The following is a 72089-nucleotide window of genomic DNA, read 5'->3' as shown; positions in this document are numbered from 1 at the left end:
AATGAAATTGGATTTAATAGTAAATAAGTATTAGTTTTGTTAATTGAATAATAAAATATTATATGTGCAAATTGCCCGTCATTTTCATGAAATTAATATTGGAAAGAAGTCGTAACAAAGTAAATGTATAGGAATATGTATTTAGATTAAAATAAATTTTTAAAATTATTTAAAATAATAAATTAAATTAATATTTTAAGGTTAATTTATTTTAGAAGAATTAATAAATATTGTTAAATAAATATCTATAAAAATTTGAAAGTTGAATTATAATAAATGAATTAATAAGGAAAAATTATATGAAAAGTAATGTAAGTGAAAAGTTAAAAATTTAATAAAATAAATTTAGTTTATTGTACCTTTGGTATCAGGGATTATTAAAATATAATTAAGAAATTTTTATTTTTCTCGAAATTGAAACAGTTAATAGATTGTGATTGTTAATGTAAAATAATTATTTTAAATAATTTATTAGGGAATATATTTTAGTCGATTTTAATATCTAGTTTTTTTTTTATTTAATTTAATTTTATATAAAGTATTATTTAATTTTTTAATATTAATATTTTTATAGAATATAATATTTATGGGATAAATTATAACCCTTAAATGCCACCCGGGGTCCAGCGGACCCCAGACCCTTTAGAATGATATATTTTCAAATGTTCCCGCCAAAAATAGAGCTCATATTTATTTATTTTTTATTTTTTATTTTTTTGATTTTGGAGCCAATATTTTAACTGTTGGCGATCTTAATTTTTTATACTATTTTAAAATTGAAATTTTAACAATATAAGCATTTTATTCTCTTTTCTAAGCCTTGAACAACATTGAAAATAATTTTTATAACTAAATATAAAAAAATCAATAAGTAAGGAGACATTTTTCATGCTGGGGTCTTCTAGACCCCATGTGTCATTTACGAGATTCTTGAGAGGTGTGGCATTTAAGGGATAAATATAATTTAAAATAAGTTTTATTAAAAATTATTATAAGAATGTTTATAATATTTGAATTTAATAGAAAAAATTTAATAATTTATAAATTTAGAATAATTATAGATTTTAAAAATAAGATTTAATAATAAAAGAAAATATTAATTTAAATTAAATAAGTTAAATAATAATGATAATATTAGTAAAAGTAAAAAATTAATTAGAGAAAAAAATTATTTAAAATATAATATTAAGGAATTAGGCAAAAGGATAAATTCACCTGTTTAATAAAAACATTATTTTATGATAATAATATAAAATTGTTTTCTGCTCTATGATTTAGTTAAATGGCTGCAGTATATTGACTGTACTAAGGTAGCATAATCAATTGTTTTTTAAAAGGAAGTTAGGATGAAGGAATTGATGAAATTTATATTGTCTTATAAATTTAGAGATTTAATTTATTAATTAAGTAAAAATACTTAGGTAATATTATGGGACGAGAAGACCCTATAGAATTTAATATAAGATAATATTAAAATTTTTTGGAATAAAATATTAAAAATTATATTTAGTTGGGAGGATTGTTAAATTTGTGGAACTTTAATTAAAATATTATTAATATATTAATGGATAAATGAAAGAATGGTTAAAAAATTTAAAAAGAATTAATTACCTTAGGGATAACAGCGTAATATTTTTGGATAGATCTTATTGATAAAAATGATTGCGACCTCGATGTTGAATTAAAATAAAAATTAAATGTAGATGTTTAATATTTAAGTCTGTTCGACTTTTAAAATTTTACATGATTTGAGTTTAGATCGGCGTAAGCCAGATCGGTTTCTATCTATAATTATTTGAAAAATATTTGTACGAAAGGACTTTATTTTTAAAATTATTTTAATATTTTATTAGCATAAAAATTTATTTATTTATAATTACTTTGGCAGAATAAGTGCATTAAATTTAGAATTTAATATAAGTATAAGAAGATTCATTATATAAGTAATAATATTATTATTTAATTTTGTGAGGGAAAAAATATTTTCTTTAGAGATATTTATATATTTGATATTGAATTTAATTAGAATATTATTAATTTTGTTAATTGTATTAGTGGGGGTTGCATTTTTAACATTATTAGAGCAGAAAATTTTGGGGTATGTTCAATTACGAAAGAGTCCAATAAGGTTGGGATAAGAGGGGTTTTACAACCCTTTAGAGATGCAGTAAAATTATTTAAGAAAGAATTTTTTATAATTTATAAATCTAATTATTATTTATTTTATATTTGTCCTATTTTATTGATTTTTATGATATTAATGAATTGAATAATAATACCGTTAATTACTATTATTTATTATATAAATTATTCTTTATTAATAGGTATGATTATTTTAACAGTTATGGGGTATATATTTTTATTGATAGGATGATCTTCAAATTCAATATCATACTATTATATAAAACCTGACTGTTTGTCTGTCTGTCTGTCCGTCCGTTTGTCCGCGAACTACTCATTCGTTAGTGGACCGAATTTTTACCAAAAGTATATGAAGTAGGGGTAGAATTTCCCGGGGAGTGCCATGATGTGTATAGTTTTTCGTTACCGATTTTCTGAAAACCGGTTTTTCTAATTCTTTCAAATTTTTCGGAAAATAACTGATCGAATCTCAAAGAATTACATATGAAACAGGAGTAGAATTTTCCGGGGAGTGCTATAAAGTGTATAATTTTTTAGAGAGAGAGAGAGAGAGAGAGAGAGAGAGAGAGAGAGAGAGAGAGAGAGAGAGAGAGAGAGAGAGAGAGAGAGAGAGAGAGACTATTTGCATGTCTTATTACATATGTCCTCCGGGGCGAAGCCCGGGTAACCAGCTAGTATTCTATAATTGGAGCAATGCGTGTAGTAGCTCAGACACTATCTTATGAGGTTAGATTTATTATAATTATTTTAATTACTATAATTTTGAGAGAAAGATATAGAATTTCTGATTATATAATATGACAGATGAATTTTTGATATTTAATATCATTATTTCCTTTATTTTTAGTATTTTTTATGAGAGTATTAGCGGAGTTAAATCGTAGACCTCTAGATTTTGTAGAGGGGGAATCAGAGTTAGTTTCAGGGTTTAACATTGAATATTTTAGAGGGGGATTTGCTTTGATTTTTATGGCGGAGTAAGGTATAATTATTTTTTTTAGATATGTAATGTTATTGTTATTTACAAATATTTATTTAAATATAAATTAATTATGTTTATTTTTAAATATTGTGATTTTATTAATTATTTTTATGCGAGGACTTTTACCTCGAATGCGGTATGATGAGTTAATATATTTATGTTAAAATATTATTTTGCCTTTAGTATTAAATTATATAATTTTGGTTATAGGGTTTAAATTTATATTTATAATAGTAATTTATGAAAAAATTAATAGAAAGTTTGAATTTCTTTTTTATATTTTCAAAATATATTCTTGAACAGGATCATTAATTAAATTTATTTATTTATAAATAAGTTAGTTTTTTTCAAGAATAGTGACATCAGGGAAGAATAATAAAATATAGGAAGTAGGAAGATGAAAAAAATTGGCTAATAGAGATAAAAGGATTTTCAATAACTTGGGCTCCTGCTCAAGTTAAAATGACAAAGTTATTAATGAATAGTCAAAATAATAATTGAGAGGGCGGTCTTCAAGGCATATGTCAAGGATTAATTAAGGGAAGAGTGTAAAGGATTAAAATAGAAGTTAAAAGAGCCAGGACTCCTCCTAGTTTATTAGGGATAGATCGTAGAATGGCGTAAGCAAATAGAAAATATCACTCGGGTTGAATATGAATAGGAGTAATTATAGGATTAGCAGGGGTAAAGTTATCTGGATCTCTGAAAATATATGGGTATTGGAAAATTAAGATTGAGTAAACTGTTAGGAATAATATGAAACCGAATATATCCTTAAAGGAAAAATAAATATGGAAGGGGATTTTGTAGGAATTACTGTTAATTCCTAGAGGATTTAAAGAGCCAGTTATGTGAAGAAAATATAAATGTATAATTACTATTATTAGGATGAGGACTTCCGTTTCCGGTGATATTGAAAGTGGCAGGTGTTCGTGTGAGCGAGAGAAAAGTGGCAGAGAAAGGAGGTTTAGAGGAGGCTGCAGAGGGAGAGAGTGACCGCGCGAGGGAGAGTGGAGGTGAAAGAACGAGGAGGTGAGAAGGGAGGGAAAGGGAGGATTAGGTAAAAGGGGATAAAGGGAAGGAAAGTAGCGAGGGACAGGTGACGGGTACGGCACGAACGATAGTCGGAGGAGAGGGGCGGCTCGACGGGAGATCCGTGACGCGGGCGGCGACACGAAGTCGGGCATAGAGCAGAGAGTATATAGAGGGGGAAATAGAACGGAAAGCAGTAGCGCGAGAGCGAACGTAGGCTAGCTAGAGTATAGATGGGACAACTTCGGTAAGTGCACGCGGCCATAGGTTATATAACAAGCAAGAAGGATAAGCGAGGGTAGGAACGGCGGATGGAGATAGAGAGGGAATTAGGAGCAGAGACGGAACAGCAGGGAGATAAAGGAAAGAGGAAAGAGGGGGAGAGTGAGAAGAAAGCAAGAGGCAGGCCAACGAAAGCGGAGGAACTCGCTAAACTGAGAGGAAGAACTGATAGCCTGGGATCGATCAGGGATCTCATACTGAAAAAGAAAAGAAAGGAAATAGAGGAAGAAGCAACCGCTAGAGCAGAGAAAGAAATTCTAGAAAAATTCAACGAAACGAGAAGGATTAGCAGATCACCGCCAAATAAGGTAAGAAAAGAAGAAGAGAAAAAAGGAAATATGGCGGCAGAGGAGATGCTAAAGGAAATATTGAAGAAAATGGAGGAGCAAGAGAGGGAGAGGAAAAAAGATAAGGAAGAAAGGGAAAGAGACAAGGAAGAGATAAAGAACGAAATTAAGGGATTAAGGGAGGATTTGAAGAGGAGCGAAGAAAAATGGGAAAAGCAGAGATATGCGTTAGACGAAAGGGTAAAAAAAATAGAGGACAAAATAGAGAAGATAGAGGCGAAGGACACCGGGGAGATTGAAGAAGGGGAATTGCTGAAGAAGGTTAGGGAGATAGAAAGAAATATGGAGATGGCAGAGAGAAGAAGGAGGAAAAACAATATAATTGTGAAGGAGGAGAAAGTGGGAAACGACGGGGATAAGAAGGAGAGATTCGAAAAGTTGTTGGAGGAATTAAACAAAACGGAGGACATTATTGAGGAAATACAAGAGATAGGATTTGGAAACAACAAAATAAGATTATTGAGATGTAGAAGCTGGGAGGCCAAGAGAGAAATTATGAAGAAAAAGAGGGAACTAGGAAAGAAATACAAAAGTTTCCTGGATGACGATCTCACCAAAGAGGAAAGACGGATACAATCAGAGATAAGAAAGATAGCAAGAGAGAAGAGAGAAAAAGGAAAAAGAGTCACATTTGGTTACCAGAAGATATGGGAGGACAACAAAGAGTGGAGATGGAACGAGAATAAAGGAAGGCTAGAGGAGAGGGAGGACTTTCGCAAGGCATAAGGAAAAGGAAAAGGACAAAGAAACGGAAAGCACGGGAAAGATGAGAAGGAGGGAGGAAACACAGGAGGGGAGACAAGAAGGGGGAAAGAGAACAGAAGAAGGGCGGTACACTACAAATGAATGCAGGGAGGAAGGAGGAAGTAGGAGGGAGGAGGGAGAGAAAATCACAAGGAGAGAAGAGGGAGAAGATGTGGAGAAAGAAGAAGAGGAAAGGATAAGAGAGAACAGGGAGGGGGAGGGGACGTGAAAGATGGTCTTCTGGAATGTAGCGGGTATAACAAATAAAGACAAGGATTTTTGGGAAGGGTTAAGGGAGTGGGATGTAATTGTTATGATGGAAACGTGGATGGATGGAAAAGGATGGGAGAGGATAAAAGAAAAACTACCGAAAGAATTTAACTGGAGAGTACAGATAGCGAACAGGAGAAACAAGAAAGGTAGAGCGTGCGGAGGCATGTTAATAGGAATAAGAAGTGGGATAGAAGAGATAAAGGAGGGAAAAAGGATGGAAGAAGAAGAAGGAAAATTAGAGGTTAAGATAAGAATAGGAGAAGAAACCTGGATAATAATAGGAATATATGTAAACAAAGATATAGATAAAAAGCTAGAAGGCCTGAAAGGGTGCATGGAGAGGGAGAAATGGGAGTAAGAACTGTAATAGGTGGCGACTTTAACGCGAGAACGGGAGAGGAGGGAGGATGGGAGGAGGAAGACGAGGGTAGAGGGAAAGAAAGAGGGAGAAAATCGAAAGATAAGAAGGTGAATAAGGATGGCAGGACGCTTCTAGAATTTATCGAGGAAAGAGGATGGACGATCTTAAACGGAGGTATGAAAGGAGATGAGGAAGAAGAATACACATACACAGGAGGAAAAGGTGAGACGGTCATAGACTACATTCTAGGAGATGAGGACATTAGAGAAAAAGTGGAAAGATTAGAAGTAGGGGAAAAGATAGACTCAGACCATCACCCTTTAATACTATGGATAAGAGGTAGCGAGAAGGGAAAACAGAGGAGGAAAGAGGTGGAAAAGATAAGAAGAAGAGGAAGATGGAACGAGGAAGGAAGAACGCGATTCAGTGAGAGGCTAGGGAAGATAGGAGGAAATAGGGAGTTGCAGAATGAGATAGAGGAAGGAACGACGAAGATAAGAAGAGTATTAGAGGAGAACGAAAAAGAGAAGGGAAGGGGACCGAACGAAAACAAACAAGGATGGTGGGACGTAGAATGCAAGGAGAGAAAGAGGGAAGTCAGGAGAGAATTAAGAAAATGGAGGAAAGGATCTGGAGAGGCGGAAAGATACAGAGGAGGTAGGAGGGAGTACAGAGAATTATGCAAGAGAAAGAAGGAAGAGGAAAAGGATAGGATGACAAGAGAAATAGGAGAAGCGAAAACGGAAGGAAAGGTATGGGAATTGATAGGCAGAGTAAGAAAAAGAAGAAAGAGGGTAAACGAGGGGATAAAGATGGAGGAATGAAAGGAGTATTTCATGGAACTAATGGGTGGGATGGAGAACAGGGTTGTGAAAGGAGAAGGAGGAGGGAACAGACATGAAGAGGAAGAGATAGAACTGGAAGAGGTAAGAAACGTGATAAGGAAACTGAAAACAGGGAAGGCAATAGGCTCGGACGGAATCCCGAACGAGGTATGGAAATTTGGAGGAGAAGATTTAGTGAGATGGATATGGGAAATATGTAAACGAGTTTGGAGGGGGGAAGGCTGGCCTGAACATTGGAAAGAAGGAGAGATAGTTCCAATAGTGAAGAAAGGAGAAGGACGAGAGGTGAAGGACTACAGGGGGATAACAATTATGTCCTCAATGTACAAGATATACACGGCGGTGCTAGCAGAAAGGATAAGGAAAGAAGTAGAAACGAAGAACTTGATCCCAGGCAACCAAGCAGGATTTAGAAAAGGAATGGGGACGATGGATCAGATATTCGCTCTGAATTACCTGGTAAACAGACAGTTAGGAAAAGAGAAAGGGAAGATGACAGTTATGTTTGTAGATTTGAAGGCGGCGTTTGACTCGGTAGATAAGGAAGTCTTACTCAAGGCAATGAAAGAGAGAGGAGTGAGACAAGGATTGATAGACAGAGTAGAGGAGGTGTTAAGAGAAACCAAAAGCAGCGTGAGAAGGGGAGAAGAAAGAGGGGACGCTTTCTGGACGGCAAAGGGATTAAGACAAGGATGCCCGTTAAGTCCGATATTGTTTAATATACTAATTGCAGACATAGAGGAGTTCATGAAGAAAGGTGGATGGGGGGGTGTAGGACTAAGAGGAGAGAGGATATACACGCTAATGTATGCAGATGACATAGCAGTGCTAGCGAAAGAGGAACAAGACATGAGATCGATGATAAGCAGGCTAGAGGGGTATTTAGACAGGAAGGGACTGACGCTGAGTATAGAGAAAACAAAGATAGTAAGATTTAGAAAGGGAGGAGGGAGGAAGAGGAAATATGACTGGAGATGGAAAGGAAAGAAGTTGGAGGAGGTCAAAGAATTTAAATACCTGGGGTATACATTGAAAGAAAACGGAGGACAAGAGGCGCACATCAAAGAAAGAAGAAGGAAGGCGGCAAGAGTAATGAGAGAGGTGTGGGGGATAGGAAAGAGGATGTGGAAAAAAGATTGGAAAAGAAGGATCTGGCTATACGATACCCTGATATGGACGGTGATGGGATACGGGGCAGAAATATGGGGATGGAAAGAAAGGAGGGAGGTAGAAGGGATACACGAGAGATACCTCAGATGGATTTTTGGACTGAATTGGAGAACACCAGGATATATGGTTAGAGACGAGGTAGAAAGGGAGAAAATGAGAGCCAGAGCAAGCAAGAGAGCATGGAGGTTCGAAAGGAAACTGGAAGAAGGTAAAGGCGGAGAAATAGCGAGGAAGTGTTTGGAAGAGATGAAAGAGAGATGGAGGAAGGGGAGGATAATAGGCAAGTGGAAGCTGGAGAGAAAGAATTATTTGGAAGATATAGGAGTGGAGATGGGAAGGGAGGAGGAATTGACAGAGGAGGCAATAGAACAAAAAGAGAAATCGAAGCAAAGACAAGAAGGAATGGAAAAGATTAGGGAATCAAGATACAACAGGTGGTATAAGTTCATAAGAAAAGATGGAATTCCGGACTATTTAAAGAAGGGTTGGGAGGAGGCGAGATGGAGCAGAGTTGCAAGGTTTAGACTAGGCAACGAAGTCAGGGAAGGACTATACTGGGGAAAAGAGGAGGACAAAATGTGTAGGATGTGTGGGAGGGAGGAGGAAACATGGGAACATATTTGGGAGGAATGCTCAAGATGGGAGAATTGGGAGGGAGAGGTCTGGCATGAGGTGGTAGGGAGGCTTCTGGGAGAGGAAGGAGAGGGAGAGGAATGGATGAAAGCGATGGAAGAAATGAGACGAGATGGAGGAGAGAGGAGAATAGGAAAGGAAGAGGGAGGATACAACAATTAACGAAAGAGGACCGAGGAAGACTAGACAGCGAAAAGGACTGAAGAGGAATATGTCTATAAAAATTATATGTAACATAATGTATGTAAATCTTAAGTTATTGTAAATTGGATGTACAGGGTTGGGTACGTCCCTACAAAACGCCCTTTCAGACCCCTTGGGGTAATAAAGTATTATTTCTATCTATCTATCTATCTATCTATTATTAGGATGATAAATGGGAGGATAAAATGTATAGAATAGAATCGATTTAGTGTTGCATTATTAATTGAAAATCCCCCTCAAATTCATATTACGATTATTTGACCTATGTAAGGAATAGTGGATACTAGGTTTGTAATTACTGTGGCTCCTCAGTAAGATATTTGGCCTCACGGTCAAACGTAGCCTAGGAAGGCTGTTGCTATAGAAATTAAAAAAATTCTTACTCCAATTATTCAAGTATCGATTAGTTTGAAAGAATTATAGTAGATTCCTCGGGCGATGTGGGTATATATACAAATAAAAAAAAAGAAGCACCATTAATATGAATATTATGTATTAATCATCCATTTGAAATATTTTGTATAATATGAATAATACTTGAAAATGCAAGTTGATTATTGGGGCAGTAGTGTAGTGATAAAAAGAATCCTCTAATAATTTGAATAAATAAAAATATTCCTAATAAGGAACCAAAATTTCATCAATAAGAAATATTGAGGGGAGGGGTAGTTTTAATAAGGATTTTTTAATAACATTAGTAAGTTCATTCATATTTGTTTAAGAACCCACACAGAACATAATATTTAATAGATATTCAATGGATATCTACATATCCATATAACGTCCATATCTATGGTGGATATTTAATAGATATCTATTAAATGTAAAAATATCCATATCTTTCAAATGGCCCGCGCGAAGCGCGGACTCAAAATCTATTCTCCTCTCTCCAAACTCACCCATTAATTATGAGCACCAAATTTGATATTCTTTCTCCTCAAACTGTATTCTACATCTTCGAATTCTTTTTTAATAAATAATAAATAATAGATAATATTATAGATGCAGATTAGCATATTGTCAAATATTTCAAAAATGTAATCCCCTATATTGAAGTCTTTAAATTTTATTTTTGCTTGCGCCTCGCGCGTTTTCACCTTCCGCTGACCCCCCATTATTGACTTTCTTTCATTTTATTTTCTTTCTGTTCCTCCTTTTTTCTATTTTGTTTAAAAATTCTACCGGGTTTAGTTTTACATTTGCTGCCTTTCTGTTTTAATATCAATTCATTTATTCTTTTTTTGCCTGCGCTTCGCGCGCTTTCATCCTCTAAAAAATTATCCATTAATGAAAAATTAAACTTATCCTCCAAAAATTAAAAAAATTTTGGCACTGGTTTCAAGAAAATCGGTCTATTAATACTTATTATTTCTCGAAAAATTTGAAAAATTTTGAAACCGGTTTTCAAAAAATCGGCAACAAAAAATTATCCATAAAAATTATCCATAAAAAAAATTCAGCTTGATATTTCAAAATTTGCGGAAATTGGAGCAATCACGTACATTTTTTTAAACAGAAATCGGAAACCCCTTTATTATTAGCAATTTTTCTAATTCTATTACATTCTTTAGTTCTTTTTCTACCCCTATTTCATATATAATTCTTTAAGATTCGGTCAATTATTTCCCGAAAAATTGGGTTTCTGAATCGGTTTCCAAAAAGATCGGTAACGAAAAATTATACACATCATGGCAATCACCGGAAAATTCTACCCCTACTTTATATACAAGTTTTTGAAATTCGGTTTATTAACGAATGAGTAGTTCGCGGACAGACAGACAAACAGTCGGGTTTTATATTATAGTATGATATCTCTCTCTCCACACGTTATCCACATATCCATATCTCTCAAATAGCCACCAGGGATATCCATTAAATATCCACGTGTCATCCACATATCCATATTCACCAAGTATCTACCACATGTCTACCACAGTTATTTACTAGTTCGTAACGACGCCGCTAAGCGGCGCATAATGATAAGACCAACTCGTAAGTAAATTTCTGTTGCAAGCGAATATAAGCAGGTCCCCGGCGAAGCAAAATCGCGACATCCGCGGGTCTTTGAACCCGGCTTCTCTTTTAAATCTAGAGAAATAATATTTTTGAGATGTTGATTCAACGTTTATGTGCTTTATGGGGTTCTATTTGTATATAATGGACATATATAAAAATAAAAAATATCGAATAAATATCCACGCAAATATCTAATCAATATCCACTAAACGTGCAATTATTTATATAAATATCCACTAAATATTTAATGGATATCTAGTGGATATCTCCATGGATATTTAATGAATATCTATTAGATCTCGTGTGGCGGACATCTGGATATTTAATGGATATCTATTGGATATCTCGTGGATATCATGAATATACATTGGGGATATTTAATAGATATCTATGAAATATTAAATTCTGTGTGGGAAATCTTTCGTAGGGAAGATGATTTGATGGTACATAATTTGATAATAATAAATATAGCGATTAGTAGAAAGAATATACATAAGAATGTAAAATTATTGTAAGGGTATGTGTAGATTATGAATAAATTTTTAAATATTTCTTGGTTAAAGGTAGAAAAAATTTGTGTTTCTATGTAAGAATGTAAGGGTCAGGCATTATTTTTAAAATTAGTATATCTTAAATAATAGAAAAAGATTAGATTGATAATAAAATTAATTAATATAATAAAATTTATGGAGAATTTATTTTGGACATTAGTAACAAGACTTGAGAAGTAAAGAAAAATAATTAATAAGCCACTAATTATGATTAAAAACAATAAAATAGAGTATATAGGGTTAGGTTGTGACCGGAACAACGAATGGAATTATCAAAATTATCAAATATAGCCACTTACTACTTGGGCTGTGTTTACGGTCGCCACTGTATTTTCTGGATCTAATACAGAAACCTTGTTCAACTGCGTTGCCCCGTCCTTCCTTCTCAGCAAGATGGCTGTCGTTTTTACGTCGCAGGCGCGTTCAAGGCCGTCGGCCACGCCCTTGTTAAGCGAAGCGTGTATACGGAACTTAGGATAGGATATTCACTGGGGTCGCGAATTAATGCTTTTTGTTTATTATAAACAAATAATAGTTTATTAAAAACTATATTGTACAGCAATCTCTCCTAGCGCGCGTGTTCGCTCGATCGCGTGTAACTGCGTCGAGTGGTTGTCGAAACGCCGCTTGTTCGGTTAATGCGGATCTTAACGATCAATATAAGCGCAATGGGAATATTCCCGTATCACGCACTCACTGTCTCTAACAATAGATTAATCACGCTACTGACGCTAGCGGATAACGGGATAAGACCGCCTTTTTCGATGTGTGTGACGCAACGTGTTAACGTCTCGAAAGTTCGCGACGGACTGTCCGGGAGGAACGGGTCGAGTTCTCCCACCTTAGACTCACGCATGCGCCGAGTCCTCATTTTAGGCGCGCAGCCTTCGCACTGGCGGAACGCACCTTCGGGTGTAGATGGTACGACTCCATCTGCACTTCGCTTGCCGAGTCGCTCTTGAGACTCGGCACCTTTTCAGGAGATGCTACACTAAGTGCAACGGCGCGACTTGGCTTTCGCACTCGCGTGAACCAAACGCGTCACTGCACGCAAACTTCGCGCAAGCGAATCCAAAAGTCACTCGATCTGCACCGAGTGACTCTCAACGTCACAACAGACGAATCCTATGAAACCAGGTAAGTATTTTCTCTTTCTTTCAGGTACCCAGGATCGCTATGGAATCGTCTCATCTAATCACCGGAGTCGGTGTAATAAAAGTAAGTATAAAAGGTAAGTATAACGCGGCTTAGAATTACCGCACGCATAATCGCATAATAATAATAAATTCTTAAATCGACAGGGAATAATGTCTAAGTATCAAAATCATGAATGTAACATCAAATTGGCTGAATGCCGTCTAAAAGTGTAGTAAGTTCACAAAAGTGTAATAAAGTGTAACTGAATATAACGAAAATTAATGCAATGTGCAATGTTAAATAAATCTTGGCCTGGAATGACTCCATTAGGCTGGTTTCTCTTCCGTGAGATGTAACCCCGGGAAAAAATGGAAGAGATCTGAACAGACTTGAGCAGATCTCATCAGATCCAATCCACTCAGATCTGGTTTGATCAAAATATTGGCCCTATCTGATCAGATCCAATCAGACATGAGTAGATCTGATCCGATCCTAGCGGATAAAGTCAGATATGTAACGAGAATAATCTATTATATCTGCTCAGATCCAATCAGACATGAGTAGATCTGATCCGATCCGGTGTCCATCCACTGCAGAAAATTGTTGTTTTCAAATGTTATTTTTTAAATGTGCCACTTTATTATAAAAGTGGACTCCACGATACAAAAGTTGTGCCGTTCCACGATTTACATAACTTGGCGCAACTTAGCACAACACTGCTGTGTCTGATACCGTTCTTATACCACTGTTCATCAATTTTTAAATACGAGAATCAGATTCCGTCGGATGCCATCTATCGGATACTTTGAGATGCAACATTATGATCTGATCATATATAATCTTATATGACTATATAAGTTTATATGTGATTATATTATTTTATCAGTTTAAATTATAAGGTATGTTTGCAAAATAATTTAAAAGATTTATGTTTTATATATACATATGGAGGGGTTAAAGCCATAGTGGTGTAAGTCAATTTTTTTGACCACTTTTTTTTCTTCTTTTTTCAACATATCTGCATGTGTAGACTGCATCTATGAACTTAACTCGATAGGTTAAAAAAAGTGACTTACACCACTATGGCTTTAACCCCTCCATATACACATTAATCTTTTATATTTATCTATTATTAATTAATTTTGCACGGTACTTTTTTAATGGAATATTTATGATAAATTCTAAATATGGTGTCGAAATTAACAATTATTATCAAATTGGCAGAGACTATATTTATTATATATGTTAATGTTTCAAAATTGAGAAAACTGTTTTTAATATAAAAATTAATTGATTTTTTGACCAAAAATCATTTAAGCTTCCCCTTTACAGAGTTAATATTATATTTGATATAATGTCCAACATTGGGTGTAAAAATTAATAATGGACGATTTGAGAACGAAATTTTTATAAGTTCTATACTGGCGAGATCTGCTCAGATCCGGCAAGATCGGAAGAGATCTGATTGGATCAGCAACACAACTTTGTAAGCCAAGATTGGACTTATCTGGTGAGATCAAGATATGTCTGACTAGGTCTGCTCAGATCCGGCAAGATCGGAAGAGATCTGATTGAATCAGCAACACAACTTTGTAAGCCAAGATTGGTCTTATCTGGTGAGATCAAGATATGTCTGACTAGGTCTGCTCAGATCCAGCAAGATCGGAAGAGATCTGATTGGATCAGCAACACAACTTTGTAAGCCAAGATTGGTCTTATCTGGTGAGATCAAGATATGTCTGGCTAGGTCTGCTCAGATCCGACAAGATCTGAGGCATAATGTCTGCTCGTACTTCAGGAGATCTGAAGCAATCAGATAATGTCCGATTAGATCGGAAGAGATCCGATTGGATCTGCGATTCAATATCGAACGGCAGCAATGGTCAGATCTGGTGAGATCGGATTATAGTTCAGCATATCTGGCTGCATGTGATCAGATGTGGCCATGCAGATCTGGCGAGATAAAATTGTATCCAATCAGATCTGACTTTACTTGAATTTCAGATCTCGTTGTATCTCATTTTATCAAATCAGACATGGTCAGATCTCCTCCATTTTTTCCCGGGACTGTAAATAATATATGTAGAATTCAATGAATTTAATGAAATCTGCACTCGGAGTGCTAAAAGTGTATCAAAGTGTAATCGCCGTCGCTGGCTCATCTCGCACGCTTATTCTAAAGGTGCGATTTCACGATGACGCTCGACGCTGGATTCGAGCGTCAAATCTGGTCACGTGATAGATTCAGAGGGACGCGAAATATAACCTAACCACTGGATTGGCTGAAATCTATCACGTGACCAGATTTGACGCTCGAATCCAGCGTCGAGCGTCATCGTGAAATCGCACCTAAAGACGTCGAGTGTAGACGGTGTAACAAGTGTCAAAAGTGTCATTAAAGTGTAGAGCCTTCGCTGGCTCGCCTCGCACGCTTATTCTAAGTCGTCGAGTGTAGAAAGTGTAAAAAGTGTAAAAAGTGTAAAAAGATGTAAATCTTATTAATCGTCTCTGAATGTAATAAAATATTGTAATTAAATGGATATTGCCCCAAAAGGTCATTTCTGTATTGAAATCTTTAAATATAGTGTAATAAGTGTTGTACTCGTGCACCTTGTGCATCTCTTCGGCTGAAGGCCTTAAAATGTTAATATAACTTAATAAAACTGCTAAATATATTGATTTGGAATCTCTTCCGTGTACAGATTGTCTCAGCGTGTTTCTATCGGCTGAGTGCCTGTAAAGTGTACATAGTACAGCAAAGTGTAGCGTGGTGTATTTGTAAATAACGCTTGTAAAATTAAATCAAATGTATATATATACAGGAATCTATCCTGCACGCTGTTAACGCTAAAAGTGTAACTTAAATGTTATTAAAATTAAGACCGTCACTCGCGGATCGGTCGCGGATCTACTCCCGCTCCTAATATCAATATGTAAAGTGTGAATAATATGTATGTTGTAATTATCATGTCTGTGTCTGGAAAATTAATGATTAATGGGAAAAATATAATGAATGAAACCACCAAATATTCTGTGAATCTCATCTTATTGTAGTTAATGTATGTAATAAGGTTCTGATTCTCTCTTGTAGGAATATGTCAATAATAATATGCAGACTACTGCAATTGCAAACAGGATAAATATGAATGTTAATACTATTAATTTGAATTTATCAGGGTCCATATTGATGGTCGTATATTTATTTATGGGATAGGATTCGCTTTGACAGGTAAATAATGTTATGTATGTCTTTTTTATTAACAGTGTTTTGTATATTTGTACTCGGTAGTGTATCAGGTGTCACATAAGTGTGTGTCGAATAAATCTATCTCTATATCATTGGTTAAAATTCTATTAATCGCACTTCTCATGCGTACGCACTGCTTTCGCATAAAATGAATATATAAAATAACTTAGCTTAATCGCTCATGCATCTTTTGCTCTCATAAAATTCTCTCTTGTACATTATAAAAAGTTATATTTGAGTATACACCTGCGAGTGTATCTCATCCGCGTCTGGCTCGGCTTGGCTGGTGTTCTCTGAGTGCATCTCCTGCACCTCAGCTACTCCTTCGTTCTGCTCGGTCGGTCCAGCGGGCTGTACGCCCACCTCCAGCAATCTCTGCACCTCCTCGCTTCGTACAAAGTTTATTAGGTCAGGATTGACCTCGTCCTCGGCCTCACAGAGACCGTCCTTACACTCCTCCGTCGGCTGGTTTGCCGTTGCGAGTGCACCTTGGTCTGCACCTGGCTGCACCTTCCGCTCTTCTGCTACTGGCGGGTCGCTCGACATCTCCCCAGCCCGGCCACTGCTTTCACGGCTCAAACTGGGAACGGAGGATTTATCTACCGGTTCCAAGGTTGTCATAGTGAAATTATTAGACAAATTGAGAAGGTATTAATAAGAATTAGTAAAATTATGAGAATAGGGTGAGGTTGAATGTTCATTAGTATATGTAGGATTAAAAATAATAAAATTATAAAAAAAATATAAAAAAGTATTTTTGGCATAATTATTTATTAATATGGGTTAATTTAATAATAAGATTTTATTGTAGGAACAAAATATAGTTTATAAAGAATATTAATTTTGGAGATTAAGGGTATAATATTAGATTATTTTTTTGATAGTTTTTAAAATTTTGAATTTATTTTTAATTTACAAAATTAATATTTTTAATATCTTAAATTATAAAACAAGAAATTTTGTCGGCCTAACTGGCAGTAAAGTTAAATAGTTTAAAATTTTTTATTGCGAAAAAATATTACCCCAGACAGGGTTCGAACCTGGAACCTCCCGTATACCGTGCGGGTGTCGTGCCAATTCGACCACTGGGACTGTGGTAACATTTCATCGCAATAACAATTATAAAAACGACCAAGATGTATAACGTCTATCCGATATATTTTCTATGTTCATATCGGAAAGACGTTATACATCTTGGTCTTTTTTATAATTGTTATTGCGATGAAATGTTACCACAGTCCCAGTGGTCGAATTGGCTCGACACCCGCACGGTATACGGGAGGTTCCAGGTTCGAACCCTGGCTGGGGTAATATTTTTTCGCAATAAAAAATTTTAAACTATTTAACTTTACTGCCAGTTAGGCCGACAAAATTTCTTGTTTTATTATTTGATCACTGGCGAAGAATTATTTTATTGAATTTGATACACCTGGCCTAGTAATGGTGTCCCAACGGAATGGAAGGTTTCTAGAAATTACATCAACTGACCAAAAACCCATGGTCGAAATTAATAATGTCTCGATGTTTGATCCGAAAAAAGTACTGTGTGAATCCGACAAAGCAAGTTGGCTCACAGTTTTTCTATGTTCATATCGGAAAGACGTTATACATCTTGGTCGTTTTTATAATTGTTATTGCGATGAAATGTTACCACAGTCCCAGTGGTCGAATTGGCACGACACCCGCACGGTATACGGGAGGTTCCAGGTTCGAACCCTGGCTGGGGTAATATTTTTTCGCAATAAAAAATTTTAAACTATTTAACTTTACTGCCAGTTAGGCCGACGAAATTTCTTGTTTTATTATTTGATCACTGGCGAAGAATTATTTTATTGAAATTAAATTATAAAACTAATTTTTTTAGATTTAATGTTAATTAGAATTCAAATTTTTATAATTTCTCATATTTTATTAATTTATATATATAAATATATATTAATTATTTTGATGTTAATAGAGATGGTAGTGGTAAATATTTCATTAATTATGTATATATGTTTTGGAGTTTATAATATAGAATTTTTTTCGATATTTAGGATACTTGTTTCAAAGGAATGGAGGTCAGGAAGCGCAGGTAGGGGAAAGGATCAAGAAGGCGGCGGCAGTGATGGGGAAGATCCCCAGGGGATAGGGAAGAGGAGATTTGGGAGAGACTGGGGAAAAAGGTTGTGGCTGTTCGATAGACTGGTATGGACGGTGTTGGGATACGGAGCGGAAATATGGGGATGGAAGGAAAGGGAAGGAATGGAAAGGATGGAGGAGAGGTATATTAGATGGGTCTTGGGAGTGGACGGGAGAACTCCGTGGTATCTGGTTAGGGAGGAGATGCAAATGGAGAAGTTAAGAGGAAGAGCGGGGATGAGGGCATGGAATTTCGAGAAAAAGTTAGAGGAGGGTGGAGGAAGTAAACTGGCGAGGCTATGCTGGGAGGAGTTGAAGGGAAGGGAGAAGGAAGGGAAAGCAGGCTCGAGCTGGGAGAGAGAAAGAGGAAAATTCTTTGAAGATAGAGGAGTAGAGTTGAAAGAACTGGAAAGGCTGAGGGAAGAGGGAGACGATTGGTATGACAAACTGTTTAGAGGAGATAAGGAGCTACAAAGGAGAGAGAGATGGGAGAGGATCGAGAAATCAGAGTATAATAAGTGGTACAAGTTAATAAAAGGAGAAGGGATCCCGGGATATTTGAAGAAGGGCTGGGGAGAGAGTAGATGGAGAAGAGTGGCGAGATTTAGATTAGGGAATGAGATGAGAGAGAGCAGGTACTGGGAAACGGAAGAGAAAAAGAATTGTAGGCTATGTGACTTTAGGGAGGAAACATGGGAACATGTATGGGAAGAATGTAGGAGATGGGGAGCAGGAAATGGCAGTTGGCAGGAAGCGGTGGGGTGGGTATTAGATGAGGAAGGGGGAGGAGAAGAATGGATGATAGAAATAGAAGGGGAAAGGGGGAGAGGAAGGGGGGAGTCGGAGGAGGTAGAGAAAGGAAGGAGCGAGGGGAGAAGGGGAGAGTGGGGAGGAGCCATGGAAGCAACGAGGGGAGAGGAAGAAGAAGACGACCGCGGGAGCGCAGACTAAGTTTGGCATTAAAATTAAGTTTTGTTTTGTCTTCTTGTTTTGAGATAATAATAATGTAAGAGGTTTGGGAACGTTCCTCTATAAAAAAAAAACGCCTTGTAAACCCCGTGGGGAAAAGCAATAAATATACATACATATAGAATTTTATTTAATTTATTAATTAGTTTTTAGAGTTTGTGAAGGAGTGTTGGGGTTAGGATTGTTGGTTCAAATTATTCGATATTATGGTAGAGATTTATATTATAGTTTAAATATTAGAAAATTTAAAAAAATTTTTATAAATAAGAGGTTTATAAATTTGTGTTTGTGGTTGTTTTTTTAAATTTAATATTAGTTAAAAATAAAATAATTATGTTTTATTATAATATTTGTTATTTTTTAAGATTAATATTGATTTTTATGTATATATATATAAAGAGATTTTATTAAATATAGTTTTTAAGTATTTGGGTATAGATTATTATTCTGTGTGATTAATTATGATAAGTTTTTGAATTGTAGGGTTAATATTGATATGTTTACAAAAAGAGGGAGAAATTAAGATTATAGTTTTTATTAATTTATTATTAGTATTAATGTTATTTTTTATGTCATTGGATTTATTTATATTTTATTTTATGTTTGAGGTAAGATTAATCCCTACTTTTATATTAATTGTATATTGAGGGGGCAATCCTGAGCGGTTAATATCTTCATATTATTTAATAGTTTATATGTTATTGATTTCTGCGTCCTTGTTTTGTTTTAATAAAAATTTTAATAAGAAGAGTTATATTTAGATTTGGAGGATTTTTAATAATTTTCATAGCTTTTTACATTAAAATGCCAATTTATTTAATACATATTTGACTTCCCAAGGCTCATGTAGAGGCACCTGTTTATGGATCAATAATTTTGGCGGGAGTTTTATTAAAAATAGGGAGATATGGGTTAATTTGATTTTTAGAAATATTTATTAAGATGAGATTAAAGTTTAATTGATTAATTATTAGAATTGGAATTGTAGGGGGGATATTGATAAGGTTAGTATGTATGACTCAGGTGGATATAAAAAGATTAGTAACTTATTCTTCTGTTGTTCATATAAATATAATATTATGTAGGATATTAACTTTATTTAAGTTAGGATTTTTAAGGGGGTATATTATGATGATTTCTCATGGGTTATGTTTATCCGGTTTATTTTATATGGTAAATTTGTATTATGAGCGAACTTTTAGTCGATTATTAGTTATAAATAAAGGAATGATAAGAGGATTGCCTAGGATAAGAATATTGTGATTTTTGTTATGTGTAATTAATTTTTTGTTTCTTTTTTCTTTAGGATTTTTTAGAGAGATATTAATGTTAGGGGTAGTTTTAAATTGAGATATAATGATAATAATTTTTTTAGTATTAGTTTGTTTTTTTAGAAGAGCTTATTCATTATATTTATTTTCTTATGTTCAGCATGGGGAGAGTGTATATTTAGAAACTAAGTTTAATTTAGGTGTGATAAAGGAATATTTGGTTGTAATTTTACATATAATGCCTCTAATTTTAATTTTAATAAATTTATTAATATTTATGTATTTAAGTAGTTTAAGAGAAAACATTAATTTGTGGAATTAAAATTATATTTTAAAGTATCTTAAGTTATTTTAAATATTTTTGTTTATTATTATTTAATATTTTTAATGTTTTTATTTTTATTTCTATTAAGGTTATTAATAAATTATCTAGATTTTGTAGTTATAATAGAGTGGATAATAATAAGAGTTAATTCTGTAAATATAGAAATTTTTATTTTTATTGATTGAATTTCGTTATTATTTATTAGCTTTATTTTTTTGATTTCTTCTATAATTATAGTATATAGTTATATATATATGGGGCATTCCATGCCAAATCAACCAATGATTGACCCCGACCATTTTTGATTTGGCTGATAATTTTTTGTGTTTTTGCACTAAATGAAAGTAGCTTCCATGATTTTTTGTAGATTTTTATCTCTACTCATACTTAAGTTATGGATTTTTGAAAAAAAAATGCAGTTTAAAATTTGGCAAATTTCAAATGCTTGTAACTTTAAGAAGAAAAAAGATATTGTAAAAAACAAGGTGGGCTTTCTTTTCGTTTTTCTCTGTACTTTTCGAAGAAAATATCGAAAAAATGTTTAATGGGCAATATGACTGTTTTTTTAAGGATTTAAGTAAAAAATGTTTGTTTTTCTCAGTGCGACCGTTTTGATTTTTTTCAAAAAAATCTTACAAATTCTAGACTTAATTTCGAAATTTTCAAGACCTATAAGAAAATGGGATTCCAATAACTTCGATTTTTTAAGGGACTTTTTCTTCATTTTTTTTCAAAAATATTTTTTTTTAAATAAGATAGACTCTACCAATAGCTATAAAAAAATTTGATAAATTTATAGACAGCAATCCTGAAATTTCTATCTATGGGTAAAGAGGAAATTCGAATATTTTCTATTTTTTAATTGCATTTTTACTTATTTTTATTATTAAATTACTTTTTTTTAATAGAATATTATAAATTGGGTAACTTTAACGGTTAGCATGTAACAATTAAATCATATAGTTAATGAAAAAAACACATATTATCTGTAAAATTAGCAATCAGATTTATTTGAAAATAAAATAAATAAATCAAAATCAAAATTAAAGATAAACATAAAATAAATGATAAATATATCAAAAATTTATGCCATACAACTATTTATTTATTTTTATTTTTTTTAATTATCTTATGTAATTTTACATCATTACATCGAGAGAATATTTTCACATTTACATTTCCATTCTTATCAGGTATAACGCAATGAATTTTGTGTGTTTCCGGTATACGTTTAGCACTTGACTTGAAAAATGAAGAATTACTGAAGCACTGGAAACTTTATTTTTCAAATTTTTAGCCTGGAAACCTCTATTTGAATTTTGAAAAATGTTTTATGAGTAGAATGTATTACTTTTTTAATACCAGCACAGGGATTCTCTAACTCCTTAACGACAGTTTCGGTATTGTTGCGTCAGTATTATATATGGTAAAAAAGCTGTGAAACGATACCAAAACTGTCGTTAAGGAGTTAGAGAATCCCTGTGCTAGTATTAAAAAAGTAATACATTCTATTCATAAAACATTTTTCAAAATTCAAATAGAGGTTTCCAGGCTAAAAATTTGAAAAATAAAGTTTCCAGTGCTTCAGTAATTCTTCATTTTTCAAGTCAAGTGCTAAACGTATACCGGAAACACACAAAATTCATTGCGTTATACCTGATAAGAATGGAAATGTAAATGTGAAAATATTCTCTCGATGTAATGATGTAAAATTACATAAGATAATTAAAAAAAATAAAAATAAATAAATAGTTATATGGCATAATTTTTTGATATATTTATCATTTATTTTATGTTTATCTTTAATTTTGATTTTGATTTATTTATTTTATTTTCAAATAAATCTGATTGCTAATTTTACAGATAATATATGTGTTTTTTTCATTAACTATATGATTTAATTGTTACATGCTAACCGTTAAAGTTCCCCAATTTATAATATTCTATTAAAAAAAAGTAATTTAATAATAAAAATAAGTAAAAATGCAATTAAAAAATAGAAAATATTCGAATTTCCTCTTTACCCATAGATAGAAATTTCAGGATTGCTGTCTATAAATTTATCAAATTTTTTTATAGCTATCGGTAGTCTATCTTATTTTTAAAAAAATATTTTCGAAAAAAAATGAAGAAAAAGTCCCTTAAAAAATCGAAGTTATTGGAATCCCATTTTCTTATAGGTCTTGAAAATTTCGAAATTAAGTCTAGAATTTGTGAAATTTTTTTGAAAAAAATCAAAACAGTCGCACTGAGAAAAACAAACATTTTTTACTTAAATCCTTAAAAAAAACAGTCATATTGCCCATTAAACATTTTTTCGATATTTTCTTCGAAAAGTACAGAGAAAAACGAAAAGAAAGCCCACCTTGTTTTTTACAATATCTTTTTTCTTCTTAAAGTTACAAGCATTTGAAATTTGCCAAATTTTAAACTGCATTTTTTTTTCAAAAATTCATAACTTAAGTATGAGTAGAGATAAAAATCTACAAAAAATCATGGAAGCTACTTTCATTTAGTGCAAAAACACAAAAAATTATCAGCCAAATCAAAAATGGTCGGGGTCAATCATTGGTTGATTTGGCATGGAATGCCCCATATATATATATAGGGAAAAATTTATTGAACGTTTTATTTATTTAGTGATTTTGTTTATTATATTTATGGTTTTAATAATTATATGTATATTTATTGCTTTTCCCCACGGGGTTTACAAGGCGTTTTTTTTTTATAGAGGAACGTTCCCAAACCTCTTACATTATTATTATCTCAAAACAAGAAGACAAAACAAAATTTAATTTTAATGCCAAACTTAGTCTGCGCTCCCGCGGTCGTCTTCTTTTTCCTCTCCCCTCGTTGCTTCCATGGCTCCTCCCCACTCTCCCCTTCTCCCCTCGCTCCTTCCTTTCTCTACCTCCTCCGACTCCCCCCTTCCTCTCTCCCTTTCCCCTTCTATTTCTATCATCCATTCTTCTCCTCCCCCTTCCTCATCTAATACCCACCCCACCGCTTCCTGCCAACTGCCATTTCCTGCTCCCCATCTCCTACATTCTTCCCATACATGTTCCCATGTTTCCTCCCTAAAGTCACATAGCCTACAATTCTTTTTCTCTTCCGTTTTTTTTTTTGAGTTCCGCTCGAGCCGTGGTGCGAGACGGACGTGTTTGACTGCGCTCTCGCTTAACTTGCCTTTACCTAGTTGCTTGTGACGCGTGATCCTTTGTCTTGGGGGCTTATCCTTGGCGTATTCTCGGGTGGGCGTATAATTATTATATATTAATGCTCCCCTCTCGGAGGGGGAGCGATTTAGTTCCAACCAGAACCCGAATGGATTCGACGGACGGACAGTCCCGCCTTCGTCAGGGACACCATTCCTCGGAGGACGGAAAACTCTTGGCTAACAAGAGATTGAAAACGGACGTTTTGGAACAGGACTTCGACAAGTTCGCCAGAGACCGCGCCTCTGAGGAATCTCGATCTGATTCGGAATGGCAAGTGATAAGGATGCGTAAAAATACGCCCGTTAGGACGCCGATGGACGAGACACTCAGGATGCAGGGAGATAGTAATAGCGACGCGGATATTCCCCTCGGGGAGGATAATATGGAAGTGGAGATCGCGAGCCTTAGTCAAAGTGATAATCGGGGCAGCGAACTTTTTGTAAACCAAGCGCCTCCGAATAAAGAAAGTGATCTTCGCCCTTCCTCGCATGCAGATCATGCGGCGCGTTGTACTGGTTCACGTGATGTTGGTGTGATCGATGGCGCGACTGTGGACGCACGTGCCTTGGCTGTGGATAGCGTGCCTGAGTCTGTGGAGGGGGAGAGAGAGTCTTTCATTGTATGCGGTTCTACCTTGAGAAGGGAAGATGCCATAAATCCGGCTGGGACTAATGTACAGAGGATTACCAGATTTCAGGACGATTTCAGAGGAATAGCTAGGATTTCCCTTCGACTCCCTCCCGATCAAACCTCAAATAAAAAAGGTAGGAATCTTATAAAAATATGGATGACTCTATCCGATCTCAAGATTTGCCCTACATCGGTTACAATGGTGAATCATTTCACCGCGGAGGCTGATTTTAAGGACTTTGCGGACGCTAATATCGCTCTAGATAGGATCGACAAGCTTAAGGACCCGGTCAAGTTAAAAGCTAACTTGGACCAACGTTTAATTTTTTGTAAGGGCGTTATATCAGATTGGCCCTCGTCAATCCCCGATCTTTGGTCGGCAATAGGTGATAGGTCCAAAATCACTAAGCTGGAGCGTATGTACCGACGGAAGTGGGACCCAGTTAATAAGAAATCTATATTATCGGTAACAGACAATATTCTTGTTACCTTCAATGATAATTGTATTCGAGATCTCAACATATTTTCTTATGGTGTTAACCTCAGAGTTCGGGCATATGTACCACAAGTCCGGCAGTGCTTTAACTGCTTTAGATTCGGTCACACTAAAATCGCTTGCAAGTCCGAGACACGATGTATCATATGTGGAGACAAAGCTCACGGTCAATGCGACAAAACTGAGCGTTGCTGTAACTGCGGGGATCAACACAGGTCGACATTTAGAGGCTGTCCCGCTTTTGAAAAAACTAGGAATATTAATGTTGTTATGGCTCATAAAAACGTCTCTTTCCATAGGGCGAGGCGGATCGTTGAGGTTGGAGACTCCCCCCCTCCCCCGAAGTATCAAAGCAGGATTCTTTATCCAGATGCATGGCCAAATTTACCGGAGCCTCCAAGGACGAAGTCTTATTCTGAGACGGCTAGAGTTAAGGGACGAGGAAGTTGGGAGGCTCACTCTCCCTCTCCTACTCCCCATTTCACAAGTGACAGCCGGGAGCCTTATCCCCGGACCTATAATAAATCTAGTGACAAACGGAGCGTATCATATGACGCCTCCCGCAATTATTATAAGCAATTTGATACTAGGGCTAGTGATATTAATAAAGATAAGAGAGGAATTATGTTTTCTGCGGCTCGCAATGGCGCAGCGTGGTCGAAGGTTATTAGAGAGGAAGAGTCCCCTCAAGATGACTCTGCCCACTCTCAGGGCAGCTCTTATATAAATGACACCATTGAGAAAATCCTTCTCCTGCTGCAAAGGATCCCGGAGGCCCGGGATAGACTGATGGATGTTTTAATGAACGCTGATTCTCGATATGGGTCAAGACGTGGTCCCCCCCAGCGCGACAGAGTACGTTTAGGATTTCAAGAGCAGGAATTGGACACCGAGAATGACAGGTTGGCTATCGTGGGGGGAGACGTAAGGCTCCCCCGTCCTCTATATTAAATTCAAACTACTACTGTGGAATTGCCAGGGTTATAGAAGCCACAGTAATGAGCTCTCTAAACACGCTATGGATTTCGACATTGTCGTCCTCACGGAGACTAGATGCACTGGTGCGCGGCATGTTTTCCTTTCGGGCTTTAGAACTTTACATAGTAGAAATCTGCTTGGTAGCGGTGGCGTCTCGGTCTCTGTGCGATCTCATGTTGAGTTCGACGTCATACCGATTGTTGGACTGCCGGTCGGATATGATGCAGTCTGCATCAAAACTAAGAATCTTAATCGCAATATTAACATTGTTGCCATTTACAGACACCCAAGGTCTACTATTGCTCGACACGATTTCCGTGCTGTGTTTGACTCTGTACGTGGACATCAGGAGGATACGGTTATTCTCGGCGATCTAAATGCACACAACACCCTGTGGAACTGTGCCTCCAATAATGATAGCGGTGATGTCTTATTCGACATCATGAGTGATAAGGATTTTCTGTGTGTGAACACCGACACCAAATCACGTGTGGGATATACCGGGCAGCGTGACTCCAACCTTGACCTGCTATTTTGCTCTGGCGGTGCAGTCAACAGAATCGACTATCAACAGATGGATGAGACATGGGGTAGCGACCATTTTCCTATCACTTTTACATTCGATTACCACACTCAGGTTTATCGTAAAATTACCAATAGAATCTCTACCAAGAAAACTGACTGGTCTCGTTTTCAAGAGCTGGTTTCTGACGAGGTCAATTCTTCACTCTTTCCGCATCTCAACCTTTTTGACTCGAATTTTGATTACTATTATAATCATTTTATAGATGTTCTTAAAAATTCCGTCGCCCGTGCCTCTGGCAGGAAGTGCCTCAACACTGAGCCTATTCGAGATGACCCGGATAAGCGGAAGAGATCGCACAGATGGTGGGATGCAGAATGCGACGAAGTCATTAAGTCTAGAAAGGCTGCTTTTTCCGATTTCAAGAGGCTCAAGAGTCTACACTCATGGGCTGAGTATAAGAGGCGATGTGCTTTGGCTAAGAAGACTATAAATAAAAAAAAAAAGGACAACTTTGAGAAGTTCTGTAGTGAAATCAATAGATTTACTAGTCTGAGCTTTGTTTGGAATACGATTCGCATCATGAAGAATTCAAGGAAGAACATTGAATGGAACAAGTGGCAAACTACCAACAGGGAAACTGAAATCAGAAAATCCATAGATTGCCTTGCCCCCCCTTCCGTGGGCTGTGAACCGATAGAGGCCCCCGACGGGTGTCAGGGATATGGCGACCTTGATGCTCCCTTTTCCCGTGCAGAGTTAGAGAGAGCTATTGATATGGTCAGGAGGGATTCTGCTCCGGGACTTGACGGTGTTGAGTACAAGATGCTCAGATTGCTCCCGGATTCTGCCAGGATATGCTTATTGGAATTGTTCAATACGGTTTGGTCTACCGGTGTTCTACCGGAAGATTGGCATGCGTACCAGGTCGTGTTTATCGACAAGGTCGGTCGGGAGAAGGTTCGACCGATTTCCCTTTCTTCTTGTGTTGGAAAACTAATGGAGAGGTTAATTAACGAGAGACTGATCTGGTGGGCTGAAAAGGAGGAGAAATTTAGTAAATCACAAAGTGGTTTTAGACGTGGAAGATCATGTGCCGACAACCTGGCCCGTATTACGTCTGACATCCGCTCTTCTATTAGCGAGGATAAATACACACTGGCTGCATTCCTAGATGTTGCATCGGCGTACGACTGTGTGGACTATTACATCATGCTGGACAAACTGAAGACGCTAAAATGCCCCGTTGGAATAATCAGATTCATTAGTAAGTGGTTATACCGAAGAAAGGTTAGATTCATTGTTAATTCTCGCGAATTCGTGGATCGCCTTGTCTATAGAGGGCTCCCGCAGGGCGCCGTTCTTAGTCCGGCATTGTATTCCTTGTTTACTCAGGGCTTGTGTGCTGATCTACCTGAGGGGGTTGAGGCCGTGGAATTCGCGGACGACATCGGGCTCTATGTTTCCGGTATTAACCGTGAGCGCAACCGTCTCTTACTGGAGCGGGCCGTTAACATTGTTGCGGAGAGACTTAGTGGGATTGGTCTGGATCTTGAGCCGAGAAAAACCGTCCTGGTTGAATTTTCCAAGAGTGGTTACACAGATAGGAAGCTCAGCATCCGGATTCGAGATGTGGAGGTCTTTAATGGCAATAGTGCGAAATTTTTGGGCATCTGGCTTGATAGTCGACTGAGTTTCCACCGCCAGGTACAGGAAGTTAGGGGTAAGGTGAACAGGGCCAACTCTATTTTGAGATATCTATGTCGAGTCTCCACGGGCATGGAAGTCAATACTGCCCTTATGCTGTACAAAAGCCTAGTGAGATCCGTTACTGATTACGGTAACTTTATCTATTTCCCCAGGGATGCTGCTTTCCAGCTTAAACTGGAGAGAGCCCAGTACATGGGCATTCGCACTGCTCTGGGCTACCGCAACAGCTCACCTAACAATGTCATTGTTGCTGAGGCTAAAGTGAGATCCTTACGAGATCGAGCCTTTATGTTGGGTAGTAATTTTGTAAATAAAACTATCGTTTACAATCGGAATGGTCTCTGCCAAAAATTACAGCGTATGTCGGACATGGAGAGCTACTGCCGATACAAACAGCCTATGTACAGATTTTCTCTCCTCTCTGATATCTGGAGGAAAGCCCAGACTTACAGGGATGCATTGGGACCTTCGCGTGGGTTTGAGATCTTTCGGGGGCCATATGGCGCCCACTCCTTCCTGCCTATTGTGGATACTGAAATTGGTAAAACCAGAAAATTTAAAAAATATCCGGACCACATCCTTATTCAGGAGGTTATTGATGAATATAATTTGGAGTCCCCGGAGATCATTTTTACGGATGGCTCTTATGATGAGGCGAAGCGTTCGACTGGTGCCAGTATGATCATTTGTGATCAGGATATTGCCTACAAAATGAGCCTGCCTTTTATGTGCTCGTCTTACACGGCTGAGGCATTTGCGGTTAAGTCGGCTCTGCAGCTTGTTCTACTTCAGAGTACACACAGGAAACGTGACATTGTGATCTTTTCGGATTGTAAATCAGTTCTCCAATCTATTAACAATAATCACCTAAATGTGCACAAAAATAAATATATTACGGAAGCTAGGCTCTTGCTTTATGATTTGGTACATGAGTGTGGGAAGAGAGTTATACTGATATGGATTCCAGCGCATGTTGGTATCACTGGAAACGAGATGGCTGACGGGTTGGCGAGGGAGGCGGCTACCGAGGAGGCCGACCCATCTATTGTGGTTCCGGTGGGGGACATTATGATGCGTGTCAGGCGGGAGACTTGGGAGTCTACACAGAGAACGATCGTTGCGGAGTCTGCGTTTAAAGGATCCTTCTATTTCAATAACTTTTACGATCAAAGTACTACGAAGCCGTGGTTTTGGGGTCTTAATAAGGCAAGATACTTTGTCACATTCATCAATAGATTGAGAGCCAACCACTTCAATTTGGGATCTTCCCTGTACAGAAAAGGTTATATTGACAGCGAGAGATGTGATTGTGGCTACGAGATTGAGGATTTGCAACACGTTTTGCTACAATGTAGAAGATACGACGACTTGAGAATTGATATGGATGCGGAACTCAGAGCTGTTGGATTTCTGACCCATATAGACATTTTTAACCTTATTAAGAGACAGAATTGGAAAATTTTACACATTATTATAAAATTTTTTAAAGGAATTGGGAAAGTTATTTGATTCAGTTGTATATACAATCTAGGTTTACATCGTTTGTGTCAATTACCATTGGGTAGAAGACACCTGACCATCCTCACCCGAGGAATAATTGAAAAACCCCCCCCCCTTCTCTTCCGTTTCCCAGTACCTGCTCTCTCTCATCTCATTCCCTAATCTAAATCTCGCCACTCTTCTCCATCTACTCTCTCCCCAGCCCTTCTTCAAATATCCCGGGATCCCTTCTCCTTTTATTAACTTGTACCACTTATTATACTCTGATTTCTCGATCCTCTCCCATCTCTCTCTCCTTTGTAGCTCCGGTTTTAATAATTATTTCTCCTAGGATTATTAGAATTTTATTTGGGTGGGATGGATTGGGGTTAGTTTCTTATTGTTTAGTAATTTACTATCAAAATTTTATATCTTATAATTCAGGAATAGTTACTGTTTTATGTAATCGAGTGGGTGATGTGGGGTTGTTGATAAGGATTGGGTTATTGTTAATAAAAGGGAGGTGAAATTATTGAATGTTAAGGGAGGATAAATTATTAATATTTATAATATTATTAGCTGCAATTAGAAAAAGAGCTCAAATTCCTTTTTCTACGTGATTACCCATGGCAATAGCAGCTCCAACACCAGTTTCAGCGCTAGTTCATTCTTCAACTTTAGTTACTGCTGGGGTTTATTTAATGATTTGATTTAACAGATTTTTATTAGGGAGTAAAGTAAATTTATTTTTATTATTTTTATCAGTTTTGACTATATTTATATCTGGGTTAATAGCTAATGTTGAAAATGATTTGAAAAAAATTATTGCTTTATCTACTTTAAGGCAGTTAGGGTTAATAATAATGATTTTAAGAATGGGGATAAAGATTGTTGCTTTTTATTATTTATTAACTCATGCAATTTTTAAATCTATGTTATTTATGTGTGCGGGGATTATTATTCATTCTATAATAAATAATCAAAATATTCGTTTGTTAGGGAATTTAAATAAAGTAATTCCTTTTACTATAATGAGATTTATAATTTCTAGTTTAGCCTTGTGCGGGTTCCCATTTATAGCTGGATTTTATTCAAAGGATTTTATTATAGAGGAAGTATATATATTAATAGCAAATATATTTTTAGTAGTTTTAATTTTAATTTCTTTAATATTTACTGTTTCTTATTCTATTCGTTTATATTATTACATTTTTTTTAATATAAAATTTTATAGTTATTATAATTTAAAAGAAAATAATTTAATGAACTTATCTATAATAATTTTAGTAATGATAAGAATTTTTGTAGGATCTATATTAAGTTGATTGTTTTTTTATGATTTATATGGGGCTTATTTAAGGGCGGGATTGAAACTATTAACTTTAAGAAGTTGTATGTGTGGATTAATCATTGGGATATTTTCGTGTTAAATTTATATATAAGATATATATGTTTGTATATTTATTTATTAATATTTTGGGGTGAATATATTTATTATTTTAAAAATATAAATAGCTTATGAAGGCATAAAGCATAATATTGAAGATATTAAGAAAATTAGTGGATTTTTAAATAAATATATAGAATATTATTTTTATAGTGAAAATATAATGTTTTTTAAACTATATTTAAGTTATTAATTATTTTTATTTTTAGAATATAGAATATATAAAGGGTAATTAAGTGGAGGATGGTGAATAATATTTATTATTTCTTAATTTGGTTAAAACTAATTTTATTTATAATTAAAGAAACTTAAAGTAATATGATTTGAATTAGAAGTTCATTTTAAATTACTTCAACTAGAAAGTTAAAAAGTTTCAATGGAATTATTAACAATAATTTACCTCTATCTTGGTTTTAGTTAAAAGATTTTTTAAAGTTCTCTTAGATTTTTATATTAAATCAAGTATTCAAGTCGAAATTAAATTGTAATTTTTTACTTTAAGAGGTAAGATATATGAGAAAATTTATAATTTTTAAATGCAATTTAAATGTTTTTATTTTAAACTAATATCCTTGGAAATGATTTTATAAATTTTAGATTTTTCAATCAATGGATTGTTCAGTATATTCTAATAAACCAAAAATTAGAATTATAATAAATATTACAGAAGTTAAGATTATTGGTAAATTAAATATTTTAAATATATGAATTAAAGTGATTAAAAGGGCGATTTCGATGTCAAAAATTAAAAAAATTAACCTAATTAAAAAAAATTGAATTCTAAAGGGTATGCGGGGGGGTGACATAGGGTCGAAGCCACATTCAAATGGGGAAATTTTTTCTCGGTCTTGAAAAGATTTTTTTGAGATTAAATAATTTAGTATTAATAAAAGGGTAGAAATTGTTAATAAAATACTAATTATATAAGTAAGTTGGATAATTATTTATATTAAAGTAAATTAAATTTTTTAATTGGAAATTAAATGTAATAAATTAATTATACTATATAAATTATAAAATTTATTAAAAAGAGATAAATTTATAAAAAATTAGAATCTTCATCAATAGATTGAGACGTATAAAAATAATCATACGACATCTACAAAATGTCAGTATCATGCAGCTGCTTCAAATCCAAAGTGATGATAGGAAGAGAAGTGAAGAATGTTTATTCGAAAAAGACATGCAGTAAGAAATAAAGTTCCGATAATTACATGTAAACCATGAAATCCTGTAGCAATGAAAAAAGTTGAGCCATAAATTGAGTCTGCAATAGTGAATAGGGCTTCTTTATATTCAATAATTTGTAAAATAGTAAAATAAATTCCTAAAATAATAGTAAAATAAAGACTTTTTTTTCTTTCTTTAAAATTTTTATTTAGTATGGCATGGTGTCTTCAAGTAACTGTTAAGCCTGATGAAATTAAAATAATTGTATTTATTAAAGGAATATCAAAAGGGTTAAAAGGAATAATACCTAAGGGAGGTCATAATTGTCCAATTTCTATGTTAGGGGCCAGTGAAGAATGAAAGTATGCTCAGAAGAAGGAGAAAAAAAATAAAATTTCAGAGAAAATAAATAAAATTATACCTAAGCGTATTCCCTTGTAAACGTTTAATGTGTGACATCCTTGGAAAGTTGCTTCTCGAGTTACATCACGTCATCATTGAATTATACAAAAAAGAGTTCTAGGGATAGTTAAAATTATGAAGTACCTATAATGGTGAAATCATCTTACTGTACAAATTAAATTATTTAAAATTCTTAATGAAATAAGAATTGGTCATGGACTATGTGACGTCCTGGGTGATGCGACCAAGTCGATCCGGCAAGACGTCCTTCGCCGATGGGTTCTTCTTCGTGCTGGTTAAGGGAGTGAAATCCCAGGATAAGTAACTGCTCCTCATTGACGTAGACTGTGGTTCCTCGAAGTCAGGATATTAGGTAGGTAATATTCAATAATCCATCCAACTCTTTCTTCAGATATTATTTAGGTTTCGAATATGATGTTTATTGAAGAATTTAGAATACAATTGGTTACTTATGGAAGAGCGGGGCAAGTATAAGATGTGATCTGGCTTTAAGCTTGCTCCATTCTCCGGCTGGAGGTACAAATTCACAAGCTTTTATACATTTCTGGAAATAGTAGTAGGGGGAGACAATTCTTTGTTACGAATGAGTCATGGGGGCGTTGTCTAGGTGTTGCCTAGCGATGTGAGTCTACTTCTACCTGTGTGGCTCGCTTGCCAGCTTCTTAATTCGTGGAAATAGTATTCGTGGAATGTGTCATGGGGCATTGTCTAACAATACGAGTCTATTTTATGGCTCGCTTGCCAGCTTTATTTTACGGATGACTAGATTTTACTCGCATGAGTCACTTAGTGACCTCGGTTTATTTCTATTTCTTATTCTAACAGCGTTTTAGTAAGGAGAGCGATACCTTCTTTATTATAGAATTTCATTTTTTATTGAAAGAAATATAAAAGTAATAATTCAATATAATAATTCAAATCTGAAATATGCAAATATATGTCAAATATTATTTGATTTACCTTTAGACATACTTTACATAGAATAGAATGTTCAATTATACAATTAAAATCATCAATAGCATGTCTAAAGTGTGAGATGTATTGCTCTCTTTGTCTTACGGTTACTAAAGCATATGTATCTCTCCTTCTCTCTCCTATGTATCATACGATATTCGTATCTCGCTCAGATTCGTGTTTCTACACGTCGCATAATACGATTCTATCCTTTTCAGGTTCGTGAGTAACGCTTCGGCGTTTGTCGCTCGCTAATAACATTAATTTCAAGTATATATTTGTTTATGACTATGTTAATGAAAGCGTTATTAGTGGTAGTAATAATAATTCTAATATTGCGTTAGTGTTATTACGTGCAAGTAGAAACAGTTAGCATTCTCATAAGTATAACTGATTTTTGAAATTAAATTGTTCATATAACAATATCTTGTCATTTTTATATCTCACAAATGGTTAGGAATATGATAGTGGTATATAGGAAAGATTTTGTAGGACTTTTACTTAGGCATAATGTAGCATTGAAAAATCTTATTGTTAATATACGTGTTTGTTAATAACAATTTATCTGTTAAACAATTTGGCATTCTTTAATTCACACATTGACGTTGTTTAGGTATTACTTAATTACGTGGTTTTGATTCTATGATGAAGTTGTTTGTTTATGTATCATTTATTTTATTGTTATAAATATTTTGTGAATAAACAATTGGAAAGATAAAAGTTATTACTGTTTCTTGTAGGTGCAGTGATGCAGAGTATTCGTGCGTGGTTGAATTGCGTGTTTACCAGAACGGATTTTACAGTTATACAAGCAGTTCGACGTGATGCCAATTTAGGGGGAAAAAAAACTACTTCTTCTCGTGGTAATTTGTTATCCGACTGTACTTTTCTTTGGGATTTTCTGTAGCCTTTATTAATAGAGTAGGAAGGTTTTCCTTTATACAAAAATTGTCGGGCATGATCTAGAGTATGATTTAAAAATATTTATTGACATGGTTAATTATTTGTTTATTATTGTTTATAACAATATCTCTTGAAGAATGGTAATAAAGTAATTGTTATTTTAATATGATAGTGTTCTTTAGGTATTGGAGAATATGTTCCTATAATTGTTTTATCTCCATCTATTTGTCTTCATTTTTATTTTAATGTATTACGATTCTATATGTCTGTCCTTGTCCTCATGTACATTGTAGTATAAGTCTGTCTCTCTCAGATTCAAGGGACAAATGTTCGATTTTCAATCTCATTTATTAATTTAATTAATTTAGATAGAAAGTCGGGATTAACGCTATTGATGGTTAGAGATACTGAGGAATCCATTTTTAACATAATAATCAAATGTCAAAATTTTCGCTTGGAAATGAAATTTGTCAGGTCCAAAACGTATAAAAGACTAAGAATATTAATGTAAAAGTGGTTTGGTTTTTCTAAGTTTAAATGGTAAGAAATTCAAAATGGCGGACATAAAACTTTAAAAATTCATAACTCAAAAACGGTGAGGGATAGAGAGATGGGGTTTCTTTTGTTGTATTTGAATAATAAAGGGCTTTATTTTAGGGTGTTTAGAATTTTCGTATTTTATGGATTTCTGTAATTTTTATTTATATCTCGAAATTGGGAAGAAATATGAAGTGATAATTATTGTAGGATTATTTGACATTCTCTGCTGAGTTACTGTGGTAGTTTTATTATTTATTTTTAATATTAATTTTATAATAGATTTTATTGTTAATTAGTTTATTTTAAGAGATATGAGAATACTTTATAGACATTAGTTAATTGACTTTTCATAACGGTTACGATGGTCATATTAGTTAGGTCTGTTAATGACATATTTTAATTATTTATAAAAATAATGTTTGGAAAATATTAATTAAGTAGTTATTATTTTGATATGATAATATTCTCTAAGAGTAAAGGGTTATGTTCTCATAATAGGTTTGTCTCTAATTAATTGATTTATATTTTATTTTGATTTTATTAATTTATTCGTATAGAACATACATTTATTTCCGTTAGATCCATGAGTTAAACTGAATTTATATTGCATAAAGGATCTTATAAAGTTCATATGAGCAATGAATAGCAATTTCTAATTAGCTCTAGTGACTCTAGGGAATTTTAATAAGTAATTGTCCAAAAGTTCATATGTGTAAATGGAGCTTAAACTTGTGAAAGTGACTTAAGGTAGTCATTAGCTGTTTTGTGAACGCGTATTTTATGTGTCAGCTGCTTGGTATAGTGTTGTGACGTTAATGAAGTGATATTATATTCATTAATTGTTTTCAGGTTACAAGGAAAAATTTTATGCAGCGGAAATCTACCGGTGATGTGTCGTGGTGTGTCGCGAGACGTGACAACTAACACTTACTAGATGAAAGGGATGGTTCATAATTAAATTTCTCTTCTATAAAGAGTTGAAAGAATAGAGAATACATAGGCTTGAATTATGGGTACAGAGATTTCTAAAATAAATAATAAAATTTGAGATATGATTATAATTATAAAAATTATGAAATTATTGATTGATTGACCAGTTGACCCTAGTAAAGACAATAAAAGATGGCCTGCAATTATATTTGCTGTTAATCGAATTGCTAAAGTAAGAGGGCGGATAATTAGTCTGATAGTTTCAATGATAACTATGAAAGATATTAATAAAAGAGGAGTGCCTTGTGAGGAGTTAAGTGAGCTATTAAAATATTTAGGTAATTATAAATTCTGTAAATAATTGTTCTAAATCAAAGAGTTAAGGATAGAGACAGACAAAAATTTATGTGTCTAGATGCTGTAAAGATATAGGGAAAGAGTCCTAAAAAATTGTTGAAAAAAATTATTAATAAGAGACTAATAAAAATAATTAGATTAGAATATGAATAAGAGATTAAAATTTTAAATTCTTGAAATAAATAAAAAATTAAATATTTTCATAATAAAATTAATCGGGATGGAATAAATCAATATTAGTAGGGGAGGAGGGTAAAAATAATAATTAACCTTAATAAATTTAATGAGAGATTTATAGATGTTGTGAGGGGTCAAAGATTGAAAAAATATTTATTATCATAATCAATTAAAATAAAGTAATCTCATTGAAGGATGAATATGAATATGAAAAGTTTGAGGAACTGGGGTAATTATAAAATATAAAAAAGATGAGATAGTTAAAAGTAAGCTAATAGTTAAAATAATAATAGTAGATCATAATAAGGGTCTTATTTGTAGGATTAAAGAATATTAATATATAGAAATTTAATAATTTTAAATTGACAATTTTAAATTTAATGTTAAAGATTTAACTAATTCTTTCATTAAAAATAGGGTCAATACCTATTATATTTTGATTTAAAAGATCAATACTTTTATTATATTCAGTCATTTAATGAAGTTATTATATAGGGTTTAATTATTGTTAATAAAATAAGTTAATCAATTTTTAAAGTTATTAAGGTTTGTAGATTCAATTACGATTGGTATAAATCTATGATTAGTTTCACAAATTTCAGAACATTGGCTAAAAAATAATCCGGGTCGATTTATAAATAATATAGTTTGATTTAGACGTCCTGGGGTTGAATCTATTTTAATACCTAGGGAAGGGATGGTTCATGCGTGAATTACATCGATTGATGTAGTTAGTAGACGAATAGTTAAGTTGAATGGTAAAATGCATCGATTGTCGACATCAAGTAAGCGAAATTCATTATTTGTTAATTGATTAGTGGATAACATAAAAGAATCAAATTCAATATTGTTGAAATCAGAATATTCATATCTTCAGTATCATTGATGGCCAATGGTTTTAATCGTAAGATTATTGGAGTGAAGTTCATCGGTAAGGTAGAGAATTTTTAAAGAAGGTATGGCAATAAAAATTAGAATAAATATGGGAATGATAGTTCAAATTAATTCGATTGTATGACCATGAAGTAAATATCGATTAATAAGTTTATTATAAGTTATTATTATTATTATAAAAGTAATTAATATTGCAATAAAAATTAAGATAATTATAGTAAAATCATGAAAAAAAATTATTATATCATAGGTTGGGGAATTTGAGTCTTGGAGTGTTAATGATCATGTATTATGTTTTAATAAAAGAATTAATCTTTATAAGAGGATTTTAAATCCATTGCACTAATCTGCCATATTAAAAAATTGCTGGGATTTCATTATATCTATGATTAAGAGGGGGATAGTTAGTATTTCATTCTAAGGATGGGGATAAAAAAAATATATTAATAAGTATACGTTTGGCTCTTAGGGCTTCTCAAATAGTAAACATTAAGATTATTAAACTAATAATAGAAATAAGGGATCCGATAGAAGAGATAATATTTCATGATAGGAAATTATCGGGATAATCTGAATATCGTCGGGGTATACCTCTAAGTCCCAGAAAATGTTGAGGGAAGAAAGTTAAATTGACTCCGATAAATATAGAAAAGAATGGAATATTAAGGTAAAAGTTATTCAGGGTAAATCCAGAAATTAGAGGGAATCAGTGGATAAATCTAGCAATAATAGCAAATACAGCTCCTATAGATAGAACATAATGAAAGTGGGCGACTACATAGTATGTATCATGTAAAATAATATCAATAGAAGAATTTGATAATATAATTCCTGTAAGACCTCCTATAGTAAATAAAAAGATGAATCCTATTGATCATCATAAGGTAGGATTATAGTTAATTTTTATGCCATGAAGAGTTGAGATTCATCTAAAAATTTTAATTCCTGTGGGAATAGCAATAATTATTGTGGCTGAGGTGAAATAAGCTCGAGTATCGACATCAAGACCAATAGTAAATATATGATGAGCTCAAACAATAAATCCTAAAAATCCAATTGCTACTATGGCATAAATTATTCCTAAGGAGCCAAAGGTTTCTTTTTTTCCTCTTTCATTTATAATAATATGGGAAATTAATCCAAATCCTGGAAGGATTAAAATATAAACTTCTGGATGTCCAAAGAATCAAAATAAATGTTGATAAAGAATAGGATCTCCTCCTCCAGAAGGGTCAAAAAAAGATGTATTTAGGTTTCGATCTGTTAGTAATATAGTAATTGCTCCTGCTAATACAGGTAAGGCTAGAAGAAGTAAAATAGCGGTAATTAAAATAGCTCAAACTAAAAGGGGAATTTTATCTATAGTAAAATTTTTGTGATGTATATTTAAAATAGTAGAAATAAAATTGATTGCGCCAAGAATTGAGGATATACCTGCAATATGAAGGGAAAAAATTGAGAGGTCTACAGAAGAGCCCCTATGAAAGATATTTGATGCTAAAGGAGGGTAAATTGTTTACCCTGTCCCTACTCCGTTGTTAATAAAATTACCTAGTGTTAATAATAAAATTGAGGGGGGTAAGAGTCAGAAACTTATATTATTTATACGAGGGTAAGCTATATCAGGAGATCCTAGTATTAGAGGCACTAAAAAATTTCCAAATCCCCCAATTATAAAAGGTATAACTATAAAAAAGATTATAATAAAAGCATGGCTGGTTACTAGAGAGTTATAGATTTGATCATTATTAATAAGGGGATTACAAGAACCTAATTCAAGGCGGATAATTATTCTTATAGAAGATCCGATTATTCCGGCTCAGATGGCGAAAATAAAATAAAGAATACCAATATCTTTGTGATTAGTAGAGAATAGTCATTTATTCATAGTGGTTTGTAAAAAAATAAAATGTTATGTGTCTGATTAAAGTAATAAATTGTAAATTTATTTAAGGAAGAAAAATTTTCTAACATTAATATAATAAATTTATATTATAGTTTATAAAATAAAATATTAAATTGCAAGTTTAAAGAAATTAATTGATATTAATATATATTATTAAATATTTACTTAATTAATTGTTGTTAATAACCATTTGTAATATAAGATTTTAAATAAAAGGAAAAATGTAAATTATGTAAGTAAGTAAGAGTGGATTTGTGTGAGTATGGATAAGATTTATAAAGGAATTATTATTTTTTAAACTTTGAAGGTTTAAAGTTTAGGTTATATGAACTTAAAATCTTTCTTTAAATAATTAAAATAATAAAGGATATTAGTAAGCTAGTTTGAATAAAAAAATTTAAATTATATTTAAAAAAGTTTTAAGATTAGAAGTTAAAATTTAAATTGATAAAAAAATATGGAATTAAGTATAATATTTACATAAAGGTATAATATATAATTAGTGATCTTAATATCATAATAATAAAAATAAAGAATAAGTTAGAATTTTGTAGAAAAATAAAAATTCTATATCATTTTATATAAAAAAATGGAAGTGGTGGTATTCTAGCTATGTTTAATATAATAGTAATTATTATTAAGTTATAGAATTTATTAAAATTTAAAATTGGATATTTAAAATTAAATAATACTTTATAGTAGGAAATAAAAATGAATAAAATAAATAAAATAATTGAATAAAATAAAAAATATTTTAATCAAATTAAAGATTTTATGTAAATTAATATAATTATTCATCTAGTTTGATTGATTAAAGCATATCTTATAAGTATTTTAATATTATATAAATTAAATATATATGGAGGAATGATTGAACATGAAATTAAAATAAAAAAAATTAATAAATTATAAATTTTTAGGAGAGAAATTATGTAAAATGGTATAATTTTTTGAAGGGTTAATAAAATAAATAAAATATTTCAAGTTAAATGCTTAGAAAGAATTGGAAGTCATAGATGAAAGGGGGGGGGGGAATGAATGCTTAATTTTATAAATAATGCAAGAATTATTATAACATTAATATAATTATAATATATAAAAATATTATTTAGAATAATGCATATAATGATAGGGAAAGATGCTAAAATTTGAATAATAAAGTAAAAAAAATTAATTTTTTATTTTTTGATTTATATTTATTAAGCAAATGAATAAAAAGTTAGTAATTTCTATAAAAAATCAAATTATAATGTAGGTAATCAAAAAATCTTAAGGATAAAATAGTAAAAATGAGTAAGTTTATAATAATAAAATATTTAGAAAATAAGTTATATATTATAATAAAAATTTAATAATTAAATAAAATTAATTTAAAATATTAATATTAAGATAATTTTTATTATATTTTAATGTAGGAGGCATAAAAATTTTTGAAATTTTTTTAATAGTTTGATTCTATTAAATATAATAATAAAAGTATTTTAAAATACATAATTTATTCTATCAAAATAATCCTTTTAAGTCAGGCATATCATTAATATATATGTATATATATAAATAAGAGATTAATAATTCTATAATTAGGGTATGAACCTAGTAGCTTTTTTAGCTTACTTATTTAATTTATATAGATTTTTAATTTAATAATTTGGTTTTAATTAAAATTATTATATAAATTTATATAATTATGATAAATAATTTATAAGAAAATTAAATAATTTTATTAGTATAATAAAAATAATTAATTATTATTTAATAATCATTTAAATAATAAATTTAATTATTTTTGTGTAAAAAATTAAATTTTAGTTTAAGAAAAATATTTTATTTACATTAAAAGATTTTGGAAATTAAATAGAACAAAAAATTTAAAAAAGAAACATTTATTTAGGCTAAAATTAATATAATGTATATATTATATATATGTATGTTTTTGGTTTAATAAATAGGTAGTTATATATAGAAAAACTTATAATAAAATTATAAAATAATTATAACAATCAAAAATTTTATATATAAAATCCGGTAAAATTCTTTTTCCTAAAATTAAAACAGTTAATTTTGAAACTAAAAAAGTCAAAAATGGAACTAATTTCCGGGAAAATAGAATAAGAAATTGAATATTACATTGAAATAAAGATAATCTAATTATCTTATATCTTTTAAAAAATTTATATTTTTTTTATAATCATAGTTAATAAATTTCATTCAAATTTATTTGTAAATATTAAAATAGATATAAAAAATTAAATTTTTTATTGTTAGATTTAATAATTTTATTGAAAAATTTATTGAATATAAAATACTTTTTTGTCGGCCTCGACGAGACAAAAAGAATGCCGCTTGGAACGACCCAGTATCTCGCGCTGTTTCCGAGATAAATGCAACTCTTTAACCATTAGAGATAGAGCTTTGGAGGTAAAATACTTTTTTGTCGGCCTCGACGAGACAAAGAGAATGCCGTTGGGAACGACCCCGTATCTCGCGCCGTTTCCGAGTTAAATCCAACTCTTTAACCGTTAGAGATAGAGCTTCGGAAGTGAAATACTTTTTTGTTGGCCTCCAGGAGACAAAGAGAATGCCGTTGGGAACGACCCCGTATCAGTGGTGTGAATCCGGCCCGGTTTTTCGCGCATGCGCGGCCCCTCCACTACGCACACAGAGTGACGCTCGGTCTATCGGTGTGTCAGCAGCGCTCGGCAGTGCCGAGCGAGAGGGAGAATATTACTCCCTCCTTGTCGCTCTTACTTAGCTCGAGCGATCGACGATGTTTTTACGCTGGAAATGCTTTCTCGGTATCTCGGCGTGAATCTGAGTTGCCGTTGCACGATAATCAAAGAGCGATTTATGGAATAATGTAGAGAAGTAAAAATAATTAATAAACCTAAAAAAATTGTAGTAAAAAATTATGTTGATCACTCTTGCTGAAATTTTCATGCTTTGACCTATACTCCTATTATTTTGACAATTCCTTTCCGAAAAAAATTCCGTAGAAAAGAAGACATATTTTTTTGTTTGGCCTACAAATAATATTTCCGAGTGTAATATTTGTAAGAAATTGAATTTGTCGGTAACTGTTATACTTTTAAGTTAATTAATATCTTGGAAATATTCAATTCTATATATTTTCGTTAACAAATCTATTTAAATAAATACTATATTTTGTATATTTATTTATGTCGAATTACCTGATATAAAATTAAATTAAGTAAAGGAAATATAAAATTAGAGTATCTAAGTAACTTACATGATAATTTGTGCGTTGTCAGTGTAAATATCCTAAATTCTAAATTCTAAATTCTAAATTCTAAATTCTAAATTCTAAATTCTAAATTCTAAATTCCAAATTCTAAATTCTAAATTTTCAATTCTAAATTCTAAATTCTAAATTCTCAATACTAAATTCTCAATTCGAAATTCTAAATTATAAATTCTAATTTAGAGAATTTAGATTTTAGAATTTAGAATTTAGAATTGAGAATTTAGAATTGGGAATTGAGAATTGAGAATTGAGAATTGAGAATTTAGAATTGAAAATTTAGAATTTAGAATTAAGAATTGAGAATTTAGAATTGAAAAATTAGAATTTAGAATTGAGAATTGAAAATTTAGAATTGAAAAATTAGAATTTAGAATTGAGAATTGAGAATTTAGAATTGAGAATTGAGAATTTAGAATTTAGAATTTAGAATTTAGAATTTAGAATTTAGAATTGAAAATTTAGAATTGAGAATTGAGAATTGAGAATTGAGAATTGAGAATTGAGAATTTAGAATTTAGAATTTAGAATTTAGAATTTAGAATTGAGAATTTAGAATTTAGAATTTAGAATTGAGAATTTAGAATTTAGAATTTAGAATTTAGAATTGAGAATTTAGATTTGAGAATTTAGAATTTAGAATTTAGAATTGAAAATTTCGAATTGAGAATTTCGAATTGAGAACTTAGAATTTAGAATTTAGAATTTAGAATTGAGAATTTAGAATTGAGAATTGAGAATTGAGAATTGAGAACTTTGAATTTAGAATTGAGAATTTAGAATTGAGAATTTAGAATTGAGAATTGAGAATTGAGAATTGAGAATTGGGAATTGGGAATTGGGAATAGGGAATTGGTAATTGGGATTTGGGATTTGGGAATTGGGAATTGGGATTTGGGAATTTGGATTTGGGATTTGGGATTTGGGAATTGGGAAACCCTAAATTCTCTCTAGGGAGAATTGAGAATTCAGAATTTAGACTTGAGAATTTAGAATTGAGAATTGAGAATTTAAAATTTAGAATTGAGAATTGAGAATTGAGAATTGAAAATTGGGAATTGGGAATTGGGAATAGGGAATTGGTAATTGGGATTTGGGATTTGGGATTTGGGATTTGGGAATTGGGATTTGGGAATTTGGATTTGGGATTTGGGATTTGGGAATTGGGAAACCCTAAATTCTCTCTAGGGAGAATTAAGAATTCAGAATTTAGAATTGAGAATTTAGAATTGAGAATTGAGAACTTAGAATTTAGAATTTAGAATTTAGAATTTAGAATTGAGAATTGGGAATTGGGAATAGGGAATTAAGAATTGGGATTTGGGAATTGGGAATTGGGAATTGGAATTTGGGAATTGGGATTTGGGAATTGGTATTTGGGATTTGGGAATTGGGATTTGGAATTTGGGATTTGGGATTTAAGATTTGGGATTTGGGATTTGGGAATTGGGATTTGGGATTTGGGAATTTGGATTTGGGATTTGGGATTTGGGAATTGGGAAACCGTAAATTCTCTCTAGGGAGAATTGAGAATTCAGAATTTAGACTTGAGAATTTAGAATTGAGAATTGAGAATTTATAATTTAGAATTGAGAATTGAGAATTGAGAATTGAAAATTGGGAATTGGGAATTGGGAATAGGGAATTGGTAATTGGGATTTGGGATTTGGGAATTGGGAATTGGGATTTGGGAATTTGGATTTGGGATTTGGGATTTGGGAATTGGGAAACCGTAAATTCTCTCTAGGGAGAATTGAGAATTCAGAATTTAGACTTGAGAATTTAGAATTGAGAATTGAGAATTTATAATTTAGAATTGAGAATTGAGAATTGAGAATTGAAAATTGGGAATTGGGAATTGGGAATAGGGAATTGGTAATTGGGATTTGGGATTTGGGATTTGGGAATTGGGATTTGGGAATTTGGATTTGGGATTTGGGATTTGGGAATTGGGAAACCCTAAATTCTCTCTAGGGAGAATTGAGAATTCAGAATTTAGAATTGAGAATTTAGAATTGAGAATTGAGAACTTAGAATTTAGAATTTAGAATTTAGAATTTAGAATTGAGAATTGGGAATTTAGAATTGAGAATTGAGAATTTAGGATTGAGAATTGAGAATTTAGAATTGAGAATTGAGAATTGAGAATTTAGAATTGAGAATTTAGAATTGAGAATTTAGATTTGAGAATTTAGAATTTAGAATTTAGAATTGAGAATTTCGAATTGAGAATTTCGAATTGAGAACTTAGAATTTAGAATTTAGAATTTAGAATTGAGAATTTAGAATTGAGAATTGAGAATTGAGAATTGAGAATTTAGAATTTAGAATTTAGAATTTAGAATTGAGAATTTAGAATTGAGAATTTAGAATTTAGAATTTAGAATTGAGAATTTAGAATTGAGAATTTCGAATTGAGAACTTTGAATTTAGAATTGAGAATTTAGAATTGAGAATTTAGAATTGAGAATTGAGAATTGAGAATTGAGAATTTAGAATTTAGAATTTAGAATTTAGAATTTAGAATTGAGAATTTAGAATTTAGAATTTAGAATTGAGAATTTAGAATTTAGAATTTAGAATTTAGAATTGAGAATTTAGATTTGAGAATTTAGAATTTAGAATTTAGAATTGAAAATTTCGAATTGAGAATTTCGAATTGAGAACTTAGAATTTAGAATTTAGAATTTAGAATTGAGAATTTAGAATTGAGAATTGAGAATTGAGAATTGAGAACTTTGAATTTAGAATTGAGAATTTAGAATTGAGAATTTAGAATTGAGAATTGAGAATTGAGAATTGAGAATTGGGAATTGGGAATTGGGAATAGGGAATTGGTAATTGGGATTTGGGATTTGGGAATTGGGAATTGGGATTTGGGAATTTGGATTTGGGATTTGGGATTTGGGAATTGGGAAACCCTAAATTCTCTCTAGGGAGAATTGAGAATTCAGAATTTAGACTTGAGAATTTAGAATTGAGAATTGAGAATTTAAAATTTAGAATTGAGAATTGAGAATTGAGAATTGAAAATTGGGAATTGGGAATTGGGAATAGGGAATTGGTAATTGGGATTTGGGATTTGGGATTTGGGATTTGGGAATTGGGATTTGGGAATTTGGATTTGGGATTTGGGATTTGGGAATTGGGAAACCCTAAATTCTCTCTAGGGAGAATTAAGAATTCAGAATTTAGAATTGAGAATTTAGAATTGAGAATTGAGAACTTAGAATTTAGAATTTAGAATTTAGAATTTAGAATTGAGAATTGGGAATTGGGAATAGGGAATTAAGAATTGGGATTTGGGAATTGGGAATTGGGAATTGGAATTTGGGAATTGGGATTTGGGATTTGGTATTTGGGATTTGGGAATTGGGATTTGGAATTTGGGATTTGGGATTTAAGATTTGGGATTTGGGATTTGGGAATTGGGATTTGGGATTTGGGAATTTGGATTTGGGATTTGGGATTTGGGAATTGGGAAACCGTAAATTCTCTCTAGGGAGAATTGAGAATTCAGAATTTAGACTTGAGAATTTAGAATTGAGAATTGAGAATTTATAATTTAGAATTGAGAATTGAGAATTGAGAATTGAAAATTGGGAATTGGGAATTGGGAATAGGGAATTGGTAATTGGGATTTGGGATTTGGGAATTGGGAATTGGGATTTGGGAATTTGGATTTGGGATTTGGGATTTGGGAATTGGGAAACCGTAAATTCTCTCTAGGGAGAATTGAGAATTCAGAATTTAGACTTGAGAATTTAGAATTGAGAATTGAGAATTTATAATTTAGAATTGAGAATTGAGAATTGAGAATTGAAAATTGGGAATTGGGAATTGGGAATAGGGAATTGGTAATTGGGATTTGGGATTTGGGATTTGGGAATTGGGATTTGGGAATTTGGATTTGGGATTTGGGATTTGGGAATTGGGAAACCCTAAATTCTCTCTAGGGAGAATTGAGAATTCAGAATTTAGAATTGAGAATTTAGAATTGAGAATTGAGAACTTAGAATTTAGAATTTAGAATTTAGAATTTAGAATTGAGAATTGGGAATTTAGAATTGAGAATTGAGAATTTAGGATTGAGAATTGAGAATTTAGAATTGAGAATTGAGAATTGAGAATTTAGAATTGAGAATTTAGAATTGAGAATTTAGATTTGAGAATTTAGAATTTAGAATTTAGAATTGAGAATTTCGAATTGAGAATTTCGAATTGAGAACTTAGAATTTAGAATTTAGAATTTAGAATTGAGAATTTAGAATTGAGAATTGAGAATTGAGAATTGAGAATTTAGAATTTAGAATTTAGAATTTAGAATTGAGAATTTAGAATTGAGAATTTAGAATTTAGAATTTAGAATTGAGAATTTAGAATTGAGAATTTCGAATTGAGAACTTTGAATTTAGAATTGAGAATTTAGAATTGAGAATTTAGAATTGAGAATTGAGAATTGAGAATTGAGAATTGGGAATTGGGAATTGGGAATAGGGAATTGGTAATTGGGATTTGGGATTTGGGGATTGGGAATTGGGATTTGGGAATTTGGATTTGGGATTTGGGATTTGGGAATTGGGAAACCCTAAATTCTCTCTAGGGAGAATTGAGAATTCAGAATTTAGACTTGAGAATTTAGAATTGAGAATTGAGAATTTATAATTTAGAATTGAGAATTGAGAATTGAGAATTGAAAATTGGGAATTGGGAATTGGGAATAGGGAATTGGTAATTGGGATTTGGGATTTGGGAATTGGGAATTGGGATTTGGGAATTTGGATTTGGGATTTGGGATTTGGGAATTGGGAAACCCTAAATTCTCTCTAGGGAGAATTGAGAATTCAGAATTTAGAATTGAGAATTTAGAATTGAGAATTGAGAACTTAGAGTTTAGAATTTAGAATTTAGAATTGAGAATTTAGAATTGAGAATTGAGAATTGAGAATTGAGAATTGAGAATTGAGAATTGAGAATTGGGAATAGGGAATTGGTAATTGGGATTTGGGATTTGGGAATTGGGAATTGGGATTTGGGAATTTGGATTTGGGATTTGGGATTTGGGAATTGGGAATTGGGATTTGGGATTTGGGATTTGGGATTTGGGATTTGGGAATTGGAATTTGGGATTTGGGAATTGGGATTTGGGAATTGGAATTTGGGATTTGGGAATTGGGATTTGGGATTTGGGATTTGGAAATTTGGAAACCCTAAATTTTCTAGGGAGAATTGAGAATTGAGAATTTAGAATTTAGAATTGAGAACTTAGAATTTAGAATTTAGAATTGGGAATTGAGAAATTAAAATTTAGAATTTAAAATTTAGAATTAAGAATTGAGAATTTAGAATTTAGAATTTAGAATTTAGAATTGAGAATTTAGAATTTAGAATTTAGAATTGAGAATTTAGAATTTAGAATTTAGAATTGAGAACTTAGAATTTAGAATTTAGAATTTAGAATTTAGAATTTAGAATTTAGAATTTAGAATTTAGAATTTAGAATTTAGAATTGAGAATTGAGAATTTAGAATTTAGAATTTAGAATTTAGAATTGAGAATTTAGATTTGAGAATTTAGAATTTAGAATTTAGAATTGAGAATTTTGAATTGAGAATTTCGAATTGAAAACTTAGAATTTAGAATTTAGAATTTAGAATTGAGAATTTAGAATTGAGAATTGAGAACTTTGAATTTAGAATTGAGAATTTAGAATTGAGAATTTAGAATTGAGAATTGAGAATTGAGAATTTAGAATTTAGAATTTAGAATTGAGAATTTAGAATTGAGAATTTCGAATTGAGAACTTTGAATTTAGAATTGAGAATTTAGAATTGAGAATTTAGAATTGAGAATTGAGAATTGAGAATTGAGAATTGGGAATTGGGAATTGGGAATAGGGAATTGGTAATTGGGATTTGGGATTTGGGATTTGGGAATTGGGAATTGGGATTTGGGAATTTGGATTTGGGATTTGGGATTTGGGAATTGGGAAACCGTAAATTCTCTCTAGGGAGAATTGAGAATTCAGAATTTAGACTTGAGAATTTAGAATTGAGAATTGAGAATTTATAATTTAGAATTGAGAATTGAGAATTGAGAATTGAAAATTGGGAATTGGGAATTGGGAATAGGGAATTGGTAATTGGGATTTGGGATTTGGGATTTGGGAATTGGGATTTGGGAATTTGGATTTGGGATTTGGGATTTGGGAATTGGGAAACCCTAAATTCTCTCTAGGGAGAATTGAAAATTCAGAATTTAGAATTGAGAATTTAGAATTGAGAATTGAGAACTTAGAATTTAGAATTTAGAATTTAGAATTTAGAATTGAGAATTGGGAATTTAGAATTGAGAATTGAGAATTTAGGATTGAGAATTTAGAATTTAGAATTTAGAATTGAGAATTGAGAATTTAGAATTTAGAATTTAGAATTTAGAATTTAGAATTTAGAATTGAGAATTGAGAATTTAGAATTTATAATTTACAATTTAGAATTTAGAATTGAGAATTGAGAATTTAGAATTTAGAATTGAGAACTTAGAATTTAGAATTTAGAATTGGGAATTGAGAATTTAGAATTTAGAATTTAGAATTTAGAATTGAGAATTGAGAATTTAGAATTTAGAATTTAGAATTGAGAATTGAGAATTGAGAATTGAAAATTGGGAATTGGGAATTGGGAATAGGGAATTGGTAATTGGGATTTGGGATTTGGGAATTGGGAATTGGGATTTGGGAATTTGGATTTGGGATTTGGGATTTGGGAATTGGGAAACCCTAAATTCTCTCTAGGGAGAATTGAGAACTTAGAATTTAGAATTTAGAATTGGGAATTGAGAATTTAGAATTTAGAATTTAGAATTTAGAATTGAGAATTGAGAATTTAGAATTTAGAATTTAGAATTTAGAATTGAGAATTGAGAATTTAGAATTTAGAATTTAGAATTTAGAATTTAGAATTTAGAATTGAGAATTTAGAATTTAGAATTTAGAATTTATAATTTAGAATTGAGAATTGAGAATTTAGAATTTAGAATTTAGAATTTAGAATTTAGAATTGAGAATTTAGAATTGAGAATTTAGAATTTAGAATTTAGAATTGAGAATTTCGAATTGAGAACTTAGAATTTAGAATTTAGAATTTAGAATTGAGAATTGAGAATTGAGAATTGAAAATTGAGAATTGAGAATTGAGAATTGGGAATTGGGATTTGGGATTTGGGATTTGGTATTTGGGAATTGGAATTTGGGATTTGGGAATTGGGAAACCCTAAATTCTCTCTAGGAAAAATTGAGAATTCAGAATTTAGAATTGAGAATTTAGAATTGAGAATTGAGAACTTAGAATTTAGAATTTAGAATTGGGAATTGAGAATTTAAAATTTAGAATTTAAAATTTAGAATTGAGAATTGAGAATTGAGAATTGAGAATTTAGAATTTAGAATTTAGAATTTAGAATTTAGAATTGAGAATTTAGAATTTAGAATTCAGAATTGAGAATTGAGAATTTAGAATTTAGAATTTAGAATTGAGATCTTAGAATTTGGAATTTAGAATTTAGAATTAAGAATTTAGAATTGAGAATTGAGAATTGAGAATTGGGTATTGGGAATTGGGAATAGGGAATTGGTAATTGGGATTTGGGATTTGGGAATTGGGAATTGGGATTTGGGATTTGGGATTTGGGATTTGGGATTTGGAATTTGGGATTTGGGATTTAAGATTTGGGAATTGGGATTTGGGAATTGGGAATTGGGATTTGGCAATTGGGATTTGGGAATTGGTATTTGGGATTTGGGAATTGAGAATTGAGAATTGGGAATTGGGAATTGGGAATAGGGTATTGGGAATTGGGTTTTGGGATTTGGGAATTGGGAATTGGGATTTGACAATTGGGATTTAAGAATTGGTATTTGGGATTTGGGAATTGGGATTTGGGATTTGGGATTTGGAAATTTGGAAACCCTAAATTTTCTAGGGAGAATTGAGAATTGAGAATTTAGAATTTAGAATTGAGAACTTAGAATTTAGAATTTAGAATTGGGAATTGAGAAATTAAAATTTAGAATTTAAAATTTAGAATTAAGAATTGAGAATTTAGAATTTAGAATTTAGAATTTAGAATTTAGAATTTAGAATTGAGAATTTAGAATTTAGAATTTAGAATTGAGAATTTAGAATTTAGAATTTAGAATTGAGAACTTAGAATTTAGAATTTAGAATTTAGAATTTAGAATTTAGAATTTAGAATTTAGAATTTAGAATTTAGAATTGAGAATTGAGAATTTAGAATTTAGAATTTAGAATTTAGAATTGAGAATTTAGATTTGAGAATTTAGAATTTAGAATTTAGAATTGAGAATTTTGAATTGAGAATTTCGAATTGAAAACTTAGAATTTAGAATTTAGAATTTAGAATTGAGAATTTAGAATTGAGAATTGAGAATTGAGAATTGAGAATTTAGAATTTAGAATTTAGAATTTAGAATTGAGAATTTAGAATTGAGAATTTAGAATTTAGAATTTAGAATTGAGAATTTAGAATTGAGAATTTCGAATTGAGAACTTTGAATTTAGAATTGAGAATTTAGAATTGAGAATTTAGAATTGAGAATTGAGAATTGAGAATTGAGAATTGGGAATTGGGAATTGGGAATAGGGAATTGGTAATTGGGATTTGGGATTTGGGATTTGGGAATTGGGAATTGGGATTTGGGAATTTGGATTTGGGATTTGGGATTTGGGAATTGGGAAACCGTAAATTCTCTCTAGGGAGAATTGAGAATTCAGAATTTAGACTTGAGAATTTAGAATTGAGAATTGAGAATTTATAATTTAGAATTGAGAATTGAGAATTGAGAATTGAAAATTGGGAAATGGGAATTGGGAATAGGGAATTGGTAATTGGGATTTGGGATTTGGGATTTGGGAATTGGGATTTGGGAATTTGGATTTGGGATTTGGGATTTGGGAATTGGGAAACCCTAAATTCTCTCTAGGGAGAATTGAGAATTCAGAATTTAGAATTGAGAATTTAGAATTGAGAATTGAGAACTTAGAATTTAGAATTTAGAATTTAGAATTTAGAATTGAGAATTGGGAATTTAGAATTGAGAATTGAGAATTTAGGATTGAGAATTTAGAATTTAGAATTTAGAATTTAGAATTGAGAATTTAGAATTTAGAATTTAGAATTTAGAATTTAGAATTTAGAATTGAGAATTTAGAATTTAGAATTTATAATTTATAATTTAGAATTTAGAATTGAGAATTGAGAATTTAGAATTTAGAATTGAGAACTTAGAATTTAGAATTTAGAATTGGGAATTGAGAATTTAGAATTTAGAATTTAGAATTTAGAATTGAGAATTGAGAATTTAGAATTTAGAATTTAGAATTTAGAATTGAGAATTGAGAATTTAGAATTTAGAATTTAGAATTTAGAATTTAGAATTTAGAATTGAGAATTTAGAATTTAGAATTTAGAATTTATAATTTAGAATTGAGAATTGAGAATTTAGAATTTAGAATTTAGAATTTAGAATTTAGAATTGAGAATTTAGAATTGAGAATTTAGAATTTAGAATTTAGAATTGAGAATTTCGAATTGAGAACTTAGAATTTAGAATTTAGAATTTAGAATTGAGAATTGAGAATTGAGAATTGAAAATTGAGAATTGAGAATTGAGAATTGGGAATTGGGATTTGGGATTTGGGATTTGGGATTTGGGAAACCCTAAATTCTCTCTAGGAAAAATTGAGAATTCAGAATTTAGAATTGAGAATTTAGAATTGAGAATTGAGAACTTAGAATTTAGAATTTAGAATTGGGAATTGAGAATTTAAAATTTAGAATTTAAAATTTAGAATTGAGAATTGAGAATTGAGAATTGAGAATTTAGAATTTAGAATTTAGAATTTAGAATTTAGAATTGAGAATTTAGAATTTAGAATTCAGAATTGAGAATTGAGAATTTAGAATTTAGAATTTAGAATTGAGATCTTAGAATTTGGAATTTAGAATTTAGAATTAAGAATTTAGAATTGAGAATTGAGAATTGAGAATTGGGTATTGGGAATTGGGAATAGGGAATTGGTAATTGGGATTTGGGATTTGGGAATTGGGAATTGTGATTTGGGAATTTGGATTTGGGATTTGGGATTTAAGATTTGGGAATTGGGATTTGGGAATTGGGAATTGGGATTTGGCAATTGGGATTTGGGAATTGGTATTTGGGATTTGGGAATTGAGAATTGAGAATTGGGAATTGGGAATTGGGAATAGGGTATTGGGAATTGGGTTTTGGGATTTGGGAATTGGGAATTGGGATTTGACAATTGGGATTTAAGAATTGGTATTTGGGATTTGGGAATTGGGATTTGGGATTTGGGATTTGGGAATTGGGAATTGGGATTTGGGATTTGGGATTTGGGATTTGGGATTTGGAATTTGGGAATTGGGATTTGGGATTTGGGATTTGGGAATTGGGAATTGGGAATAGGGAATTGGGAATTGGGATTTGGAATTTGGGTATTGGGAATTGGGATTTGGAAATTGGGATTTGGGAATTGAAATTTGGGATTTGGGAATTGGGATTTGGGAATTGGGATTTGGGATTTGGGAATTGGAATTTGGGATTTGGGATTTGGGAATTGGGAAACCTTAAATTCTCTAGGGAGAATTGAGAATTGAGAATTTAGAATTTAGAATTGAGAACTTAGAATTTAGAATTTAGAATTTAGAATTGAGAATTTAGAATTGAGAATTGAGAATTGAGAATTGAGAATTGAGAATTGAGAATTGAGAATTGGGAATTGGGAATAGGGAATTGTGAATTGGGATTTGGGATTTGGGAATTCGGAATTGGGATTTGGAAATTGGTATTTGGGATTTGGGAATTGGGATTTGGGTTTTGGGATTTGGGATTTAAGATTTGGGAATTGGGATTTGGGAATTGGGATTTGGGATTTGGGATTTGGGATTTGGGATTTGGGATTTGGGATTTGGGATTTGGGATTTGGGATTTTGGATTTGGGATTTGAGAATTGGGATTTGGGATTTGGCATTTGCGATTTGGGATTTGGGATTTGGGAATTGGGAATTGGGATTTGGGATTAGGGAATTGGGAAACCTTAAATTCTCTAGGGAGAATTGAGAATTGAGAATTTAGAATTGAGAATTTAGAATTTAGAATTGAGAACTTAGAATTTAGAATTTAGAATTTAGAATTGAGAATTGAGAATTTAGAATTGAGAATTGAGAATTGAGAATTGAGAATTGAGAATTGAGAATTGAGAATTGAGAATTGAGAATTGAGAATTGGGAATTTAGAATTTATAATTTGGAATTGGGAATTGATCATTGAGAATTGAGAATTAAGAATTGGGAATTGGGAATTGGCAATAGGGAATAGGGAATTGGGAATTGGGTTTTGGGATTTGGGAATTGGGAATTGGGATTTGGGAATTGGGATTTGGGATTTGGGAATTGGAATTTGGGATTTGGGATTTGGGATTTGGGAATTGGGAAACCTTAAATTCTCTAGGGAGAATTGAGAATTGAGAATTTAGAATTGAGAATTTAGAATTTAGAATTGAGAACTTAGAATTTAGAATTTAGAATTTAGAATTAAGAATTTAGAATTGAGAATTGATAATTGAGAATTGAGAATTGAGAATTGAGAATTGAGAATTGAGAATTGGGATTTGGGATTTGGGATTTGGGATTTGGGATTTGGGATTTGGGATTTGGGATTTGGGATTTGGGATTTGGGATTTGGGATTTGGGATTTGGGATTTGGGATTTGGGATTTGTGATTTGGGATTTCGGATTTGGGATTTGTGATTTTGCATTTGGGATTTGGGATTTGGGAATTGGGAATTGGGATTTGGGAATTTGGATTTGGGATTTGGGAATTGGGAATTGGGATAAGGGAATTTGGATTTGGGATTTGGGATTTGGGAATTGGGAAACCCTAAATTCTCTCTATGGAGAATTGAGAATTCAGAATTTAGAATTGAGAATTTAGAATTGAGAATTGAGAATTTATAATTTAGAATTTAGAATTTAGAATTTAGAATTGAGAATTGGGAATTTAGAATTGAGAATTGAGAATTTAGGATTGAGAATTGAGAATTTAGAATTGAGAATTGAGAATTGAAAATTTAGAATTGAGAATTGAGAATTGAGAATTGGGAATTTAGAATTTAGAATTTGGAATTTAGAATTGAGAATTTAGAATTGAGAATTGAGAATTGAGAATTGAGAATTGGGAATTGGGAATTGGGAATAGGGAATTGGTAATTGGGATTTGGGATTTGGGAATTGGGAATTGGGATTTGGGAATTTGGATTTGGGATTTGGTATTTGGGAATTGGGAAACCCTAAATTCTCTCTAGGGAGAATTGAGAATTCAGAATTTAGAATTGAGAATTTAGAATTGAGAATTGAGAACTTAGAGTTTAGAATTTAGAATTTAGAATTGAGAATTTAGAATTGAGAATTGAGAATTGAGAATTGAGAATTGAGAATTGAGAATTGAGAATTGAGAATTGGGAATAGGGAATTGGTAATTGGGATTTGGGATTTGGGAATTGGGATTTGGGATTTGGGAATTTGGATTTGGGATTTGGAATTTGGGAATTGGGAATTGGGATTTGTGATTTGGGATTTGGGATTTGGGATTTGGGAATTGGAATTTGGGATTTGGGAATTGGGATTTGGGAATTGGAATTTGGGATTTGGGAATTGGGATTTGGGATTTGGGATTTGGAAATTTGGAAACCCTAAATTTTCTAGGGAGAATTGAGAATTGAGAATTTAGAATTTAGAATTGAGAACTTAGAATTTAGAATTTAGAATTGGGAATTGAGAAATTAAAATTTAGAATTTAAAATTTAGAATTGAGAATTGAGAATTTAGAATTTAGAATTTAGAATTTAGAATTTAGAATTTAGAATTGAGAATTTAGAATTTAGAATTTAGAATTGAGAATTTAGAATTTAGAATTTAGAATTGAGAACTTAGAATTTAGAATTTAGAATTTAGAATTTAGAATTTAGAATTTAGAATTTAGAATTGAGAATTGAGAATTGAGAATTTAGAATTTAGAATTTAGAATTGAGAATTTAGATTTGAGAATTTAGAATTTAGAATTTAGAATTGAGAATTTCGAATTGAGAATTTCGAATTGAGAACTTAGAATTTAGATCAATAATAATTTCGTCCGCCAGTGAATAAAATCAGCAATTCAATTTATTTCTCGATTAACTGGCGTGATATATACAAGAATGCACAACGTTTCTTGTATATATATGTTGTATATATATTGTATATTGAGCGTCGAGATTAACAGCCATAAGTTTCCTCCGAATGCTACTAACGGAATACGGAGCGCAATAGCAAATTCTCTTCAACTCTTTTTAAATAGCAACAAACATTTTTGTCATATTGACCGACACATCCTTAATGAGTTCTCAAAATGTAAAAAATTTTTGCGCGATAACGATGATGTCTTTGTCACCAAGGCCGACAAAGGTCAAATAACGGTGATCATGGATAGATTTGACTATATTAATCGTATGACGGAGGTATTAAGTGACGCTTCCACTTATATAAAGGTGGATAAGAATCCCATTAAACAGATCACAACTAAGATTAACCAACTCGTGAAGTCGTGGCACGACAATGACATCATTGATTACCAAATCTTTAAGCAGTTATATTGTACGAATGGAAATCTTCCTCGGTGTTACGGCTTGCCGAAGATACACAAAACCGGGTTTCCCATGCGTGTCATCGTGTCAGCAATAGGCAGTCCCCTCTATAATGTCGCGCGCTTTATACATGAGATTTTGCATGACTCTATCCCCAAACCACGATCTCATGTAAGGGATGGTTGGTCGTTTGTAAAAGGGATTGCAAATGTGAGGATTGGCTCCGACGAGGTCCTTGTGTCTCTTGATGTCACAGCACTGTTCACCAACATCCCGAATGAGTTGGTGTACGAGTCGGTGAGAAAAAGATGGCATTATATCTCGCAAAATACGAAGCTCAGTTTGCCTCAGTTCCTCCATGCCATAGAATTGATTTTACATTCCACTAGCTTTTGTTTCGATGGCAAGTTCTATGAGCAGATCTATGGTAGTCCCATGGGATCTCCCCTCTCTCCAATATTAGCTGATATGGTCATGGAGGATCTTGAGACTCACTGTTTAAGTTTATTGGACTTCGATGTTCGTGTTTACCTCCGCTATGTAGATGACGTTTTTACCATAGTGCCGAAGCGAGCTATAAATGCTTTATTGGGAGCGTTCAACGGTTACCACCCACGGTTGCGTTTCACCTATGAAATTGAAACTGGTGATTCGTTGCCGTTTCTGGATACTATTGTGATTAGGGACGGTGATGAGTTAATCACCAATTGGTATAGGAAACCAACTTTTTCGGGGAGATACATTAATTACTTTTCTAACCATCCACTCAAATATAAAATCAACAGTATAAATAACTTAGTGGATCGTGCTATCTTGTTGTCGGACGAGCGTTTCCATCACGCCAACATTAATATTATTAAAAATATCCTTGTGGATAATAGCTTCCCGATTAAGTTGGTTAATAAGCATATTAACAATAGATTACGACAATTAGAAAATAGAAGGGACTTGAGTACCAATTCCGAACGCGACAGCACGTTTGATGTACGCAGATGTGTGGTGATCCCTTATGTGAAGGGCTTAAGCGCGGGCATACGGGGTACTCTTGAGAGAGTCCGCTGTGACGTGGTATATAAGATACCGAAAAAACTCAGTGCTGTCATCAGGAGGGGCAAGGACAGATTAGCGACTAACAGGGAAACTAATGTGGTTTACAAAATTGATTGTGAGAATTGCGACGCGTCTTACATTGGGCAGACGAAGAGACATCTCGAGACAAGAGTGAAAGAACATTTCAGCGATATTAAAAAACATGACAGCAATTTCTCTGTCGTAAGCAAGCACCGGATACAGAATGACCACAATTTTAAGTGGTCAGATCCGAAAATATTACACAAAGAACCTCACTTGAAAATGAGAGAGATCGCTGAAATGTTCTTTATAAAGAAAAATAAGAACACGATCAATTTAAAAAAAGATACCGAGAATTTAAATACGATATACGACAGTGTCATCATGTCAGTTTAACTGTTTATGTTTCTACCTCGGGACACCTTGTTTCTTTCGTTGTCCGCTCAGTCTCCCAAGTACTCGCATACATGTAACATGTCGCAACGAAGAACTAGTCATACGCGAAATCCTATTATGAAATTCGTAAGTTTTTCTTGATCGTCGCTTTCTCTCCTCATATATCATTGTTGCTACAAATTAAGATTGGTCCACAGCTGACCTTTAGGGCCATGCGGGAACATGCTCATGAACTCAGGAATCTGTACTAATTATGTGACGAGTCAATAGATGATAGGTATTGCTCAATATTTAATAACGTCGTTAACTTAATATTGTCTCGATTTATTTATATTGTTTTTCTTTTTCGCTGTTCCTGTTTCAGTTCGCACTTGAAAAGGGCTCGAATATAGAGCCGAAACGTTGTGCATTCTTGTATATATCACGCCAGTTAATCGAGAAATAAATTGAATTGCTGATTAGAATTTAGAATTTAGAATTTAGAATTGAGAATTTAGAATTGAGAATTGAGAATTGAGAATTGAGAATTTAGAATTTAGAATTTAGAATTTAGAATTGAGAATTTAGAATTGAGAATTTAGAATTTAGAATTTAGAATTGAGAATTTAGAATTGAGAATTTCGAATTGAGAACTTTGAATTTAGAATTGAGAATTTAGAATTGAGAATTTAGAATTGAGAATTGAGAATTGAGAATTGAGAATTGGGAATTGGGAATTGGGAATAGGGAATTGGTAATTGGGATTTGGGATTTGGGAATTGGGAATTGGGATTTGGGAATTTGGATTTGGGATTTGGGATTTGGGAATTGGGAAACCGTAAATTCTCTCTAGGGAGAATTGAGAATTCAGAATTTAGACTTGAGAATTTAGAATTGAGAATTGAGAATTGAGAACTTAGAATTTAGAATTTAGAATTTAGAATTTAGAATTGAGAATTGGGAATTTAGAATTGAGAATTGAGAATTTAGGATTGAGAATTGAGAATTTAGAATTGAGAATTGAGAATTTAGAATTTAGAATTTAGAATTTAGAATTGAGAATTTAGATTTGAGAATTTAGAATTTAGAATTTAGAATTGAGAATTTCGAATTGAGAATTTCGAATTGAGAACTAAGAATTTAGAATTTAGAATTTAGAATTGAGAATTTAGAATTGAGAATTGAGAATTGAGAATTGAGAATTTAGAATTTAGAATTTAGAATTGAGAATTTAGAATTGAGAATTTAGAATTGAGAATTTAGAATTTAGAATTTAGAATTGAGAATTTAGAATTGAGAATTTCGAATTGAGAACTTTGAATTTAGAATTGAGAATTTAGAATTGAGAATTGAGAATTGAGAATTGAGAATTGGGAATTGGGAATTGGGAATTGAGAATTGAGAATTGAGAATTGGGAATTAGGAATTGGGAATAGGGAATTGGGAATTGGGATTTTGGAATTGGGAATTGGGAATTGGAATTTGGGAATTGGGATTTGGGAATTGGTATTTGGTATTTGGGAATTGGGATTTGGGATTTGGGATTTGGGATTTAAGATTTGGGATTTGGGATTTGGGAATTGGGAATTGGGAATAGGGAATTGGTAATTGGGATTTGGGATTTGGGATTTGGGATTTGGGATTTGGGAATTGGAATTTGGGATTTGGGAATTGGAATTTGGGAATTGGAATTTGGAATTTGGGAATTGGGATTTGGGATTTGGGATTTGGGAATTTGGAAACCCTAAATTTTCTAGGGAGAATTGAGAATTGAGAATTTAGAATTTAGAATTGAGAACTTAGAATTTAGAATTTAGAATTTAGAATTGAGATCTTAGAATTTGGAATTTAGAATTTAGAATTAAGAATTTAGAATTGAGAATTGAGAATTGAGAATTGAGAATTGGGTATTGGGAATTGGGAATAGGGAATTGGTAATTGGGATTTGGGATTTGGGAATTGGGAATTGTGATTTGGGAATTTGGATTTGGGATTTGGGATTTAAGATTTGGGAATTGGGAATTGGGATTTGGCAATTGGGATTTGGGAATTGGTATTTGGGATTTGGGAATTGAGAATTGAGAATTGGGAATTGGGAATTGGGAATAGGGTATTGGGAATTGGGTTTTGGGATTTGGGAATTGGGAATTGGGTTTTGACAATTGGGATTTAAGAATTGGTATTTGGGATTTGGGAATTGGGATTTGGGATTTGGGATTTGGGATTTAAGATTTGGGATTTGGGATTTGGGAATTGGGAATTGGGATTTGGGATTTGGGATTTGGGATTTGGGATTTGGGATTTGGAATTTGGGAATTGGGATTTGGGATTTGGGATTTGGGAATTGGGAATTGGGAATAGGGAATTGGGAATTGGGATTTGGAATTTGGGTATTGGGAATTGGGATTTGGAAATTGGGATTCGGGAATTGAAATTTGGGATTTGGGAATTGGGATTTGGGAATTGGGATTTGGGATTTGGGAATTGGAATTTGGGATTTGGGATTTGGGAATTTGGAAACCCTAAATTTTCTAGGGAGAATTGAGAATTAAGAATTTAGAATTTAGAATTGAGAACTTAGAATTTAGAATTTAGAATTGGGAATTGAGAATTTAGAATTTAGAATTTAGAATTTAGAATTGAGAATTGAGAATTTAGAATTTAGAATTTAGAATTTAGAATTGAGAATTGAGAATTTAGAATTTAGAATTTAGAATTTAAAATTTAGAATTTAGAATTGAGAATTTAGAATTGAGAATTGAGAATTGAGAATTTAGAATTTAGAATTTAGAATTGAGAATTTAGAATTTAAAATTTAGAATTGAGAATTTCGAATTGAGAACTTAGAATTTAGAATTTAGAATTTAGAATTGAGAATTAAGAATTGAGAATTGAGAATTGAGAATTGAGAATTGAGAATTGGGAATTGGGATTTGGGATTTGGGATTTGGGATTTGGGAATTGGAATTTGGGATTTGGGAATTGGGAAACCCTAAATTTTCTCTAGGAAAAATTGAGAATTCAGAATTTAGAATTGAGAATTTAGAATTGAGAATTGAGAACTTAGAATTTAGAATTTAGAATTGGGAATTGAGAATTTAAAATTTAGAATTTAAAATTTAGAATTGAGAATTGAGAATTGAGAATTGAGAATTTAGAATTTAGAATTTAGAATTTAGAATTTAGAATTGAGAATTTAGAATTTAGAATTTAGAATTGAGAATTGAGAATTTAGAATTTAGAATTTAGAATTGAGATCTTAGAATTTGGAATTTAGAATTTAGAATTAAGAATTTAGAATTGAGAATTTAGAATTTAGAATTTAGAATTGAGATCTTAGAATTTGGAATTTAGAATTTAGAATTAAGAATTTAGAATTGAGAATTTGGAATTGGGAATTGGGAATAGGGTATTGGGAATTGGGTTTTGGGATTTGGGAATTGGGAATTGGGATTTGACAATTGGGATTTAAGAATTGGTATTTGGGATTTGGGAATTGGGATTTGGGATTTAAGATTTGGGATTTGGGATTTGGGAATTGGGAATTGGGATTTGGGATTTGGGATTTGGGATTTGGGATTTGGAATTTGGGAATTGGGATTTGGGATTTGGGATTTGGGAATTGGGAATTGGGAATAGGGAATTGTGAATTGGGATTTGGGATTTGGGAATTGGGAATTGGGATTTGGGAAATGGTATTTGGGATTTGGGAATTGGGATTTGGGTTTTGGGATTTGGGATTTAAGATTTGGGAATTGGGATTTGGGAATTGGGATTTGGGATTTGGGATTTGGGATTTGGGATTTGGGATTTGGGATTTGGGATTTGGGATTTGGGATTTTGGATTTGGGATTTGGGAATTGGGATTTGGGATTTGGCATTTGCGATTTGGGATTTGGGATTTGGGAATTGGGAATTGGGATTTGGGATTAGGGAATTGGGAAACCTTAAATTCTCTAGGGAGAATTGAGAATTGAGAATTTAGAATTAAGAATTTAGAATTTAGAATTGAGAACTTAGAATTTAGAATTTAGAATTTAGAATTGAGAATTGAGAATTTAGAATTGAGAATTGAGAATTGAGAATTGAGAATTGAGAATTGAGAATTTAGAATTTAGAATTTAGAATTTAGAATTGAGAATTGAGAATTAAGAATTTAGAATTTAGAATTTAAAATTTAGAATTTAGAATTGAGAATTGAGAATTTAGAATTTAGAATTAAGAATTTAGAATTGAGAATTTAGAATTGAGAATTTAGAATTTAAAATTTAGAATTGAGAATTTCGAATTGAGAACTTAGAATTTAGAATTTAGAATTTAGAATTGAGAATTGAGAATTGAGAATTGAGAATTGAGAATTGAGAATTGGGAATTGGGATTTGGGATTTGGGATTTGGGATTTGGGAATTGGAATTTGGGATTAGGGAATTGGGAAACCCTAAATTCTCTCTAGGAAAAATTGAGAATTCAGAATTTAGAATTGAGAATTTAGAATTGAGAATTGAGAACTTAGAATTTAGAATTTAGAATTGGGAATTGAGAATTTAAAATTTAGAATTTAAAATTTAGAATTGAGAATTGAGAATTGAGAATTGAGAATTTAGAATTTAGAATTTAGAATTTAGAATTTAGAATTGAGAATTGAGAATTTAGAATTTAGAATTAAGAATTTAGAATTGAGAATTTAGAATTGAGAATTTAGAATTTAAAATTTAGAATTGAGAATTTCGAATTGAGAACTTAGAATTTAGAATTTAGAATTTAGAATTGAGAATTGAGAATTTAGAATTGAGAATTGAGAATTGAGAATTGAGAATTGAGAATTGAGAATTTAGAATTTAGAATTTAGAATTTAGAATTGAGAATTGAGAATTTAGAATTTAGAATTTAGAATTTAAAATTTAGAATTTAGAATTGAGAATTGAGAATTTAGAATTTAGAATTAAGAATTTACAATTGAGAATTTAGAATTGAGAATTTAGAATTTAAAATTTAGAATTGAGAATTTCGAATTGAGAACTTAGAATTTAGAATTTAGAATTTAGAATTGAGAATTGAGAATTGAGAATTGAGAATTGAGAATTGAGAATTGAGAATTGGGATTTGGGATTTGGGATTTGGGATTTGGGAATTGGAATTTGGGATTAGGGAATTGGGAAACCCTAAATTCTCTCTAGGAAAAATTGAGAATTCAGAATTTAGAATTGAGAATTTAGAATTGAGAATTGAGAACTTAGAATTTAGAATTTAGAATTGGGAATTGAGAATTTAAAATTTAGAATTTAAAATTTAGAATTGAGAATTGAGAATTGAGAATTGAGAATTGAGAATTGAGAATTTAGAATTTAGAATTTAGAATTTAGAATTGAGAATTTAGAATTTAGAATTTAGAATTGAGAATTGAGAATTGAGAATTTAGAATTTAGAATTTAGAATTGAGATCTTAGAATTTGGAATTTAGAATTTAGAATTAAGAATTTAGAATTGAGAATTTAGAATTTAGAATTTAGAATTGAGATCTTAGAATTTGGAATTTAGAATTTAGAATTAAGAATTTAGAATTAAGAATTTGGAATTGGGAATTGGGAATTTAGAATTGAGAATTGAGAATTGAGAATTTAGAATTTAGAATTTAGAATTGAGAATTTAGAATTTAAAATTTAGAATTGAGAATTTCGAATTGAGAACTTAGAATTTAGAATTTAGAATTTAGAATTGAGAATTGAGAATTGAGAATTGAGAATTGAGAATTGAGAATTGAGAATTGGGAATTGGGATTTGGGATTTGGGATTTGGGATTTGGGAATTGGAATTTGGGATTTGGGAATTGGGAAACCCTAAATTTTCTCTAGGAAAAATTGAGAATTCAGAATTTAGAATTGAGAATTTAGAATTGAGAATTGAGAACTTAGAATTTAGAATTTAGAATTGGGAATTGAGAATTTAAAATTTAGAATTTAAAATTTAGAATTGAGAATTGAGAATTGAGAATTGAGAATTTAGAATTTGGAATTTAGAATTTAGAATTAAGAATTTAGAATTGAGAATTGAGAATTTAGAATTTAGAATTTAGAATTTAGAATTGAGAATTGAGAATTTAGAATTTAGAATTTAGAATTTAAAATTTAGAATTTAGAATTGAGAATTTAGAATTGAGAATTGAGAATTGAGAATTTAGAATTTAGAATTTAGAATTGAGAATTTAGAATTTAAAATTTAGAATTGAGAATTTCGAATTGAGAACTTAGAATTTAGAATTTAGAATTTAGAATTGAGAATTGAGAATTGAGAATTGAGAATTGAGAATTGAGAATTGAGAATTGGGAATTGGGATTTGGGATTTGGGATTTGGGATTTGGGAATTGGGAATTGGGAAACCCTAAATTTTCTCTAGGAAAAATTGAGAATTCAGAATTTAGAATTGAGAATTTAGAATTGAGAATTGAGAACTTAGAATTTAGAATTTAGAATTGGGAATTGAGAATTTAAAATTTAGAATTTAAAATTTAGAATTGAGAATTGAGAATTGAGAATTGAGAATTTAGAATTTAGAACTTAGAATTTAGAATTTAGAATTGAGAATTTAGAATTTAGAATTTAGAATTGAGAATTGAGAATTTAGAATTTAGAATTTAGAATTGAGATCTTAGAATTTGGAATTTAGAATTTAGAATTAAGAATTTAGAATTGAGAATTTAGAATTTAGAATTTAGAATTGAGATCTTAGAATTTGGAATTTAGAATTTAGAATTAAGAATTTAGAATTGAGAATTTGGAATTGGGAATTGGGAATAGGGTATTGGGAATTGGGTTTTGGGATTTGGGAATTGGGAATTGGGATTTGACAATTGGGATTTAAGAATTGGTATTTGGGATTTGGGAATTGGGATTTGGGATTTAAGATTTGGGATTTGGGATTTGGGAATTGGGAATTGGGATTTGGGATTTGGGATTTGGGATTTGGGATTTGGAATTTGGGAATTGGGATTTGGGATTTGGGATTTGGGAATTGGGAATTGGGAATAGGGAATTGTGAATTGGGATTTGGGATTTGGGAATTGGGAATTGGGATTTGGGAAATGGTATTTGGGATTTGGGAATTGGGATTTGGGTTTTGGGATTTGGGATTTAAGATTTGGGAATTGGGATTTGGGAATTGGGATTTGGGATTTGGGATTTGGGATTTGGGATTTGGGATTTGGGATTTGGGATTTGGGATTTTGGATTTGGGATTTGGGAATTGGGATTTGGGATTTGGCATTTGCGATTTGGGATTTGGGATTTGGGAATTGGGAATTGGGATTTGGGATTAGGGAATTGGGAAACCTTAAATTCTCTAGGGAGAATTGAGAATTGAGAATTTAGAATTAAGAATTTAGAATTTAGAATTGAGAACTTAGAATTTAGAATTTAGAATTTAGAATTGAGAATTGAGAATTTAGAATTGAGAATTGAGAATTGAGAATTGAGAATTGAGAATTGAGAATTTAGAATTTAGAATTTAGAATTTAGAATTGAGAATTGAGAATTAAGAATTTAGAATTTAGAATTTAAAATTTAGAATTTAGAATTGAGAATTGAGAATTTAGAATTTAGAATTAAGAATTTAGAATTGAGAATTTAGAATTGAGAATTTAGAATTTAAAATTTAGAATTGAGAATTTCGAATTGAGAACTTAGAATTTAGAATTTAGAATTTAGAATTGAGAATTGAGAATTGAGAATTGAGAATTGAGAATTGAGAATTGGGAATTGGGATTTGGGATTTGGGATTTGGGATTTGGGAATTGGAATTTGGGATTAGGGAATTGGGAAACCCTAAATTCTCTCTAGGAAAAATTGAGAATTCAGAATTTAGAATTGAGAATTTAGAATTGAGAATTGAGAACTTAAAATTTAGAATTTAGAATTGGGAATTGAGAATTTAAAATTTAGAATTTAAAATTTAGAATTGAGAATTGAGAATTGAGAATTGAGAATTGAGAATTGAGAATTTAGAATTTAGAATTGAGAATTTAGAATTGAGAATTTAGAATTGAGAATTTAGAATTTAGAATTTAGAATTGAGAATTTAGAATTGAGAATTTCGAATTGAGAACTTTGAATTTAGAATTGAGAATTTAGAATTGAGAATTAAGAATTGAGAATTGAGAATTGGGAATTGGGAATTGGGAATTGAGAATTGAGAATTGAGAATTGGGAATTAGGAATTGGGAATAGGGAATTGGGAATTGGGATTTTGGAATTGGGAATTGGGAATTGGAATTTGGGAATTGGGATTTGGGAATTGGTATTTGGTATTTGGGAATTGGGATTTGGGATTTGGGATTTGGGATTTAAGATTTGGGATTTGGGATTTGGGAATTGGGAATTGGGAATAGGGAATTGGTAATTGGGATTTGGGATTTGGGATTTGGGATTTGGGATTTGGGAATTGGAATTTGGGATTTGGGAATTGGAATTTGGGAATTGGAATTTGGAATTTGGGAATTGGGATTTGGGATTTGGGATTTGGGAATTTGGAAACCCTAAATTTTCTAGGGAGAATTGAGAATTGAGAATTTAGAATTTAGAATTGAGAACTTAGAATTTAGAATTTAGAATTTAGAATTGAGATCTTAGAATTTGGAATTTAGAATTTAGAATTAAGAATTTAGAATTGAGAATTGAGAATTCAGAATTGAGAATTGGGTATTGGGAATTGGGAATAGGGAATTGGTAATTGGGATTTGGGATTTGGGAATTGGGAATTGTGATTTGGGAATTTGGATTTGGGATTTGGGATTTAAGATTTGGGAATTGGGATTTGGGAATTGGGAATTGGGATTTGGCAATTGGGATTTGGGAATTGGTATTTGGGATTTGGGAATTGAGAATTGAGAATTGGGAATTGGGAATTGGGAATAGGGTATTGGGAATTGGGTTTTGGGATTTGGGAATTGGGAATTGGGTTTTGACAATTGGGATTTAAGAATTGGTATTTGGGATTTGGGAATTGGGATTTGGGATTTGGGATTTGGGATTTAAGATTTGGGATTTGGGATTTGGGAATTGGGAATTGGGAATTGGGTTTTGACAATTGGGATTTAAGAATTGGTATTTGGGATTTGGGAATTGGGATTTGGGATTTGGGATTTGGGATTTAAGATTTGGGATTTGGGATTTGGGAATTGGGAATTGGGATTTCGGATTTGGGATTTGGGATTTGGGATTTGGGATTTGGAATTTGGGAATTGGGAATTGGGATTTGGGTTTTGGGATTTGGGATTTAAGATTTGGGAATTGGGATTTGGGAATTGGGATTTGGGATTTGGGATTTGGGATTTGGGATTTGGGATTTGGGATTTGGGATTTGGGATTTTGGATTTGGGATTTGGGAATTGGGATTTGGGATTTGGCATTTGCGATTTGGGATTTGGGATTTGGGAATTGGGAATTGGGATTTGGGATTAGGGAATTGGGAAACCTTAAATTCTCTAGGGAGAATTGAGAATTGAGAATTTAGAATTAAGAATTTAGAATTTAGAATTGAGAACTTAGAATTTAGAATTTAGAATTTAGAATTGAGAATTGAGAATTTAGAATTGAGAATTGAGAATTGAGAATTGAGAATTGAGAATTGAGAATTTAGAATTTAGAATTTAGAATTTAGAATTGAGAATTGAGAATTAAGAATTTAGAATTTAGAATTTAAAATTTAGAATTTAGAATTGAGAATTGAGAATTTAGAATTTAGAATTAAGAATTTAGAATTGAGAATTTAGAATTGAGAATTTAGAATTTAAAATTTAGAATTGAGAATTTCGAATTGAGAACTTAGAATTTAGAATTTAGAATTTAGAATTGAGAATTGAGAATTGAGAATTGAGAATTGAGAATTGAGAATTGGGAATTGGGATTTGGGATTTGGGATTTGGGATTTGGGAATTGGAATTTGGGATTAGGGAATTGGGAAACCCTAAATTCTCTCTAGGAAAAATTGAGAATTCAGAATTAGAATTGAGAATTTAGAATTGAGAATTGAGAACTTAAAATTTAGAATTTAGAATTGGGAATTGAGAATTTAAAATTTAGAATTTAAAATTTAGAATTGAGAATTGAGAATTGAGAATTGAGAATTGAGAATTGAGAATTTAGAATTTAGAATTGAGAATTTAGAATTGAGAATTTAGAATTGAGAATTTAGAATTTAGAATTTAGAATTGAGAATTTAGAATTGAGAATTTCGAATTGAGAACTTTGAATTTAGAATTGAGAATTTAGAATTGAGAATTGAGAATTGAGAATTGAGAATTGGGAATTGGGAATTGGGAATTGAGAATTGAGAATTGAGAATTGGGAATTAGGAATTGGGAATAGGGAATTGGGAATTGGGATTTTGGAATTGGGAATTGGGAATTGGAATTTGGGAATTGGGATTTGGGAATTGGTATTTGGTATTTGGGAATTGGGATTTGGGATTTGGGATTTGGGATTTAAGATTTGGGATTTGGGATTTGGGAATTGGGAATTGGGAATAGGGAATTGGTAATTGGGATTTGGGATTTGGGATTTGGGATTTGGGATTTGGGAATTGGAATTTGGGATTTGGGAATTGGAATTTGGGAATTGGAATTTGGAATTTGGGAATTGGGATTTGGGATTTGGGATTTGGGAATTTGGAAACCCTAAATTTTCTAGGGAGAATTGAGAATTGAGAATTTAGAATTTAGAATTGAGAACTTAGAATTTAGAATTTAGAATTTAGAATTGAGATCTTAGAATTTGGAATTTAGAATTTAGAATTAAGAATTTAGAATTGAGAATTGAGAATTCAGAATTGAGAATTGGGTATTGGGAATTGGGAATAGGGAATTGGTAATTGGGATTTGGGATTTGGGAATTGGGAATTGTGATTTGGGAATTTGGATTTGGGATTTGGGATTTAAGATTTGGGAATTGGGATTTGGGAATTGGGAATTGGGATTTGGCAATTGGGATTTGGGAATTGGTATTTGGGATTTGGGAATTGAGAATTGAGAATTGGGAATTGGGAATTGGGAATAGGGTATTGGGAATTGGGTTTTGGGATTTGGGAATTGGGAATTGGGTTTTGACAATTGGGATTTAAGAATTGGTATTTGGGATTTGGGAATTGGGATTTGGGATTTGGGATTTGGGATTTAAGATTTGGGATTTGGGATTTGGGAATTGGGAATTGGGATTTCGGATTTGGGATTTGGGATTTGGGATTTGGGATTTGGAATTTGGGAATTGGGATTTGGGATTTGGGATTTGGGAATTGGGAATTGGGAATAGGGAATTGGGAATTGGGATTTGGAATTTGGGTATTGGGAATTGGGATTTGGAAATTGGGATTTGGGAATTGAAATTTGGGATTTGGGAATTGGGATTTGGGAATTGGGATTTGGGATTTGGGAATTGGAATTTGGGATTTGGGATTTGGGAATTTGGAAACCCTAAATTTTCTAGGGAGAATTGAGAATTAAGAATTTAGAATTTAGAATTGAGAACTTAGAATTTAGAATTTAGAATTTAGAATTTAGAATTGAGAATTTAGAATTGAGAATTTAGAATTTAGAATTTAGAATTGAGAATTTAGAATTGAGAATTTCGAATTGAGAACTTTGAATTTAGAATTGAGAATTTAGAATTGAGAATTTAGAATTGAGAATTGAGAATTGAGAATTGAGAATTGAGAATTTAGAATTTAGAATTGAGAATTTAGAATTGAGAATTTAGAATTGAGAATTTAGAATTTAGAATTTAGAATTGAGAATTTAGAATTGAGAATTTCGAATTGAGAACTTTGAATTTAGAATTGAGAATTTAGAATTGAGAATTTAGAATTGAGAATTGAGAATTGAGAATTGAGAATTGGGAATTGGGAATTGGGAATAGGGAATTAGTAATTGGGATTTGGGATTTGGGAATTGGGAATTGGGATTTGGGAATTTGGATTTGGGATTTGGGATTTGGGAATTGGGAAACCGTAAATTCTCTCTAGGGAGAATTGAGAATTCAGAATTTAGACTTGAGAATTTAGAATTGAGAATTGAGAATTTATAATTTAGAATTGAGAATTGATAATTGAGAATTGAAAATTGGGAATTGGGAATTGGGAATAGGGAATTGGTAATTGGGATTTGGGATTTGGGAATTGGGAATTGGGATATGGGAATTTGGATTTGGGATTTGGGATTTGGGAATTGGGAATTGGGATTTGGGATTTGGGATTTGGGATTTGGGATTTGGGAATTGGAATTTGGGATTTGGGAATTGGGATTTGGGAATTGGAATTTGGGATTTGGGAATTGGGATTTGGGATTTGGGATTTGGAAATTTGGAAACCCTAAATTTTCTAGGGAGAATTGAGAATTGAGAATTTAGAATTTAGAATTGAGAACTTAGAATTTAGAATTTAGAATTGGGAATTGAGAAATTAAAATTTAGAATTTAAAATTTAGAATTGAGAATTGAGAATTTAGAATTTAGAATTTAGAATTTAGAATTTAGAATTTAGAATTGAGAATTTAGAATTTAGAATTTAGAATTGAGAATTTAGAATTTAGAATTTAGAATTGAGAACTTAGAATTTAGAATTTAGAATTTAGAATTTAGAATTTAGAATTTAGAATTGAGAATTTCGAATTGAGAATTTCGAATTGAGAACTAAGAATTTAGAATTTAGAATTTAGAATTGAGAATTTAGAATTGAGAATTGAGAATTGAGAATTTAGAATTTAGAATTTAGAATTGAGAATTTAGAATTGAGAATTTAGAATTGAGAATTTAGAATTTAGAATTTAGAATTGAGAATTTAGAATTGAGAATTTCGAATTGAGAACTTTGAATTTAGAATTGAGAATTTAGAATTGAGAATTGAGAATTGAGAATTGAGAATTGGGAATTGGGAATTGGGAATTGAGAATTGAGAATTGAGAATTGGGAATTAGGAATTGGGAATAGGGAATTGGGAATTGGGATTTTGGAATTGGGAATTGGGAATTGGAATTTGGGAATTGGGATTTGGGAATTGGTATTTGGTATTTGGGAATTGGGATTTGGGATTTGGGATTTGGGATTTAAGATTTGGGATTGGGATTTGGGAATTGGGAATTGGGAATAGGGAATAGGGAATTGGTAATTGGGATTTGGGATTTGGGATTTGGGATTTGGGATTTGGGAATTGGAATTTGGGATTTGGGAATTGGAATTTGGGAATTGGAATTTGGAATTTGGGAATTGGGATTTGGGATTTGGGATTTGGGAATTTGGAAACCCTAAATTTTCTAGGGAGAATTGAGAATTGAGAATTTAGAATTTAGAATTGAGAACTTAGAATTTAGAATTTAGAATTTAGAATTGAGATCTTAGAATTTGGAATTTAGAATTTAGAATTAAGAATTTAGAATTGAGAATTGAGAATTGAGAATTGAGAATTGGGTATTGGGAATTGGGAATAGGGAATTGGTAATTGGGATTTGGGATTTGGGAATTGGGAATTGTGATTTGGGAATTTGGATTTGGGATTTGGGATTTAAGATTGGGAATTGGGAATTGGGATTTGGCAATTGGGATTTGGGAATTGGTATTTGGGATTTGGGAATTGAGAATTGAGAATTGGGAATTGGGAATTGGGAATAGGGTATTGGGAATTGGGTTTTGGGATTTGGGAATTGGGAATTGGGTTTTGACAATTGGGATTTAAGAATTGGTATTTGGGATTTGGGAATTGGGATTTGGGATTTGGGATTTGGGATTTAAGATTTGGGATTTGGGATTTGGGAATTGGGAATTGGGATTTGGGATTTGGGATTTGGGATTTGGGATTTGGGATTTGGAATTTGGGAATTGGGATTTGGGATTTGGGATTTGGGAATTGGGAATTGGGAATAGGGAATTGGGAATTGGGATTTGGAATTTGGGTATTGGGAATTGGGATTTGGAAATTGGGATTTGGGAATTGAAATTTGGGATTTGGGAATTGGGATTTGGGAATTGGGATTTGGGATTTGGGAATTGGAATTTGGGATTTGGGATTTGGGAATTTGGAAACCCTAAATTTTCTAGGGAGAATTGAGAATTAAGAATTTAGAATTTAGAATTTAGAATTGAGAATTGAGAATTTAGAATTTAGAATTTAGAATTTAGAATTGAGAATTGAGAATTTAGAATTTAGAATTTAGAATTTAAAATTTAGAATTTAGAATTGAGAATTTAGAATTGAGAATTGAGAATTGAGAATTTAGAATTTAGAATTTAGAATTGAGAATTTA

At 31.9% G+C, this 72089-nt stretch overlaps 2 protein-coding genes and 1 pseudogene across 2 annotated transcripts; all 3 read left to right on the top strand.

Moving 5' to 3' along the window:
• Window positions 1-24547: 24547 nt before the first annotated feature.
• On the top strand, window positions 24548-29716 carry LOC139783610 (uncharacterized). Its single transcript, XM_071722763.1, has 4 exons — window positions 24548-24634; window positions 25296-25898; window positions 26257-26564; window positions 26763-29716. Exons 2-4 carry the CDS (start codon window positions 25621-25623, stop codon window positions 29714-29716), a joined length of 3540 nt encoding a protein of 1179 aa, XP_071578864.1. The 5' UTR covers window positions 24548-24634; window positions 25296-25620.
• A 305-nt stretch (window positions 29717-30021) lies between these two features.
• LOC139783607 (NADH-ubiquinone oxidoreductase chain 5-like) lies at window positions 30022-50643 on the top strand (annotated as a pseudogene).
• Window positions 50644-56202: 5559 nt separating this feature from the next.
• Window positions 56203-57636, top strand: LOC139783606 (uncharacterized; the record flags this gene model as incomplete). Its single annotated transcript, XM_071722761.1, has 2 exons — window positions 56203-57074; window positions 57246-57636. Coding segments are annotated over exons 1-2 (1263 nt in total), but the record flags the coding sequence as incomplete, so codon positions are not given.
• Between the last annotated feature and the right edge of the window lie 14453 nt (window positions 57637-72089).

The sequence above is a fragment of the Temnothorax nylanderi genome, unplaced genomic scaffold (genome assembly GCF_030848795.1).
Source record: "Temnothorax nylanderi isolate EJ_2023f unplaced genomic scaffold, tnyl_v1.0 TNYL_tig0521_pilon, whole genome shotgun sequence".
NCBI classification, from domain to species: Eukaryota; Metazoa; Arthropoda; class Insecta; order Hymenoptera; family Formicidae; genus Temnothorax; species Temnothorax nylanderi.
The sequence above is the reverse complement of the archived record's forward strand: the minus strand, read 5'-3'. Positions and strand labels throughout refer to the sequence as shown.

Bases quoted from the DNA above. Each gene is read 5' to 3' on its own strand.
- LOC139783610 (XM_071722763.1), top strand. From the start codon at position 25,621: ATGTTTTCTGCGGCTCGCAATGGCGCAGCGTGGTCGAAGGTTATTAGA. The intron at 25,899-26,256 runs GTTGGCTATCGT...TGCCATTTACAG, and splicing joins TTGGACACCGAGAATGACAG to ACACCCAAGGTCTACTATTG. The intron at 26,565-26,762 runs GTAGCGACCATT...ATCATTTTATAG, and splicing joins ACAGATGGATGAGACATGGG to ATGTTCTTAAAAATTCCGTC.